Source organism: Lactuca sativa, chromosome 8 (genome assembly GCF_002870075.4).
Source record: "Lactuca sativa cultivar Salinas chromosome 8, Lsat_Salinas_v11, whole genome shotgun sequence".
Lineage (NCBI taxonomy): Eukaryota > Viridiplantae > Streptophyta > Magnoliopsida > Asterales > Asteraceae > Lactuca > Lactuca sativa.
The window spans coordinates 26,373,397-26,445,485 of NC_056630.2; the positions used below are offsets into that span (position 1 = coordinate 26,373,397).

At 35.2% G+C, this 72,089-nt stretch overlaps 3 protein-coding genes, 4 long non-coding RNA genes and 1 pseudogene across 33 annotated transcripts; 5 read left to right on the top strand and 3 right to left on the bottom strand.

Annotated features, from left to right (window-relative positions):
- The first annotated feature begins 3,751 nt into the window (after window positions 1–3,751).
- On the top strand, window positions 3,752–5,276 carry LOC111877244 (acyltransferase Pun1). Its single transcript, XM_023873770.3, has one exon. The coding sequence runs from the start codon at window positions 3,802–3,804 to the stop codon at window positions 5,152–5,154; it is 1,353 nt and encodes a 450-aa protein (XP_023729538.1). The 5' UTR covers window positions 3,752–3,801; the 3' UTR covers window positions 5,155–5,276.
- Window positions 5,277–14,320: 9,044 nt separating this feature from the next.
- Window positions 14,321–20,697, top strand: LOC111877234 (uncharacterized). 2 transcript variants are annotated; one of them, XR_006185529.2, is made up of 4 exons: window positions 14,321–14,408; window positions 14,501–14,648; window positions 15,874–15,968; window positions 20,027–20,697. It is a non-coding gene; the product is annotated as an uncharacterized LOC111877234 (long non-coding RNA). The 2 variants fall into 2 exon arrangements; XR_006185528.2 differs by lacking the exon at window positions 14,321–14,408 and having other exon boundaries at window positions 14,442–14,648.
- LOC111877235 (uncharacterized) lies at window positions 16,876–21,197 on the bottom strand. Of its 2 annotated transcripts, none has more exons than XR_002845359.3 (4): window positions 21,057–21,197; window positions 18,467–18,518; window positions 17,526–17,633; window positions 16,876–17,439 (listed from the first exon to the last, which is right to left on the bottom strand). It is a non-coding gene; the product is annotated as an uncharacterized LOC111877235 (long non-coding RNA). The 2 variants fall into 2 exon arrangements; XR_006185527.2 differs by lacking the exon at window positions 21,057–21,197 and adding an exon at window positions 20,917–21,055.
- A 516-nt stretch (window positions 21,198–21,713) lies between these two features.
- LOC111877232 (auxin transporter-like protein 2) lies at window positions 21,714–26,148 on the top strand. 6 transcript variants are annotated; one of them, XR_002845357.3, is made up of 8 exons: window positions 21,801–22,991; window positions 23,296–23,530; window positions 23,629–23,814; window positions 24,603–24,717; window positions 24,812–24,894; window positions 25,053–25,205; window positions 25,405–25,447; window positions 25,825–26,148. XR_002845357.3 is itself a non-coding variant. In XM_052766095.1 (4 exons), the coding sequence occupies exons 2-4, from the start codon at window positions 23,354–23,356 to the stop codon at window positions 24,714–24,716; spliced, it is 420 nt and encodes a 139-aa protein (XP_052622055.1). In that variant the 5' UTR covers window positions 21,728–22,991; window positions 23,296–23,353; the 3' UTR covers window positions 24,717–24,718. The 6 variants fall into 6 exon arrangements, 1 of the variants encoding a protein (XP_052622055.1); XR_002845355.3 differs by having other exon boundaries at window positions 21,803–22,991; window positions 25,053–25,191; XR_002845356.3 differs by having other exon boundaries at window positions 21,784–22,991; window positions 24,812–24,868; window positions 25,053–25,447.
- Window positions 26,149–28,244: 2,096 nt separating this feature from the next.
- On the top strand, window positions 28,245–29,848 carry LOC111877230 (stemmadenine O-acetyltransferase). Its single transcript, XM_023873754.2, has one exon. The coding sequence runs from the start codon at window positions 28,371–28,373 to the stop codon at window positions 29,724–29,726; it is 1,356 nt and encodes a 451-aa protein (XP_023729522.1). The 5' UTR covers window positions 28,245–28,370; the 3' UTR covers window positions 29,727–29,848.
- Window positions 29,849–31,034: 1,186 nt separating this feature from the next.
- LOC111877229 (uncharacterized) lies at window positions 31,035–38,597 on the top strand. 8 transcript variants are annotated; one of them, XR_002845351.3, is made up of 8 exons: window positions 31,035–31,547; window positions 31,794–32,904; window positions 33,018–33,081; window positions 33,180–33,221; window positions 33,310–33,378; window positions 33,446–33,548; window positions 33,648–33,738; window positions 33,821–34,018. It is a non-coding gene; the product is annotated as an uncharacterized LOC111877229 (long non-coding RNA). The 8 variants fall into 8 exon arrangements; XR_006185415.2 differs by adding an exon at window positions 38,367–38,597 and having other exon boundaries at window positions 31,037–31,547; window positions 33,018–33,221; window positions 33,821–33,882; XR_006185416.2 differs by adding an exon at window positions 38,318–38,335 and having other exon boundaries at window positions 31,037–31,547; window positions 33,018–33,221; window positions 33,821–33,882.
- A 6,806-nt stretch (window positions 38,598–45,403) lies between these two features.
- Window positions 45,404–48,505, bottom strand: LOC111877228 (uncharacterized). Of its 13 annotated transcripts, none has more exons than XR_008225299.1 (6): window positions 48,209–48,505; window positions 47,936–48,034; window positions 47,688–47,853; window positions 46,586–47,296; window positions 45,772–46,503; window positions 45,404–45,677 (listed from the first exon to the last, which is right to left on the bottom strand). It is a non-coding gene; the product is annotated as an uncharacterized LOC111877228 (long non-coding RNA). The 13 variants fall into 13 exon arrangements; XR_008225293.1 differs by having other exon boundaries at window positions 47,936–48,110; XR_008225294.1 differs by having other exon boundaries at window positions 48,175–48,505.
- An 8,027-nt stretch (window positions 48,506–56,532) lies between these two features.
- On the bottom strand, window positions 56,533–60,160 carry LOC111877226 (G-type lectin S-receptor-like serine/threonine-protein kinase At4g27290; annotated as a pseudogene).
- Window positions 60,161–72,089: the final 11,929 nt, after the last annotated feature.

A 72,089-nucleotide genomic window follows, 5' to 3' on the forward strand; every position in this document is an offset into this window, starting at 1 on the left:
ACTTCGTATATCTCCATTGAATATTTGATTAATCTTCTATTTCTCTTACACTTAGACACTTATTGTGTCCCAAATTACTAATCCCTATGTCTATCTCTTTGGCAGTGATCGAATTTGATCAATGTGGAAAATGGTCCCGACAATTTTAAATCGACACTTCTATCCTTGGTTCTCAAATATGACAACATCCCTAAAAATGAACTCAATTACCACACTCTTGCTCAATTGGGTTATAAAACTTGTAAATTAAATAATGGACAAACCATTACTAACACTATCTCAAGTTTCTCTATCGCCTCGTCAACTCCACTACTAATAATCACCACGATAGTTCTTTGATCAAATATTTTACTAGAAAAGAGTCTAAATATTGTTTTAAATATACTCCTCAGTGGCTGTAGGTCAGTATTCATGTTCGTTAGATAAATCTAACTCGAACATACATATCTCTTCTTGTGGTGTCTTTTACTCAAGCAACCATAATTTTCATGTCATCTCCACTTAAGCACTTTTAAAACATGATCTTCAACTCTATTTAGGTATGCTAGATTCACCAATTATCAGAATCTAGAAGAATTATCTCATATACGTCCACTAGGTATCATGATAATATGACACGTAGCAAAATTCATTGACAAGACGTAATCTATACAGCTACACACGTAGGACGTGTCGCTTATAATCCCCATGTGTGTCAAATTGTGGTGTCTTTTACTCAAGCAACCAAAATTTTCATGTCACCTCCGCTTAAGAACTTTTAAAACATGATCATCAACTTTATTTAGGTATGCTAGATTCACCAATTATTCAGAGTCTAGAAGAATTATTTCATATACGTCCACTAGGTATCATGATAATATGACATGTAACAAAATTCATTGACAGTACGTAACCTATACAATTACACACGTAGGACGTGTCGCTTATAATCACCATGTATGCACCATGTTTCAACAAAGTACGTTGCTATTATTTCTTACTATGCATCAGATTCATCCAAATTACGACATAAACTATGGTAGATTTAACATTTCCTATTTTTTTACTGCATTACTCTTTCCAATGCATCTTAATACATTTAGCAATTTAATGTCAATTTCAATCGGTTTATAAAACTATAACAACATTAGCAACTTGGACTTGCATAGATTTTGGTTAAAAACTCACAAGTTTCACAATATAACCAAAATACCCTCTTTAACAAAATATACATTTTCGTAATTGATTTCCAATCAAACGAACTTCATAAACTATAACGATAACATTAACTGAGTTTTGCAAAACAATTTTGGTTATAAATTCAAAATTTTACAAAATAACGAAAAGGCCCATATGGTGAACATAGATTTAGACCTAGCAATGAGCGGGTTTTGACCCTGATCCGATCCAAACACGTAAGAATTATATAGGCTTGGAGAGTATTTTTTGATTCGTTTACACGTTAACGATCCATACCCGCTAACCTTTTTATTAAATGGGTCGGGTATGGATCATCACCGATCCGCTCCATTTATAACCCGTCACATATAAATTTTAGAATTATACATTTATATTTGATACTTCTTAACGTTTAATTTTAATTCCAATCAAAAGTCCAATGGGCAAAGGTCAAAGAAAAAACAATTTTACATAGGAATCGATAAGTCTGTTTTTAAACTTATAGACTTTTATCAAGGATCATAATGTCATTCAATTTATATTCATCAAGAAATCGGCATATCCATTTCTAATTCAATAAATCATTTTTAACATGAAAAAAGTTGGTAATTGCTATTCGCTATCACTACAACCTACAGTCATAAATCAATTCAAAGTTGTTGCAATAGTGATTTTTAATTCCGATTGAAATTCCTCGAGTATGTAATGTCCTTCTCTAAATCAATTTTTTTTATTTAAAAAAATGTTATTTTAAGTATTAAGATATAGTATACATTTTTTTATTTAAGAAATTTTATTTTAGGAATTAATTAAAATGTGTTTGATTATTTAAAAACCTTTGGGTTGCGGGGCGGGTTTGGATATTCGTTGATTCGGTGGATAAGGGTATGTGACTGATTATTTAAAACCATGCAGATTACGGAGCAGGTTTGGATCGAATTTTGAAATTTGTTAAAAGGGTTTGAATTAAAGTCGATTCACTCCAAACCCGCTCTATTGCCAAGCCTATATAGATTTTCATGCACAAAATAACCAAAATATATTGATTAGTCATTAAAAGTGAAAAATAATTATTAATCAAAATATCAATTTATTTTTATTTTCCTATACAACCCATAGGTATCTATAAAATGGGTTTAATATATACATATTTTATCGAATATGGTATACTTAATATTATCATATTATTTATAAGAAATTATTATAAAAAAAATTTAATCCAAATTAATATAAAACATATAGTTATTTATTATTATAATATATATATATATATATATATATATATATATATATATATATATATATATATAATTACATTATGATATTATTTACCAAAAAATACTTAAAACAAAATAATAACTAACTAATTAAATAAATAGTAGAAAATATGAAAAATACTCAGTTGGGATGCCTTGGTAAGAATCATGGATAATTTATTGAGGTTGACGTGCGGTCATTCCTGAAAATAAGGCAAGGCCTCATGTTATGTTTGCAGCGGGGATGTATGCGCAAAAGCTGCGTGGAATCCTTGGTTATTACCAAAAAAAAATTATAAAATATGAGAGTCAAATTGATTGACAGATATAGACGACTGGTCGACAGATGCCGTTCCAATCAATATATATATATATATATATATATATATATATATATATATATATATATATATATATATATATATATATATATATATATATATATATATATATATATATATATATATATATATATCAAGGTTCTAAATGGCGTGAGGCGTGGCGTTGCGGCAAGGTCAAGCCTCAAGCTTAACGAGCCATGGCGTTTTTCAAGGCGTGATGTAAGGCGGCGATTTTGTATTAATTTAAAATTATATTACCATATAAATATAAATTTATATTAAATATAACTACTTTTTAGAAGTGTTAGATCAATAACTAGTAACAAAATTTTAACAAAAACCACAATACTTGTATCTCAAATTAGAAAAGACATAACAAAGAGCAAAAAACTGTGTCTCAAACGAAAAAACACGCGCCATAACACGCCATAACGCGCCATATCACGCCTTGCCACGCGTCACGCCTAACAGCAACGTTATGAGACTTTTCGTAACGGCGGAGCCACGCCTCACGCCATGGCGCGCCTTTTAGAACACTGATATATATATATATATATATATATATATATATATATATATATATATATATATATATATATATTCAAATGTTTTCACTATCTATTGTGTGCCTGTATTATTTATTATGGACTAATCATTTTAGTTATTTTAAAAAAGTAATTAATGCTTATTAAATGCTGAAGATGTAATTAATACCTATTATATCTTCAACATGTAATATGCATTAATTATTTTATTAAAATAACTAAATTGATTGGTCCAGAATCAGTCATACATGCACACAATAGATAGTGAAAACAAAATAACCTAACCCTCTATATATATATATATATATATATATATATATATATATATATATATATATATATATATATATATATATATATATATATATATATATATATCCCAATGGCGGGAGAGGCTGGGTGTAATATTTTATTGACGTAAATAAACCAGTTATGAGCATATAAGAAGCGAAATATTGAGAAGCAAATTCGGATCATCAATGCCCTTTCTCTTGATTGAAGATGACTATGATTGGCAACCTGAGAAGATTTGGTAGAAAGCAGCTTCACACAATCATCTCTAAAGAAATCATCAAACCCTCTTCCCCCACCCCTTCTCATCTCAAAACATTCAATCTTTCCGTACTCGATCAAGCTCTGGTGAACACGTTCATGCCGTTTGTTATATTCTACCCAAACACTGGGATTTATCCAAGTTCCCATGATAAAACACTTCCCTTGAAGAAGTCGCTATCTCAAACATTAACCAAGTACTACCCTTTTGCTGGTAGGTTCGCCAAGTTAGCACCATCCTTTGTAGATTGCAACGACCAAGGAGCTGAGTTTCTTGAAGCTTCCATTGATAGCACGCTCTCTGATTTCCTTAAAAGGTCGCAGCATGGAGATCTGGACCAATTCTTTCCACATGGTCTCGTAAATCAAAGATCCAATCGTCCAGATGATGATGATGATCTTCAAAGCAACGGAGTGATCCCGCTGGCTGTTCAGGTCAACCATTTTGAATGTGGAGGTGTCGCAGTGGCTGTGTCGTTGTCCCACAAGTTAGCAGATGGAAGCAGTTTCATTCATTTTCTAAGAGACTGGGCTAAAACGACACAATTTTGTTCCAGAGAGCAGAAGCATGAACTGCTTCCAAACGACGACGACCCCAAGTTTATTCATTTTGAATACACGAATCTAAATTTTAATGGGCTTTCTCTTGGATCCGATGAATGTGTTACAAAGAGTTTCATGTTCCCCAACGCAAAGATAAACGATTTTAAGCTCAAAGTCAAAGCCATGAGTGAAGAATCTGGACAAACCATCACCAACCCTACTCGCATTGAAGTTTTGACTTGGCTGCTTTATAAGTCTGCAGTGGCAGCAGCTACCAAAAACTATTCAGGCTCTGATTTCCAACTCATCGGTGTTGGTCATCAAACAAACATAAGACACAGACTGATGGAACAGTTGCCTGAAAAGAGCATCGGAAATTTCCACTTAGCCATTGATATTTTAAGTGAAATGAAGCCTGAGTCATTCATCAGTGAGTTCAAGAAGCAAAAGCTGAAACTTCATGGCCTACCAAATATCCAAACCGCTTTTGTTTATCTATTCGGAATTACTTTAGAAGAAGCACAAAGAAGATTTGATGGTGCGTATATCTGTTCAAGCTTGTGTGGGTATTCTACATATGAGATTGATTTTGGGTGGGGAAATCCCGTAAAAGCAACCGTGGCCGGAGATCTAAGGAAGAATAGCTTTATTATGATGGATGCGCCAAACAGGGATGGCATTGAAGTACTTGTGTGTTTAGGAAAGCAAGATTTGGCCGTTGTTCAAAGTGACCATGAACTTCTTGCCTTTTGCAATTAATTTTCTTATGTGTTCTCATAAGTGCATGAATTCCAAATCAAATTAGCTTCTTTGTGCATGCATCTTTCATATCCAAATGACGTTGTTACTTTTTATCAATAAGATCTATTGATTTTCTTCTATTTTTGTATAATATATTTAATATTATAAATTCAAAATTTTACAAAATGATGAAAATGCCCTTATGGCGAACATATATTTCCACGCACAAAATAACCAAAATATATTGATATGTCATTGAAAAATAATTATTAATCAAAATATAAATTTATTTTTTTCATGAAAATCCACAAGTATCTATAAAATGGGTTTAATATATACATATTTTATTGACTATTTATATTATTTGTAAGAAATTTTTATAAAAAAATTTAATCCAAAATTAATATAAAACATATAATTATTTTTTATAACATATATATATATATATATATATATATATATATATATATATATATATATATATATATATATATATATATATATATATATAGTATTTTAATTATATTATGATATTATATAATGGAAGTTGATCCGTACATAACAATTTTTCTTCATACATAACAATTGGTGTTTTAAAATGTTGTATTGCACAACTATATAATGCATGAATTCATGAATTGTTGTGTATGACAAAAAATTGTTATGTACGAATCACTTCCCTTATATAATATATTAATTTTGAACTCTTTAGACAACCGTACTTGGCTGATTTTTTTTCCTTTCTGGTGGGTTTTGTATTTTTAATTTTTTTTTCTTTGCTTGGTGGCACCGCCTCAAATCCATAGCTTTAATCTTCTTGTTGAATCTTCTTCACTCAGAAAAGCATCAATCCAAATTTCTCTTTTCAATATTCTTTCTATGTCTCTCGTCGGGTTTGAACCAGATTCCCACCACCTTTATTTCTTTGCGAAAAGATGCTAATCTCCCTTCTTTTGTTCTGATGGTCCATGGTTGGTTTAATCCGTTCTCATACTTCTACACACTACCGTTCACCAATAAGATTTTCAAAGCAAAAATTCTCATGCCCTTTAGTAATTCTTGCCTGTGATTTTCGAAGACCTAAGTATGTTGAGGGAAGATGTGCTTGTTGGGTTTTGAGCAATCTAACACTTCCTAAGTGTGCATGCAACCCTAATAAACCTTGGATCTATGTTTGTCTAAATACATGCAAAATAATAATTTTCCAAGGTTCATAACCTATCTAACATGGCATGAGGTACTTTTAAACATAAAAGAATTAGATGAGGTTACATACCTTTTGATGATGAGTTCAATTCCTAAGGAGTTTGAGGGCCAAGCACCAATAGTGTGAATGCCTCAAATGGAATCACAAATCACCACAAACTCTTGGAAAACTTTGAGAGAGTATACACACTTGTATTTTCGGCCACACACAAGCACACACACACACACTAGTTCACTAGTGGCTATTTCATACAACATAAGCATGCTTATATAGTGTACATGATTAAGGTGAAACCCTAATAACCCATATCTTTTCCTTTCCAAGGACCCATGGGTTAAAAGCTCCATGGATCATCCATGGACTTCCATATAAGTTTAGCCCATTAACAAATGAGTATTAGCCCACACCATATAAAACAATAGCCCACAATTTAATTAGTCTTCCTTTTAATCTCTAAATTAATTCATAATTAATTTAAGACTAACACTAATTAAATAACTTCATATTAATATATTATAACTTACAATATATTAATAAACATATGTGTATAACTCTCATAAAATTATCCATAAATAGTTTGGATGAAATGCAACCCAAATGGACCATGCCGGGTCGGGTCAAGTATATACCAAATAAGTTATGGACTTAGACACCTTATCCAACAGACTCCCACTTGGATAAGTCTAATAACTATATTTGTGTATGTTACTTCAGGAACCAACCAGCAATCGTAGCTCTCGAAAACTCTGTTGAACTATGAAGCGCCATTTTAGATAAGTGATCATATAATCCTCTGTTCTCATGATATCAGCCGGACAAATACATGGAACAACGTCGTACTTATTGTCCAGCAGTTTGTTTTCTGATTTTCGATTTGTTTGACAAAGAACTTAATCGAACACATCAATTTAGTTCTGACCGGCCGGTACATAGGTCACAAAAAAATCATCGAGGGGCCCAGATATCGCTTCTATTTCTAGAAGGAACAGATAAACTTCGACTCATATGCTTGTTCTACTATTTGTTGAATTGTACACAAAGGCACGTTTTATAACATCAAGTTACTGATGCGTTTACGTGCAATCAATGCACAACCAACTCATAGGTAACAACTCATATCTCTAGGTTTGAAGATTTATATGATATTACCGTCTCACGACCACTCGAGATAAATTCCATGAAGTGATACAAGTGAGCGTGGGTTTAATTCAATACTCATAACTTATGAGCACTCATGAATGTTGTAGTAACCATTGCTATGACTAAACCCATTTAGCCATCTACAAACTCGATTCATGACAGTCTTGATTCATACTTACTTCCAACATATGAACGACTGTGGAGTGTTTAAATAACTTAGTCATTCGGAAAGAATAACCTAGCTATTTTGGAAGTCAAACATGCAAAGTGAAACACAATAATAATCGAATCCAATATGGTCTCAGAACCCTTTCGAATATAAATAGAACCACCTTTTATTTATCACCATATTGATTACACATTATTCATTGTATAATGTTTCAAACAATCAACTTAAGACTTGAATAAAAACAACAGTCGTCCCATGCTCCTAGCATGTACACTTTGTTTTTCTAAACAATAGTTATGCCACACTCCAAGTATGCACACTATGTTTGTCTATGATCCTTACATTGTGATGTAGATCAATTGAACATGATTCCAATGATACTCATTTCACAATCCCAAATCCTTATTGTAAATGTGAGAATCCCCGATTCCTATCATTTACCAAAAAAATCTGTTAGATTTTAAACTTTTATGCAATGTTCCTCTTGTAATGATTATGCACAAAGTCACCAAAACCTTGTCACCAGTCATTATAGAGTATTCCAAAGAAGGTCAACTTCTATGAAAGGGAAGTCTCATATTCAAAGTACATTGCTTTGAACATCCTTCTTGCATTAAGGTTTTCTAATCTTACATAGATTGAATAACTTCCATCTATGGAGACATTTCCATAGTCCCATTTTGACTATCACTTCCGAACAAGATTTACTTCTTTTCAGAATATGTCAATATGGTCCTTTCCGACAACTTACATCATACTTCCAACTGTCCCTGAGCAACCAATCTTTGGTGAACCTCAGATTTGTCCTCGACAATTGCTTAATCACTTTAGTCATATCCAGTTCTAGACTTTTCCCTTCTCAATGCCTTAAGCATTTGGAAAATTTAGAAAAGATGAATATTATAGCACATGCAATCGATCCTATATCCGAAGCATATGGGACACGATTCATGATGTTTGACATAAAGACATGATACAAGACAAGTCTTTTGCTACAATATTTTTTATTTGCCATGTTTTCAAAATTTAACTATGAAGAGGGATGCCGTAATCATAATCGAATTTTGAAAACGCAATATATATAGAATTTCTTCAAGTTGAACCATTCCAACATAAAATTCATATATATATATATATATATATATATATATATATATATATATATATATATATATATATATATATATATTCTTGACTAAAGATGATTAAAATCTCAGCTCTAGAATTGAAATGAAGTATAATTTCCTCTCCCTTAATTATAGCAAAACAACTTTTCAACCCCTGCAACTTCACGAATTGAAACTTTGTTTTCTATAATTAACATTGCTAACTTGCAACACTAAACGTAATAATCATGCTCCCACTAACATGATGATTATCAGCATAACACTTATGCTCCCACTAGCTCTGACATATTTCCAGAAATCTGCTGGACTTCTGAAATTTAGATTCATACACCCTTTCTTAGATAGCTTACATGTGTGTCTAAGCAATTTCAAGAACTATGAAAAGGGATGCCGTAATCATAGTCTCAATTGTTTAGGCATTTGCCATTTCTCACAAGTCCATGTTAGTGTGCCGCTGAACCACACGCACTCCACTAACGACTTTTGAAAATGCAAATAACACAATTGATATCTACGTAAAATCTACTTAGTGAAAGCGTTTCCTCACCATCATTTTCATGAATCGGAGAGAAACCTTATGACACTTAGATTTTAGAGTGTATGAGTTCCTATCCATGTGAATTTGTCAAAACCATAATCACAAGATAAGGTTAGTGACAAATTCAGCCTTACATGGATTAAACTTGTTCAACCTTAGTTTCTTGTCACCTTGGTAGCAAAAGGCCCACCAATGCTTCCAAGTTGAACTCTGATAATTCACATGCAAATTAAACTTATTTGAAGTAGGTACATAAATAAGAATTATGTCAACACGATAGGTTGCAAACCTTAAGTCGTGTGCTAGTGATAAATTACAGGTTTTACTCTTGATTAAATCTTGAAACTCTTTCAGGATCTTTAAGGTTCCCACTGTCCCCTTGACATATAAGTTTCCCCAGTCAAGAACCATTCCTTGACAAAACAAATATTCAAGGGATAGTGCGGATTCTTATCAAGACTAACACTTCACACAATTGGTCTTAGTTGGTCTTTGTCTCATCCAAGACATCACAACTTACCAATCTCAAATGTACAAGGGTAGAAACATTTTACACTTACATTTGACTAGTGTTAATAAATCCTCCTTTATGTCACTCAAAGTTACAATCTTGGAGTATGACTCTAAGAATTGTTTTGGAACGAAGTATGACTCATCTTCTTGATTTTAACCAATCCAACAATTCATGTCCTCTCTTCTTAGCCATAACAATGCACTAAGACGTCCTTAGAGTATGAATTTGTGATATGGTTTCATAATCATTAAGATGATCATGAAATACGATACTAAAGTACTCTCCCATCCTTTCAGATTTGAGAAACTTTTATCTTTCTGCCTAATTTGATTCTTCTCATTTGTTCTGTCATACATTGTAGCCTTTCCAATGTTACAGAATTATACTTAACCTTATAAGTATAATCATATTTACTAATCTTTAGTAAATCATGACAAATCAATCTTTGTGGTGGACCTTGACTAGCGCACACCCAGTGTACCTAATTCCTTAGTCCTTCAATTGACTCACATATACATGTGATCAAAGAATTAGTCTTAATTTTCAAAGATGAAAATTCTCATTCATCATACAATACAACTTGTATGATTCCAAGTTTCTGTCCAATTGAAACTTGGGTGATGAAAAACTTTCTTCATTTGGTAAATTCAGACACTACCACAAATGAAAGAATCAAATCCACTTTCGAATATTGCTATTACTGGAAGCATATAAGCAACAATTTTCCACAGATGCCATTGTAAGGATTTTTTTTTTAAAATAAATAAAATTAAAACCCTTTTTTTTCTTTTATTTTAAAACTTTGCAGAAAAACTTATCCTTACAATCCACATGAAAACCTTGTTGTTATCTATTCATAAGCAATATATTATAACTCTTAAGCAACAGCTCAAAATTCTGATTACCGAACCATGCGATCGAAACCCACCTTCGCAATCAGAATCAACATATACTTACTTTAAGCTTCCTATTTGATTCTTAAAACACCAGCATGTGACCCATTCACATTATGTAATAAGAATCTCCAAATAGGAACTTAATAGAGTTAGACAGTGGACTTTACTCGAAGTAGAGTCAAACCTCTTGACTTGATCAACCTTATGACCTTCCAGGTGAATAGGACAGCTTCGCAACCAATGCCCCTTCCTTTGGCAACAAAACACATGGGCCCTTTGGTAATGGCACATGAGACTATCTCAGAATTTGCTTTTCTCTTTACTATTTGGTCAACCGAGTTGACTATAGCCGATCCCTTTCCATTGGGAAGAGAAATCTTTTTCTAGGTATCCAATGCTACCATTAGCAATGTCCATGTAGACTTGGGAAGTTGTTCATTTAATCAAATTTGCTTTACTGGTGTTCCAAATCATTGCTGATTCCACAACACCAAGCAAATAGATAACATCATTAATGGGTCATGTCATAGTCCGTCTCATAGTAGTCCCAAAGAGACTCACTATGTTACTAAGAAAGTGATTGAACATCCAACTTTCACGGGATTTTGACACACAACTCTCCCGGCTTGTCAATATGTGACTTTATCTCCAAGATGTGAGCACACATAGACTATGCTTGCCAATAGGGATTGAGTGACTTTAAACTTTTCAAGAACTTGTGGGTGAGGGAGAATAATTGGAGAAGGTGGAGGAAGTGAAGCATGATGTTGAGGGACACCATCTTCAAGAGATTTGGGAAGATCATAGTTGTCTGAACCAGACATCTATAATGGGAGAAAATCAAGTGAGTTGATTCAAAGTCCTTAATATAACACCCAATATGAAATATTAAGGCTAGGACCCAACACAATATTTTATAATTTGGAAGAGGGATGTCGTAATCCAAGCTATAAAATATTTGAAGGTAGGCGAATGACGATTCACCAATTTCCACCATGAAAAACGAAATAATTTATTAGGTTTTAATTGGATTTGAAATTCCTAGATCTTTTGAGATTCATTGAACTTTTCAATGGAATGTTTCAATCTCGAGTGTGCCCTCTCAAATTTTGTGACTGGGATGCCGAGGATCACAAAACAAGGTGTGAATAACCATACCAATTCACTTGGTACCCTTAATATTATCACCCAATAAATGTGTCGGTTAACCACACACGCTCCATTGATCTATGACAAACATTAAGTCACCCTTCGTGATCCTTACTAGTCCAAGTTAGTGTGCCGGTTAACCACACACGCTCCAACAACGACTTGGTAAGGTACAAAGTGTGAATTCCATGGGCTAGCACCAAATTCACATTTTTCCTAAAGTAACTAAGATTGGGAATTAAATAAAAAAATATTTAGTTACTTTATAATATTCATTATACTTTTAATGAGAATTTAAAGTCACTGTCCTACCCGTTCGGCTAACGACCCTCCACCGATCAAGCAAGCGGTGGGTGAGAGTGGACACCCATTAAGTCGCCATTTTATAGGCAACAACCTTATACCCACCTTATAGACCGGCTTCGTGAATGAGACCTACTAACGGTAAAACGACTTGTTCTTATACATATACATATATATATATATATATATATATATATATATGTATATATATATGTATATATATATATATATATATATATATATATATATATATATATAATTAACCATTAATGTTATAAATAGTATAAGTGTTGAATTTTAACTTTTAAAATTCTAAGTGTTTGAATTAAAGTTTATTAAAGTGTGTGAAACTTTTCCAAATTCCAAAACTTGAGGGCAAGTTTTGAAACTATTCAAAACTAATTAATTCCATGATTTATGTGTTTAAAGTAGTTTTAATCCAAAAACTCTTCAAGTTTCATAACTTGAGGACAAGTTATGGAAGACTTTAAACTAAATAAAAGAATTACTTTTCTTTATTTTATAACTTATGGAATTAATTAAGGTTACACTTTATTTATATATTTATTAATGAAGTGACTCTTGAACCTCCATAACTTAAGGACAAGACTCTTCATCTTTTGTAACCATCCAAAACTTTTCATTTCATAACTTATGAATTAAAGGTTCATAAAAATGAAGACTCTTCATTTTCATGTAACTTATGTGTTTAAATGTGTGTTAAAGAAAAGTGACCTTTGAATATCCATAACTTGAGGACAAATTATGGACTCCATTAAAACACATAAATGATCAAGAATTAATTCTAAACAATTCAGCAAATAATTCCTATCATCTTCTAAATTCATAAGAACATGAACATGATCATCAAAATTTCAAGAATTATATGAACACATAAAATCATGAAATTTTGATTATAACTTTGAAATTAGTCCACCATCATCATTACCACTTCAAAAACAGGTTTTATGAGTCCAAAACAGTTTAAGGTAATGATTCTAGACCAATTCCAGCACCAAAACTTGAAGATATGCTGTCTGGGGGTCCAACTCGTCGAGTGCATGAACTAACTCGCCGACTTGGATGAGTTTTGCCTTGGACTCGTCGAGTCCCTTCATGGACTCGGTGAGTCAGCTGTGCAGACAGCATAAAATCTTCGATTTTCAGCAATTTGCATCAAGTATTAAACAAGCAAGCCTAGGCTCTGATACCACTGTTGGGTTTTGAGCAATCTAACACTTCCTAAGTGTGCATGCAACCCTAATAAACCTTGGATCTATGTTTGTCTAAATACATGCAAAATAATAATTTTCCAAGGTTCATAACCTATCTAACATGGCATGAGGTACTTTTAAACATAAAAGAATTAGATGAGGTTACATACCTTTTGATGATGAGTTCAATTCCTAAGGAGTTTGAGGGCCAAACACCAATAGTGTGAATGCCTCAAATGGAATCACAAAACACCACAAACTCTTGGAAAACTTTGAGAGAGTATACACACTTGTATTTTCGGCCACACACAAGCACACACACACTAGTTCACTAGTGGCTATTTCATGCAACATAAGCATGTTTATATAGTGTACATGATTAGGGTGAAACCCTAATAACCCATGTCTTTTCCTTTCGAAGGACCCATGGGTTAAAAGCTCCATGGATCATCCATGGACTTTCATATAAGCTTAGCCCATTAACAAATGAGTATTAGCCCACACCATATAAAACAATAGCCCACAATTTAATTAGTCTTCCTTTTAATCTCTAAATTAATTCATAATTAATTTAAGACTAACACTAATTAAATAACTTCATATTAATATATTATAACTTACAATATATTAATAAACATATGTGTATAACTCTCATAAAATTATCCATAAATAGTTTGGATGAAATGCAACCCAAATGGACCATGCCGGGTCGGGTCAAGTATATACCAAATAAGTTATGGACTTAGACACCTTATCCAATAGTAGGTTTTTCATATTATCTTCAAAATCGACCAACTAAACGAAGTTTTCTCTCATCCATTGGACGAAAACAAGGTACGATTCTAGGCCCCTGTTGAACCAATACTTTTTTTCTTAAGAAAATCGATTCTGATTTCTGTATTTTCTGTGTTATTTTTGACATATCATAGTTTACACTTTTGTTTTGGGTGAAAAAGAGTATTATCAAAAGCAATTTGCAACATTGAAGTCTTTTGAGGAAACTCTAAAATTGAAGGTTCATTATTATTTTTTTTTTACTTTTTTCACATTTGTATCTTATGTTTGATTTCTTTAGAGTTCATACTAACTACTCAAATATGGTGGCAGTGAACTCTGTTTGTATCGACGATGTCCAGATGACATCGATTAACGAGTGGTAATCATCGAATTGCAATGTGTTGTTGAAGTTCGACGAGCCTTCCGAGAGCACTTGCGAAATCTCCAAATTGGTCTTCTTTGTCGCCCTTCTTCTCAGGTAAATCAATGTGTGTGTGTTTAACAACCATCAAATCATCTGATTACTTCATTATTAATTGCTTGAAAGTTACCAATTTTACCTTTGATACAAACATTATGTCGTTGGTTCCCCTGCACCAAGAATCATGTTCAATTTTGATTTTCTTCTATTTAGAAACTGAAAATGAACGTGAGGTTTATAAATTGTGGCGAAATCTCAAAACGGTTAAAATCTCAACATAAACAAAAACATTCACGACCACCAAGTGTTTGTTGTAATGCTCAAATGGCATTACACAACTCAAAAACCCCAACTTCTTAAAAAATAAATACACTGCAGAAATCAAACATTCATGTAGAGCCTATTAATTTGGGAAGTATGAAAAGATATTTGACATGAGTTTGTTTCCTCTCAAGACTTCTAAAAGTAGTCAAATGGTATTATGTTAACACATTATTTATACTTTGTTAAGATACAAATGGTATCATCAGTTATGTCTATTTGTTTCTTTTTTGAATTTGTAATGTTTGTTTCTGGTATGAAACATTTAGGGTAAAAAGTTGTTGTGACATTGTTCTAGAGTTACATTACATGAATTTATGAATATATTCAAAAGAATTGAGTCAATTGACAACCGCTGCAGCTAAGGTTGAATTCTATTTTTTTCTTTGGTTCAAGTTAAATTTCCAGTCCTCATTCTTATCAAGCATTTGATGTTCATCATCTGGATGTATAAAATTGAAAACATCTTATTTTTTTTAAGCTTAATATTAGTAACTAAGTGAATGAGTTTACTTTTTTTTGTCAACTTTCTTACTCTTAAGAAAAAAAAATGTTTCATAATTTGCCATACTTAAGTTGAAAAAAAAAATATTGAAATGAAACTTTTAAAACATAAAGTTTGATTTTTTTTTAAAAAAAATTGTTAGTCAAAATTACCATTTTGACCTTTTTATCTGATTTGGTCATTTTATTGGAGTTTTTTTTGTTTTTTGCGGAATTTGACCCATTTAAACATAAAACAAAAAAATTATCTGATATGAAACTTTTAAAACAGTAAATATAATTTTTTTGCTCAAAGTATTCATTTTCACCATTTTGATCAATTTGCCCATTTTGGTCAATTTGATCATTTTGAGGTTTTTTTTTTCTTTTTCTTTTGTTATTTCAACCAAGTAAGCAAAAAAAAATAATGTATTATACAATTCGCTTTCTTGATATATGCATGCATATGTTGTTGCAGGTACATGGAGTTAGTTAAAAACTATGGTTTGGAGATTTCTCAGATTGGAATTGAACCTAATAATGGATTAACATGGAAAATGACAACAAGAAAAGGTGATAAAGAACTTCACAAATATGTTCACCATTTTTTTATTTTAATTTCTTAATTTTTAATATCAATATTAGTTGAAGTGTGGTAATCCGCACTATGTTTCCTCAATGTAAGCCTATTGGACTACGCATAAGAAATGAAGCATATGGTTCCAATTGTTGTATGATATGGTTTATTGTAGGTTGGAGGGATTTTTTTTAATGTAGGATTACTTCTGATTTGCTTGATTTTAACTTAATACTGTAGCATCTGGGGACCCAAAAACTCTAAATCCACTACAAGAAAATTTCGATTTAACTACGGAAAAATTCCATAGCAAAATGATGTAATTCTGTAGCTAAACCTAAATAACTACGGAAGTTGCTACGGAATTTGCCAATGAGATTCCATAGTAAAATTTCATGTAGCAAAATGTTTAACTACAAAATTATAGTTCCGTAGCAATTTTGCTATGGCCGTTGCTACAACGTCTATCCGTAGCATTTCAACTACAACACACTTCCATCACAATTCCGTAACAATGAATTCTGTAGCAAATTCCGTATCTATTTTGTTCTGTAGCAAATTTCGTAGCCATTTAGTCCATAACAAATTTCGTAGCTAATTGTTCCGTAGCAAATTTTGTAGCCATTTGGTCCGTAGCAAATTCCGTAGCCAATTGTTCCGTAGTAAATTCCGTAGTCCTTTGGTCCGTAGCAAATTCCGTAGCCATTTGGTCCATAGCAAATTCCGTAGCTAATTGTTCCGTAGCAAATTCTGTAGCCTTTCGTTCCGTAACAAATTCCGTAGCAAATTTTGTAACAACTTTTTTGTAGTCAATTCCATAACAATCGTTCCATACTATTTTTTCTATAAAATTCAGTTAGTTAATTTGACTTATTATATCAATTTACAAAAATACAATTAATATAAAACCAAAAATAACAAAGTATTTCTATAGAAACTAAAAGAAATATCAGTACATCAAAAGATACATATTTCAATATCAAAAGTCGCTACAATTTTAACGTAAAACATTATTCCATACATAATATTCTATCATTGAATAATAAAAGTTTTGACCTGTTCACTCAATGTGTTAATGACATTCATTGCTTGTGCAAGTTGTTGTTCAAACTTTGCTTGAACATCCATATTTTTCTGCTGAAACTCCACATTCTTTTTCTGAGAATCCTCATATTTTTGCTGAACATCCTCATATTTTTGTTGAATATCCTCATATTGTTCGCATTGTGTCTCAACTAACTTCTTCGAATTCTCAATCTCGACTTTTGTCTCGGCATTATTATCCTCGTATTGTTCGCGATGCATTTCAGAAGATCCTTTACTAGAACGAATGCGCTTTCGATATGAGCCAAATCCATATAATCGCTTTTTTCAATCATGTCCCCCGACAACATCATCAAATAGTTTGTCCTCATCAATTTCCTCTCCTATTGCTTCCAATCGAGCACATCGTTCCATAAAATCATCCTATAATTTTATAATTGTGTTGAGATAAAACTTACACAAAAAAATCAAAATAAAATTTACATGAAATTATTAAAAATAAAACTTACATGAATTTTTTTAGCTTTGTCAACTAAAAAAGTCACTCCATCGTGATTCTTAGTGTGTGTATACAAGAATAGTTCATGGTGTGCCGGATCATGTCCCCAAAGCTTCTTCTACATATATACAAAAAAAATCAATATTAAAGTAGATTGCTATTTTTACATTAAGGCTTAGATATTTAAAGATGAAAAATTAGCAACTTATTTTTAGGCTAAACCCATTTAAAAATCAAAATGGAACTAGATTGCTATGATACAAAAGTAAATGAAAGTAGATTGTTATTTTTTGCATTTAGGCTCCACTCTTTAAAAATGAAAAATAAAATAACATACTTTTTAGGATTAGTCCTCTTAAAAATCAAAATGGAACTAGAAAAACTATAAAATACAACTAAATGAAAGTACATTGCTATTTTATGTATTTATGCTTAGTCCTTTTAAAAATAAAAATGAAACTAGAATGCTATAATATAAAACTAAAAGAAAGTAGATTGCTATTTTATGCGTTTAGGCTTAATCCTTATAAAAATCAAAATAAAACTAAATAATGGTATTTTAAAAACTTAGGAAGTTATAAATCTTTAGGTTCACAAATATTATTGAAATATCTTACTGAAAATTTAAGCATACTACTTTTTACTTTAAAATAACAACGTACTTTTGCTTTCTTATTTATTTTAGCATCCTACTTTTTACTTTGAAATTTTTAACTAATTGTAGCAATATGAACTAAATACAAAAACTAAAAGTATAATGCAAATACTTTAATGAAAGTAGATTGCTATTTTTTGCATTTAGACTTAGCCCTTTAAAAATGAAAAAAATAACAACTTACTTTTAGGATTAGCCCCTTTCAAACTCAAAATGGAACTACTTTCTAAAATACAATGTCATAGTAAGTATAAAAGATAAAACACAAAGCTTAAACATGATAGTTTTGTTATCACCTAGATTGTGTTGGGTTGGATTGGATTGGAGTGAAGTAGAGTGGATTGGAACCTGGAACAAAGAAGATCAAAGAAAAACAAAAAAAAACTTTATCTCAACAAAATAAAAACAAAGAAAAAGTTAACAAAATATTATTTGGGAAGATGTGAACATGACCACTTGTAGTTTAATACATTTAAAGGGTTATCAAAATTATATTTATGTAGAACAAACAAGCCATCTAACAAAGCGTTATGGAACAAGACACATCTACTCTGTTTTCAGAAAAAATTATCAAACCTTATGAGACATTTCCGAATTTTGATAGTTAAATTGTAACTACTCAAAAAAAGAAATTGCATTTTAGAAAGTATAGATGTTAAGGTACATTACATGCTATTTGCCTACAAGAAAAGACTGCATATTAACCAAACAAACCAAAAGGCTTAAGTACTCTTCTCTTTCTTTCTTTATCTAAAAAAAACTTACATTTTATTCTTCATGACAAGAATCTCATCTCTTACCATTAAGTCCTAACTATTTACAAATTTATTCTCTTTTATTTCTTTCCTTCATTTTCACCAAAGTGTGTTGTTATTTCCACAAACCAGAACCCAACAATGTCAAAAGGTAAGGAGAGACTAACTGTAGACTATCTAACCCATGTTCACCTTAAAAAGAAATCACAATAATACAATTGCAAATTACAAAATTACATATTGAATTTTAAATTACTGATAACAATTTCTCAATCATATATATAATAATATAAAGATATAGTACATCACAAAAAGCTTAAAAGAAAACGAAGAGAACAATGCACAATATGGACTGTCAATTGCTTCTGTTTTGGATTTACAGTAAAAATAGAGGCATTTCTTTTTTTACTTTGTTGTTGACTTATTTACTACATAGTTAAGTATTAAACTCCTCTCCAATACTATAGCCTCAGTAAATATATGATGAAAGTAACTGCCTGATGTCCTCTTAATATCCACATATTTCACTCTAGGCACCTTTCAACAAAGATGATTTAAATACCAGTAGTCCAAACAACACTCGATGGTAAAAAAAGAAACACAACATAAGTATGTTTAAGAACTGAATGGCTAAAGAAGAGACTTGAGAAAATGAAAGTGAAGGTAAGAGTGTCTGAAATAGAAGAAAAATGCATTCAAATACCATTAGAGACGGTATGATTCTTGTAAATAAGTTTGAGTAAAATTATAACTTTGGCCCTGCATTATGTCGAAAGTATGGTTTTAGTCCGGCTGTTTCATTGATTTACATGCGTGGTCCCTAATGAAAACCATATAGTCTCTTTTTTTAACTTTGACATGTAACCAAATTCAACCAAAAATAAAAAATCAAAATTAAACAAAATCATGATCTAAAAGTCCAATAAAATCTAACCTAAAATCAAATGTTTTCTCAGTTTAATGATTAGAAACATTAGGGACCACATCTGGACCTAAACCACAACTTTTGACATACCACAGGGGCAAAAGCTGTAATTTACTCTTACTTCTTTAAAGAAAAGTAGCAAACTTGACGTTGATAGTTCTTGTGATATTTGGTAGTGGCTAGCTGGAGGGTAAAAGAGACCGAAAGGATGATTTCCATTTGCACAGAACTAAGAAAGGTACAAGTTAATAAAATAAAAAGGATTTATGTACCATTTATTTGTTTAATGCTGAAAAGATTGTTTTGTCCATGGAACTTTTTAGTTGGGAGCAACAGAGGAAGAAGGACCTGATTATTGTATAATCACTCCACCAGAGATATTAAATGTGACAGCGATTGATACATATGATGATCATAGAATGGCCATGGCTTTGTCACTTGTATCATGTGCTCCTCAGTCATGATCATTGAAGGAAATCCAGTATCAATAGATGCTGAGAGAAGTCAACCTAGTTTTGGTACTAGTTGTACAAGCAACAACACAACTTGCTCATCAGTCATGGAGCGTGACAATGGCCCAAAGAAGGTTTAGTTTGCTTTTCTTACAAGATTCTGATGCTTAAGGTAAAAAAGAAAATATGAGTGAGGTGTTTGTAATGTGATGTACCACACAAAAGCATAGTTACTGCATAATCTAGTTTTCATCACCAAATTATCTTAATTCTATCATCAATAGACCACAACAAAATGTAGTTTTCGTCTCTAGTTTTGATCAATAAACTATCATACAATGTATGCTTATTTTCTACATAAAGTCATATGACATTTAACCATTTGGTTGACAAAATCCTTTTAAAAGAGCAATAGAGGTTTATTTGTGTTAAATGTGTATGAGAGTGTGATACAGGGATGTTCTGTAATGCGTAATGAACAATAATTTTAGTTCTAAAACAAAATTCACTGGAAGATTTAGAAGTTCTGAAACAAAATCATGACCGGCTAAGTTCACAGAAGAATGGAGAAGGAGGAACTGAGGAAGGGATTTAGGGAGGATCAAGGATAGTACCTGCACAAGGTCAATGAGAAAGATGACCGGAAGAAGCAGCAGTCGACGGCGACGACCAGATAGCGACGATGTGTGAAGAAGAAAGATTCAATGGAGAGATCGAGAAAAATAGAGCAAAAAAGAAGAGAGAAGAATGTTACCTCTGATTTAGGGAGGATCGAGGTAGGGATGAAGCCGATCGAGAAAAATCTACCGGTTGATGGAGCAGGCGGCGAACAACAAAGCTCCGATCGATAATGGCGTAATAAGACTGGTTGATTTGAGGAATGAGGAATACGATCGATATGATCCGATTACCTCTGATTTGGGGAAGAAGACTTATTTGACCCATTTGCCCTTAATAAGACCGGTTGACGGGTCCTCTCCTAAGAAATCAAATTTACCAAATAAAATCTTTAAATTAACAGAAAAAAATAGCTAACAAGTCTATTCTTTCACCTTATTTCCAGCTATATATTGAAGCATAGAGATCATATCAATACTATTTTCGTTTAATGTTAATTAAATAAAGGAACACATCCAACTCAATGCAAGAGAAGAAGAAAAAAAATCTATTAATTATCACAATAATAGATATCTTTGTCGGTTTTCATAATAAATACAAAATTTTTATTTATTTTAAGACAGGAAATTTGTTTAATTATACAGTATATTAAAGTTTTCAGACCTTAGCTACAGTAAACATCCACCAGTTTTAGCAAAATTGGTCCTTCTTTTAATACATGTCCGTTCAATTTTGTCTCTTATGTGCATCGTGTAGAATCTATCCAACTTTCGTCCCTCTATTTTTTTTTGTTATTATCTGGCAGATGTGTTTGATTTGCAGGGGTTATTTTGTAAATTTTCCCCATCCTTGTCAACGTGGCTGAAGGTTGTTAGTTTCTTTTGTTTTTTTTATGGAACGGACGTGTCAATCTAAGGATATTTCTCTTTCTTTCCTCATCTTCTTTCTCCACCGTGTGGCTTTTATCTTTGTTCCAAATTCCATCAACACTTCGATCATCTTGGTCTTGTCGATGGTTCGCGCTGCTCAGCTCTCATTTTAAATTGGTCCTTCTTTTAATACATGTCCGTTCAATTTTGTCTCTTATGTGCATCGTGTAGAATCTATCCAACTTTCGTCCCTCTATTTTTTTTTGTTATTATCTGGCAGATGTGTTTGATTTGCAGGGGTTATTTTGTAAATTTTCCCCATCCTTGTCAACGTGGCTGAAGGTTGTTAGTTTCTTTTGTTTTTTTTATGGAACGGACGTGTCAATCTAAGGATATTTCTCTTTCTTTCCTCATCTTCTTTCTCCACCGTGTGGCTTTTATCTTTGTTCCAAATTCCATCAACACTTCGATCATCTTGGTCTTGTCGATGGTTCGCGCTGCTCAGCTCTCATTTTAAATTGGTCCTTCTTTTAATACATGTCCGTTCAATTTTGTCTCTTATGTGCATCGTGTAGAATCTATCCAACTTTCGTCCCTCTATTTTTTTTTGTTATTATCTGGCAGATGTGTTTGATTTGCAGGGGTTATTTTGTAAATTTTCCCCATCCTTGTCAACGTGGCTGAAGGTTGTTAGTTTCTTTTGTTTTTTTTATGGAACGGACGTGTCAATCTAAGGATATTTCTCTTTCTTTCCTCATCTTCTTTCTCCACCGTGTGGCTTTTATCTTTGTTCCAAATTCCATCAACACTTCGATCATCTTGGTCTTGTCGATGGTTCGCGCTGCTCAGCTCTCATTTGGAACATCGATTGCACCACCAAACCTCCGACTCCCACTGTTCATGGCGTATGTTTAATACGACAATCGTTCATCGTGTTGACCGATTCACGGCCTGAAGACCCTCTTCGTATGCCTCTCACTCCATTTGCTTTAGATTCCATTCGATGTTGGCATTGGCGGGAGTCGGTCTCGACTGATAGGGAAACACGAAGAAGCAATGTCACCGAATCTTCTTTTCTTTTGACTTTGGAGTGGAAAAGAATGAGCGAGGTCCAGAGGTTGGTCGCGACTGATAGGGAAGCACGAAGAAGCAATGTCACCGAATCCCACCACAATCCGGGTCACCAGCGTGATTTTGCCCAGGTTCGTTTTCGATTGTCTTTCTGTATATAGTTAGGGTTCCGCCTAGGGTTAACAGTTCACTTTTGGAGCATAAGTTGTTTAAATTGGTTGTTTCAAGTTGAAAGTGGTAACACATAATCGATCATTTTTTTTTTAAAATTTATGGATATGTTTCATGTGAAAGTATATATACCTATGTGTAGCTTCCGTTACTTTATTATTTTAATTACTTGCATTGATTCATGATAGTTCCTGTCATCAAACCGAAATAAAGGCAATGATAGAGAAGTTTTTAAGCGCTTCTTATGGAGTGTTGTGTTTTCAGTTTCAGATCTCTTTAACAACTGGAAAGACTTCTGTAAACGTAAGAAAACAGAGCAAAAATGGTTCCTAATAAGCAAGCTGAAGGAGCGATAGTTCCCGGGGAAATGAAGGGTTCAAATGAGCAAGAACAAGGAGAGGGGCAGGTAGGGGTAGATCAGTCAGTGTCTGTCGTCAAGAACTTTCTTTGGCATGGTGGTTCTGCTTATAATGGTCGGTTCAGTTGTGTTTCAAACCAGGTAATTTACCATATCACCCTCTACACCCTGTAGTTATATATCCTCTCTTTTTTCATAAAAAAATCAAGTCATTTTTGTTTATCGTTTTGTGCTTTCAGGTAGCACAAGTGTTGTTGAACTCCCATACTCATTCTCTCAATTGGGTATGCTTTTAGGAGTCATCTTTCAAGTCTTTTATGGACTCCTTGGTCTTGGAAGCTGGACTGCTCTTCAGTGTTCTCTATGTCCAGTATAGAGCCAGAAAGGAGACAGAGAATGTCAGCTTCAGGAACCATGTTATTCAGGTTAATCTTCATCCGTTTTTGATTCTTTAGCATTTAGCACTGTAAAAGATGCACAAATATCTATGAACCATGTTATTCAGGTTTATCATTTTGCGGGACACATGACCATATATCATACATGGTATTGTCTATGCTCTGTATTCAAAAGATGCACAAATATCTATGAATTTAGCACAAGTATCTGTGACTTTGTTGCTTAATCTGACTTTCTTCAATTGCTCTTACAAGCCATCTTACAAAGTGAGGAACTTATAAAAATAAAGAAGATATAACACACAACTTTAGACCAAAAAGAAAATCAGATCGTTTGTCGCTTATAACTTTTGGTAAACTTAGCTATGTTGAATATTGAATCAAAATGAGTATAATATTTGATATGAATTGGGTTTGGTAAGTGAACGAAGATATGTTGTATGCCACCTTTTTTTAATAAATATTTATTATGTTAAGTATAAGTTATTAACAAGAATCATAGTAATTATTCATTTTTAACAAAACACTTAAAGTTAGTGCATGTACTGAAATTAGATTTTGGGAAACTCACCTGTTTCATTGCTTTCTATATATGTTTACATCCATAATCACGTCCACATAATCAAATTGCATTCAAAGTAGTTTTAGTAGCAAACTAATCTGATCTGAAAGTAATGCAAATCGATGCATGATGTGTTATTGGTACATCGGCATGTTCCTCTTATGCAACAACATGTTTTAATTATCATCTCAACCTGCTCCATGTTTTTTTTATAATATTTCAGTCATATTAACAATTAACTAATGAGTAATAGATGATCCCACATGGGAGGATGTACCCTTACCCAATGGTTGCAACGTTCCTGGTGGATTCATGTGGCGAATCACCTTACACCATGGTGACTGTGCATCGATTATTATATCAATAAGGTATAAAATATTTTGGTTTCAATAAGGTATAAAATATTGGAATTTTCTAACTTTTGTCTATATGTAAATTTCTTACTTATGCCTCTTATTCTAGGAGAAAGAGGGGTGATAAAAACATGGATGATCAGATCTATTGTGTTTCTGAGCTTCAGTAAGGCACAAAGTTTGCTACTTCAAGTATATTGCTACTTTCATTTCTTCTCATTACAACATTCTAATTTTCTAGATTGCTTTATTATTTATATCATGTTTCCTTACTACACCATTATAGTTTAAACTTAAATTTTATTTGAGAATGTATTATTGTTCTAATGGACAATTCATTATGTATCCAGGTTACTGTTGCTTTGGCTGTGGCAGAAGTTGCATTTGAGTTTGAACACGGGCTCTTTACACCACCTTTTGTGGACCCAACACTCTGATTGAATAACTGAATATGATGGAATAACCCCTTTCCTTAAATTCCGAAATAATGTATAAAAATTTTGGTAGATATTCATATATTTAATGTAATTTGAAACTTATTTTATCTTTTTATACTTTTATCGGTTAAATTGTTAATAAATTTTCTATTTTAGTTACACCATTTTCATCCAACTCTTGCCATTTTATTTTTACTTATGCGTTTCAAGGGAATACGTTGTAATGTGTCTATTGCAAACTGATTAGGTTTTATTTTTTATACAGAGGAAGATAAAGATCTGGAATGATTTTTTTTCTCTCCACAACAGTAAGGATTTCTTATTGCTGCCTTTTATTATGCAAATCACTCAAATTATATTATCTACAAGCTTTGTAATGAAGATATACCAAAATCTAACATATAGTCGAAATAACATTGCGTCCAAACTTACAAAAAAAAGTTTATTTGCAAAATTTTAGAAGTAAACACACATAGGGTCAAAAATGGAGAAATAATGATGTTTCTTATTTTATTTGACCTTTTTAATTGACTTCTACATCATTTTAGTCTTGAAAACTAAAGCAATTGATATTGAAAGAAACTTGATGACAACCAACAAGAAGCAAAAATGACTGCCTTTCCAGATTAATTTATTTGACCGCCAAGAGAACCCTTATTTTTTAACGAACTATTGTTCTATGCAGGTCTCCGGCCAACATTCCAGAAGTTGTGATTCTACAAACAACCTTGCATGCCAAATCCCATTCAATTTGCAATCAATTGCTATGAACATCCAACAGTACGTCTGTCCATACTACTAGACAAGAAACTCAAGAAAGCGTATCAGGAGATGTACCAAATTATCAAACATGATGCATAGGGAGAAATACTCTATTTCAATGTTCTTTTTTAAATATTATCCGTCTTTTTCATCTTTTGCTTGTGTACGTACGTAGTCAGTTAGGATGCAAATTTTTATGTTTTCTCACTGTTTCTATTGAATAACATGTTTTAAACCAGTTCCATTATATAGTCATCCGCTCCATTAACGAAGCACGACATACGCTATAGACAAATTACAACCGATCCCCCTGCCCCCCGCGAAGCGGGGGTAACGAATCTAGTTTATTTTAGAATTGCCAACGCTAAAGCAAAAATTAAATCCCAAAGTCAAAAAAAATTGTTTAAGTTAATCTATATGGGTTAATCTTATTATTGTTATAGTGATAAAAAGGTATGTATTAAAAATTAAATTTATGCTATGCTTATATAAAGGAAATCAAGGAGGATGCAGAGTCAAAGAGGCTTATCTTTTTTTTTTTGTGGTATCTATTGGCACTCAATGAAAAATTATATTAAAGTTCTAAGATTTTAAGTACAATTTTGAGTTCGCATTGAATGCTTATACTTGGGTCAAAATTGAGATCACATCCACTATCAGCTATTAGGGTTGTTGATGCTTTGCTTTGCTACTGCTGTGTGGTTTGTTCATTGGCATCCAGCAACAAATTTGGGGAAGAAAGAAAAATGTTCGCATATGGTCCTTACAGTTTCAGTGTTTTGGCAGTTAGTACCCACTTTCACAATAGGAGTAAAGTTTTGTGAAGTATGCAAAATTTTCTATTCGAATCCCTAAGTTTATGCGAAGTGGTAAATTACAGAATATTTATAATGTAGAATTTATATTATAATTAAATTTTCAAAACAATTAAAAATAATATTTTATTTTTGTTGTTGAGTTTTCAAAGATAATTGTGGATTTTTAATATATTTTTTTTAATAATCTTATATATTTTGCTACGGAAACATATTTCGTAACTACTTGACTACGGAATTTTCCGTAGCCAAATACCTATGGATTTTGATTTCGTGGCTATTCTTGTAACAAGTTCCATAATAGATTAGCTACCAACTTTTATTTTGTAGCAAATTTTCCTAGCAAAATAGCTACGGATCTCAATTTCATAGCTAATTAGCTACGTATTTTTATTTTGTAGCCAATTATGTAGCCAACTAGCTATATACATGAATTTTGTAACAAGTTTCATAGAGAACTAGCTACAACCAAAAAAATTGTAGCATTATTTGTAGTAAACTAGCTACGGATTTTAATATCATAGCAATTATTCAAGATTTAGCTACAGAATACAATTCCGTAGCCATTTCCGTAGCAAATTAGTTACAACCAACCATTTTGTAACATGTTCTGTAGTAAAATAACTATAAATTTAGATTATGTAACAATTTTACATAGCTACTTAAGATTTAACTACATAATGCAATTCTGTAACCATTTATGTAGCAAAATAGCTACGACAAGTCATTTCGTAGCATATTCTGTAGTAAAATAGCAACGGATTTTGATTCCATAGTAACTTTCCGTAGCTATTTCTGATTTTTCTTGTAGTGATCAACTGTTTCAGGTTTTGTCCGTCTTCCAAGAAACTGACTATATTTTTTGGACCAAAAATGTTGCAAGAATCTCAATTAAGGACTTCAATGCATCATTCAAATGACTAGACTCTATGGTTAAATTGTTTACCAAGTTGGTTGTGTTTTAATTCCAATGTATCTACTTTGTTTTTAAGAGCTAAAAATACAATTTACAAATATTCACAATCTTTGCATATAGTCGTTCACAAGCACAAGCCAACGAAAATAGAAATATCATAAAAAATTTCATGAGAGAGATATGATAATAGTATGGTCATTCCTGTGGCGTATCCAATCCCGCAAAGCAAGACTCTTCCCTATACTAGTTATTCGCCAAAAAATATTTTAAAAAAATACATATAACAAAACAATAATTGAATAATTAAATAAATAGAAAATATGAAGCCATTTGGGTTGGGATGACTTGGTAAACATGTGGAAGATATGGTAGATAACCTATTGACACATGCTCATATCCTAACACTATTCAACCATTGTGGGCATGAAGATTTGTCTGCAGACATTCCATGGCATGAAGCAAAGCCTCATATTTACAGTGAGAATTAGTCGGTGCGCGATGGCTACCCGGAAACTATTGGTATTTCAAAAAAAAAAATAGTAAATATGAGAGTCAAATTGATAGACAGATATAGACGATAGCTAATTATTTGTATAATAAATGTGATCATTAAATCCCGATGGCGGGAGCGGCTGGGTGTAATATTTTATTGATGTAGATAAACCAGTTATGGGCATATAAGAAGCGAAAAATTAAGATGCATATTCGGATTATCAAAGACCTTTCTCTTGATTGAAGATGACTATGATTGGCAACCTGATAAGATTTGGGAGAAGGCAGCTTCACACAATCATCTCTAAAGAAATCATTAAACCCTCTTCCCCGACCCCTTCTCATCTCAAAACACACAATCTTTCCTTACTCGATCAAGCCCTGGTCAACACGTTCCAACCATTTGTTATATTCTACCCAAACACTGGGATTTATCCAAGTTCCCATGACAAAATAACTCCCTTGAAGAAGTCCTTATCTGAAACTTTAACCAAGTACTACCCTTTTGCTGGTAGGTTAGCTAAGGTGGCACCATCCTTTGTAGATTGCAACGACCAAGGAGCTGAGTTTCTTGAAGCTTCCATTGATAGCACGCTCTCTGATTTCCTTAAAAGGTCGCAGCATGGAGATCTGGACCAATTCTTTCCACATGGTCTCGTAAATCAAAGATCCAATCGTCCAGATGATGATGATGATCTTCAAAGCAACGGAGTGATCCCGCTGGCTGTTCAGGTCAACCATTTTGAATGTGGAGGGGTCGCAGTGGCTGTGTCGTTGTCCCACAAGATAGCCGATGGAAGCAGTTTAATTCATTTTCTAAAAGACTGGGCTAAAACGACACAATTTTGTTCCAGAGAGCAGAAGCATGAACTGCTTCCAAACGACGACGACCCCAAGTTTATTCATTTTGAATACACGAATCTAAATTTTAATGGGCTTTCTCTTGGATCCGATGAATGTGTTACAAAGAGTTTCATGTTCCCCAACGCAAAGATAAACGATTTTAAACTCAAAGTCAAAGCCATGAGCGAAGATAAATCTGGACAACCCATCACGAACCCTACTCGTGTTGAAGTTTTGACTTGGCTGCTTTATAAGTCTGCAGTGGCAGCAGCTACCAAAAACTATTCAGGCTCTGATTTCAAACCCATGGGTGTTAGTCATCAAACAAACATAAGAGGCAGACTGATGGAACAGTTGCCTGAAAATAGCATCGGAAATTTCCACTTAGCCATTGATATTTTAAGTGAAATGAAGCCAGAGTCATTCATCAGTGAGTTCAAGAAGCAAAAGCTGAAATTTGATGGCCTATCAGATATCCATACCACTTTTGGTTATCTTTTCGGAATTCCTTTAGAAGAAACACAAAGAAAATTTGATGGTGCGTATATCTTTACAAGCATGTGTGGTTATTCTACATATGAGATTGATTTTGGGTGGGGAAAGCCTATAAAAGCAACCGTGGCCGGAGATCTAAGGAAGAATAGCTTTATTATGATGGATGCGCCAAACAGGGATGGCATTGAAGTACTTGTGTGTTTGGGAAAGCAAGATTTGGACGTTGTTCAAAGTGACCATGAACTTCTTGCCTTTTGCAATTAGTTTTCTTATGTGTTTTCATAAATGCGTGAATTCCAAATCAAATTTGCTTCTTTGTGCATGCATCTTCCATATCCAAATGACGTTGTTACTTTTTATCAATAAGATCTATTGAATTTTTTCTACTTTTGTATAATATATTTAACAGTAAGGTATTTATATTATATATACTTATTAATCAAGTTGTTTTGGGACCATCAAATCTGGCTATGTTTACAGATTGACTATGTCTCGGTGTTTTCATCATATCTGACTACTCGGGACTTTGATTTAGGCGATTCAAGATATTTTTGAAATTAACCAGAGTTGTCTACTAGTTTCGTGTTGAGTTTTTGCAAATTCGATCGTTTTCTAGTTTATAAGCGACGTGGAAGTTCGGATCAGTTTGTTAAAAGAAATAAAATCCTAAAAACAATGCAATGTTGAGGACTAAAGTTGTACCATGCTAAAGATTCGAGTGAAATTGTGTAATTACGTTGTTTTAATAATTTGTTGTTTTACGTGCCCATCAAGGGAGCCTACCGAAGAAACCCTACAAAAGATATTAACCCTACAATTGCAGCCACCATTCTTGACCAATATCAATCAACTCTACACTGTACACAAGCCCCCAACCATTCATATTCCAAGCCACCGTGGCCCCACACACCCATATGTCTAAAGTCTAAACCATACATGTAGGGTTGTCAAATCGGGCAGTCGTGTCATGTTTTTGTTTGACACGACACGACACGACAAGATTTTGTGTAACACGAACACGACACGACACGACATCGTGTTTTTTATCACTAACACGAAAACAAACCAATTAAAACACGACAACACGACACAACATGACAAAGATAACATTACATACCTATTAGTTTATTTATTTAATACTTAATCATATATAACACGACAAAAACAAAAAACACGACAAACACATGTTTAATCGTGCCAATTTCGTGTCGATTTATGAAAACGAACACGACACGACACGAAATCGTGTTTTTTAAACTTGACACGAAAACGACACGAACACGAATTCAAATTTTGATTTCGTCCAGATTTCGTTTCGTGTCGTGTCATAAATTGACACCCTTACATACATGCATGGCGTTGATTGAATATGAGAAACGAGAGATGTTAAAAATCAAAGTAGAAACATAACGCGACATCAACATCAGGGCAATATATATATATATATATATATATATATATATATATATATATATATATATATATACTATATTATTAAGGATATTGCCCATTTCTTGAAAATTAAGAGGCATAATACTTATTACATCATGTACAATAATATTAAGCTTATAATCACATTGTATATAGCTTATACACGGTATTAGGTATTAGATGGTATCCTAATCTTCTCTCTACACACAATAATAGCCGCCATCACAAAATCGAAACCCTATTCTTTTCGTCTCCTTCCTACACACAACACTACTCACCAAATCAAAGCCACCTGAGACGGACCCTAAAACTTCAATCAAGATTCTAGGTTCTTGCAATGGATTAGTATGTTTAATCGATGGCACACGTGACATAATCATCTATAACCCATGAACCAGAAGACATTTCAAGCCATTTCAATCACCTCAACAAGTTCTTCATTGCTCAAACCGGATCGAATTCGTGTATGGATTTGGGTGTGCATCAAAAAACCCTAATCGACCAAGCATATAGTGATGAGCGTCCATCACTACCTCCTTTGCGCAAATACCTGATCCACGTCACCTGCCAAGCTTCCACCTATGTCGTCGGAGTAGCCGGATGGGCCACCAGACTAAAACTCAGCAGCGAATCTGTCGGAATCGAACCATTCAGGTATGCAAAAATCGATCACATTTCTCATAATTTCTTGTTGATCTTTTGTAAAATTGAAATTGATGTTAACAATTTTAAAGCAAGACATTTGCGTTTACCAGATTGATTACACATCTTAAGCCGATAGCCTTCTAGGCTAAAGATCCACAAGAAGGGCTGGCATAAATATTCGTTACATTGTTTGTTATTTCTGTACTCATCAAATTAATAAATTTTTTTCTTTCTTTTTTTTTGTTGAAACCATAGGAGTACATTCGTGGAACAAGGTGCCCCTTTCTCTTGGCACCCATTTCGTCATTGTCTTCTTCTGCACGAACCTCTCTCTCCTCTGAAACTTCTCCATCACTCTTGCTTCTCAAACACACTTATTTAGGGTTTATCTTTCATTAAAATCATCACTGCAGAAAGTAGCAGGAGCTTAAGAACACGAGAATGAGTGTTTCAAAGTTCATAAAATCGTCTCTGTTGGTGATGGAGCTGTTGGCAAGACTTGTATGCTCATTTGTTACACAAGCAGCAAGTTCCACATTGTAAATCTTTCTTTCTCTGTATATACATACATATACATTTTCATGTAATTTCTTGGAAAAACCCACTTTATTTCAAATTCTTTAGCTGTTAGCCTTCTTATTTGTAGGATTATCTTCTGAATTTGTTCTTCTGAGTAAGCTTAACCTAATTTCAGATTCTTTAGATGTTCATTTATCCCCCTTCTTTTAAATTAGACCTTCTTTTACAACTTCCACTTCACAAATTACAAGTCACCAAAACATTTTTACCTAAGTTTTTGCTAAGTATAATCTGTGGGTTTGATCTTTTGGTTAATTTCAGAGCTAATGTGGATGTGGATGGAAATATGGTAAACTTAGGATTATGGGATACTGCTGGTATTTTCTTTAAAATCCAATATTCAATGAGTGCATTGTACAGAATTTGTTACAGGATATTTTGGGTAATTAATAATTATTTTCATGTGATTTATTAGTAATGTTAGTGGTGTTGTGAAGGTTCCGGAAGGACATTGTTGGGTAGAAGGTGACAACTCAGCTTCTAGCTTTGATTCAAGATCATTTGGCCCCATATGTTACCTTTATATTTGATTAATTATGATACCATTTTGAAATTTAACATTTGTGGTTATATAGGATTCTTTCCATCAAGCTTGTTGTCTGCCACAATAAGTCCGATCACTAGAATTGTTTTAAAGCTAACTCTTTTGACAACCATTAGTATGGAGTTTTTATATACATCATATTGATATTGAGATTCTTTTTATGTAGATCTGGTCTTAACTCCAGACTTTGTATGGAAAGATCGCTGGCATGGTGCTGTACAATGTTGGTGGATTCTTGTTGAGGTTCTTTTTTTAATGTTTATGTTGATTATAATATGCCATTATACAATTCAATAGTAGTAAAAAGTCCACCGTATTAGTGCGAAATATCTTATGAAAAAAATAAAATCATGCAGGATTCAGAGAATGATCATATCTACCACTCGGAACTTTTTACTTTGACAAAACGAGCAGCAAAAGGTGAACCACATAAGCTTTCCTTCACTGTGCCAATTTTTGAACCACATCCTCCTCAAAACTACATTCCTGTTGTTTCTGATTCTTGGTTGCATTCTAAGGCTTTCTATACTATCTCTTTTAAGAATTGAGCCCTACCGAAGGTGATTTTAGTAAATTAACATTCATAAATGTTTGTGATTGTCGATTCTTGTTTTAAAGTTAAATTTGGTATTTTTTTCTTTTATTCAGAGCCATACGGCATACACTGAACTTCTAGATCTGAAGCCACTTCCTGTGACAGTTAGTTCTCAGCTTCTGGTATGGTATCATCAATCATGTTCATTGATAAAAGTTGTTGTTGAATGAATTTGTAATTATGTATTAGGAAAATGGGTTTTTGTTGGAGGAGGATTTGGATGCTCCTCCTGGGCAGCGTTATAAAATGAAAGTCGTCCCTACCAGTAAGAACATAACTTTTGGTGTTGCAGGTAATACATGACACACTTAGTTTCATCTCTTCAACTAATCATATTATATTTTTATCCCCTCATATGATTTATGATATATATATGATGATTATTTTCCAGTGTAGATCCGGTTTTGAATTACTAATGTTGGAACTTCAATTGTTGGTGTTTGTTTTTCGTTCTGCGACAGCCTATAAGGCTCGATATCAAGGTACTTTTAGTTACTTCAATTTCGTGTTGATATTATTGCAAAACATTTGTTCGATAATGATAAGTACTTATTTTTTGTGAAGAGGAAGCTTGCTCAAAGATCAGAAAGAGTAAAATCGGTGGACCTGTATCCTACGGAACCATGGTAATGATTCACATGTCATATAGTAGTATACTAATATGTATGTTAGTAATTGTTTTTCTTCTTGTTATGAAATTGGCTGACATTGCTCCTTTTGGTTATGGCTTCTATATTTTTAATAGCTTAACTTTGAGCCTCATTTGAATTTGTGATGAAGTGGTATATGCTTATTTAGGCGGATAAGTTTAAAAATAGTAAATTACTAAAATCGTCCCTATGATTTGGTCAAAATTGCATGTTTGGTCCCCAACTTTTCTTATGCACTCGGATCGTCCCTATGGTTTGATTTTGTTGTGTTTTTCATCCCTTGCATACATAAAGTTAGGGAACGAATGTGCAATTTTGACCAAACCATAGGGAAGAAAAACGCAACAAAATCAAACCATAGGAACGATCCGAGTGCAAAATAAAAGTTAGGGACCAAACGTGCAATTTTAATCAAACCATAGGGATGATTTTAGTAATTTACTCGTTTAAAAATAAAGTCAATTTATTATTTTTATTTTATTTTATTTATTTTTTTGATTTTTATTATATAAATTGAAAAAGTATATAAATTGAAAAAATAAAATTAACAAACTTAACTGTAACACCCAAAATTTTCAAATAACTTTTCACATTTTAAAAACACACTTTCGTTTATAATTGTTATAAAAATATCATTGTATCACATAACAATCCATAACATCACATCCCAAGATCATAATCTGTAAAAACTTTTCGTGTGTGTACTGATCAAGCTGACGCCTTCCTGCGATCCTCACTGGTACCTGAAACACATAACACAACACTGTAAGCATAAATGCTTAGTGAGTTCCCCAAAATACCACATACAACATATATCAGCCACTCGAGGCTATAACTCTGTTTGACCCTCTGGTCAATGTGTTTCAGTGGGACCCTCCAGTCCCACAACTCTATGGACCCTCTGGCCCTAACCTTGTGGACCTTCCGGTCTTAACTCTGTAAACTCTGTAACATACATAGCATAAATCACATAGAATCTCATCATGCAAAAACATACAATTACTCTGTCACATAACTCTAATTACCACTCTAGGTAGAATTTGTTTTATTGCTGTTAATTACCTCAATCTTGAGCTAAAACTCTTAAACTTCTGTTTGGCGATACAATATTGAAACTATGGTTTGATTTATGGTAGGATTAATTCAATATTGGTGATTTTGTTGATTTTAGCTTGTTAAAGAACCTTGTGTGTGAATGATAACTATTTTTCTGTTGATAGGAAGATAATTAAATAGTATGAACATCTTTTAATTGTCAACCTCATATGTTTATGTGACCACTTTATCATATGTTTTAGGATTAACGTATGTGATACTTGAATTAATAGAAAATTAGGTAAATTCATGTGTGAGCTTGTGTGATGACCATCAACAAGAGGTTAACTAAAGGACCAAATAAGTTAGCTATTACAAGTCTAAATTAACCCGAATAAATAATCTAGTGAATTAAATTAAATTAGACAACTGATCACTATTTGAGTTAGTTTGTTCTCTAAGGATTAGTGCAGCGAATGCAAAGCTAATCACTTGAATCGGTAGCCAATAGAAGAATTAATTCATTGCACTAGTACCATAATATCAACCATAGGATCAATTGAGTTGAACTAAACAGAAGTTCCTTTCGTCATTGAATTTAGTTGAATCTTTGCTTTTCTAGTTTTTAGTTTAAGTGATAGTTAGTAAGTTTCTAGTCTTGTAAAACTAGAGAAAACCCCTTATTATTATTTAATTTATATAAAATTAGTCTTTAGTTTTAATTTACCGTTCCCTGTGTTCGATAACCTACTTATTTAGCTTTACCACAATTGATAGGTCCACTGCCTTTGTGTGTTCATTTTATAATTAAAAATAGGTTTAAAACTAATTAAGTTTACACACATCAGTTGGCTTTGTGAAGGGCTTGAAAGGGAAGTTTGTCAACTTGCTATATTTGGGTAGTTGCATGCTTTACTTCCTATCAATTTGTTTTGAAATATTTAATCACCCTTTTTGCTAATACTTTTCTTATCAATTTGTTTTGAAATATGTAAACGTTACACTCATTTTATGTGGAAGCACAAAAAGGTTTCTATGTTAACTTATGAATTCACACAAAACACTTTCTAAATTATCAAATAGATATTATATTTATAGGTGATAAATTTATTACCTTCCACTCATAATAAATGAATATAAATATAACATAATTTTCATAACCGAAAATCATGTATAGCTAAACATAAATAAAACACTTAATGAGATCTCATAACTAGATACTTGTGAATCATGACCTAAAGTCCTATCTACACAAAGCCTTATATATATATATATATATATATATATATATATATATATATATATATATATATATATATATATATATATATATATATATATATATATATATATATATATATATATATATATATATATATATATTCTTATTGATCATCGATAGTGGCGAGTATATTTTCGTACATAAAATTTTTCTATACTAATTCAAAGATTTTATTAGAATCATGAACGATCACATTTACGTTGATCTATTTTCATTGCTATTAAACTTTCATTTGTGGTATTTTTGACACCTACTCGTGTGGATTTCATTTGGAGAGACGCAAGAGCAAACAAACTATTCGTTGTTCTTATTTATTAAAATGTATGTTTAAAAAACTAATCATCACATTACTATATTCCGAAAGAAATTATTTGCCACCCGACGCTTAGCGCGGGTAAACGGCTAGTATATATATATATATATATATATATATATATATATATATATATATATATATATATATATATATATATATATATATATATATATTCAATTTATTTTTCTGTTTAGTTCACTCGAATTATTTATTTGCTAAAAGCGTTGCTACATCGATGCTATGGAATTCGTGTTTATGAATTATGATTAACAATTTAGTTTTGTTTGGTTATGTTTGGGATAAATATTCGGTGGGTTTATTTGGTCTATGATGAATTTAACATAGTTAAATTAGTTGACATTAGTTTTGCAGTAGTACACACTACAAGAAAAAGAGACATTAACACGAAAAAAATGGTCACTAAAGATTGGATTCGTCGCCGGTAAAAGTAATAGTGACGACACATCGCCGTTAAAAAGTCATCCGTACTGCCTTGTCATTATGATTTAAAATGTCGCCGCTAAAGATATTTGTCACCGTTAATAACTTTGTCGCCGGTAATTGTCTATTGCACGTAATAATGTCGCCGATAATATTATTTTTCATTTTTTATATTTTTAAAAATCAACATTTTTCGGGTGCAAAAAACCAATAGGTAACGACATTAAACACATAAAAAATTACATAACGACATCCAATTAGGTACCAAAGTGTTATAATTTCATACAAATATCAAAATAAACAACAAAAATGTTATAAATTTATGTCACAACAAGTCTAACATACAAAACACAACTAATTATTCAACGAACCATTATCTCCACTCTCCTCGTTTCCTCCTTGGTCATCACTTTGTGGTTTCCCCAATTGAAAAAACACATAAAGTTCTTTACTACATACACACCAGGTTGTTGAGCATTGCATAAGGATTTTCCAACCATATAAAAAAACAACATATGTAAACTTATAAGTTAAACTATCAAACATAAACAAAAACAACCAAAGTACATTGATATTTATTGCATTTAAATACAAGAAATACAAGAAATACATTGATATTTCATGTACTTGGGACGTAAACACAATTACCAAATAAACATGCATTTATTGATCATTATATAGATATATGAGACTTTGAAATTAAATAGTATTATTTTATAAGAAATGGTAGCTTATTTTCTACTTATTTTGTGCGAAAGAACCTTAAATACAAGATATACCAAAGTACATTATTATTTCTTGCACTTGGGACAACAATGCAATTACAAACACAATTACTAAATCAATACACATTTATTGATACCAAAGTACATTATTATTTCTTGCACTTGGGGCAAAAAAATCAAAGTACATTGTTATTTGTTGCACGCAGAACAAAAAACCAGTTACCAGATCTTTTAGCAAAAACTCACCACAAACCAATATTACCAAAACAACATGCATTTATTGATCATTATATGAGACTTCAAACTTAAGTAGTCTTGTTTTACCTGTGATGGATGTGAATGTGGTGCTGGTTGCGATGGTTGTGCAATCAGCGGGATAACCAATCAGTAGGATATTAGAAGGTTTTCGGTCGTTGCCTCTGTTATGGTCAATCTTTCAATAACTTGCAAGATGATCCTTGGTGGGTATAAATTGTTTATGTTATTTTAGAAAATCAAGTCTTCCTTTTGCCATATTTTCTAGTTTATGAAACTAATTTTGAAATAAAACCCAACAAATATAAGTTTATACGTTATGTTATGTTGTTGTACTATTCTATGTATGTAAATTAGTGTGATCCATGATGATGTCGCACACCCTGACGTTTCTGCCGCCGACCAGGGGTGTGACAGTTTTATTCTTCCTGATGAGCGACGAATGACACACAAGAATTGGGAGGATCAGGACACATGAAGGAAAAGAAACGAACATGAAGCATACAAAAAAAATTGTTAATGACCCCCTCTCCCTAGTCATGCAATCATCCCCCACAAACTAAGCTTATTTCCTTTTATTATTCTTTGATCGATGACACAACAATAACAATGTATCGATTTAGTTATCAATGGTTATTATTTTGGAGTTGAAAAAGTTGTTTGATGTAATATTTCTAAAGGCTGTTGATTCATCGAAGGAAGGATGGATCGAAAATGGGGCATGGCTTTTTGTTTTTGAGTTTGATTATGGTTTATTTCACAAAGGTTTGAAGAAGGGTGAATGATTATTTAGATGCAATGATTTTCGAAGCACGTGAATTGATTTTCGGTTTTTCGATGGATGATTACACTACTTCTCCTTAAAGATAGTGTAGGATCTGGATTTTCGATTTTAAATGCTGGAATTGGTTTTCGGTTGAAGAATGCAAGCATGGACTTTCCGTTTCAATGATGTTTCGAAAAGGATTTTAAGGTGAAACGAAATGATATTAGTTTTCAAAGATGGGGGAGATTTTCAAATTTGTTTGGAGGTAAACGGTGTTTGTGAGGGACCAACCATGAAAGACAATTGAAACCATAAAGATTATTTGTGTAATTTATAATAATTGGTTAACTGAAAATATAGATTAATCATTAACAAAAGGGGCTTAATATACAGATAACTTGTAAGTTTAATAATTATGAAAAGAAATATTTTAATGATAGATGACAATAGTTTTTTTTTTTTTTTTTTTTTTTTTTTTTTTTTTTTTTGTTTTTTAGCCCTATAAACCATTATAGCTGTGAAACATGGTTTTGAAACATGTTTTTCTAGGATGACGCACAATATAGATTAGATTGTGTATACATTTAATCTCTGATGTTTATTTTTGTATATATTTAGTTATTTATGTTTTTTTTATACATATCTAATTGTTTATATTTTTTATTTTGTACACATATAACCATTAGGTTTGATGGTCATGTTTGTACAAAATAAAAACATAAATAACTATATAAAAAAGAACATAAATGATTAAATATATATATACAAACAGAGCCGGCCCAAGCCCATGGCGAGCTGGGCCACGGCCCAGGGCAACAATTTCTAATGGGGCATCAAAATTTCAAAACCTCTTATACTTGGGCCATATTAAAAAAACTAGTCCAGTAAAATTCATCCCGTCTAAACCTCAAGGGCAGCCGATTTCTTGGAGACCTAACTAGCGGCAACGACAATTACAATCAATTTTGTATGGTGACTTCAAAATAACCACACACCTAATAATTGAAGATGAAGAACACGAGGCGACGAGGCGTAACGGAAATGAAAGATTACAATTTTAAATCGGCTTTAGCTATCCATACCCCTTAACAGTCTAGAAATACCCCCTAGTGATTATAGGAACTTTTTTTTTTTTGAAATGATTAAAATGATTAGACTATTATTTGACCTTTTTATTTATAATAATTACCTTTTACTTTACAATTATTAGCATTTTATAAAATAATGATATTACACAAATTCAAAAACTATACCAAAAAAATATATTTTTAAAATTAAAAATAAATAAATTTGATGTAATATATTAAAAAAATAGATTATGTGCAATTTATAAAATTGATGTAATTTAGAAAAACTGTTATAAATTTTTTAAAGTAATTTATAAAGGTATTTATTAAAAAAAATAGTATATGCTACATAGATATAAAGTTTAATGGTATAAAATGCAATATTTTCAAAAATTAGGGGCTCAAGTGAACGGGGCATAAGAAACTTGGTTTTCTGTCGGCTCAAACCCTAGCCGTCACATAGTGAGAAGTAGGAATGAGATTTAGAACCGGAAAACCGGACCGGAACCGGAACCGGACCCGTTAGAACCGGAATATATAGAACCGGGTCTGGTTCCGGGTTTAAAAATTGGCTTTATCCGGGTTCCGGGTAATCCGGGTTTGGATCCATTGGGTCCGGGTAAACCGGGTCTAAAATCCGAAACCGGTTTTTGGAACCGGAACCACTTTTAGGGCCGGAACCACTTTTTGTGAAACGTTTACAAGATGCATATCTTATTCGTTTCAACTCCAATTGACATACGGTTTTTTCCAACATGTAGTTTAGAGTTTGTACATGATTCTAGACTATAAATTTGTCATTTTTAGTTTTATATTCATTGACTTACAGTCCTCAAAAGTTGAGATACCAAAGCTGAAAGTTTTTAGTTTTTAGTTTTTTTGTATTCGGTGAAAGTTTTAAAACATGCATATCTAATTCGTTTGAAGTTGGATTGACATGTGGTTTTTTCCAACTTCTAGTTTATAGTTTGTACATGAGTTTAAAGTATAATTTTGTCATTTTTGGTTTAACATTCAATGATTTACAGTCCTCCGAAGTCGGGATATCAAAACTGAAAATTTTCAACTTTTCAGCTATTTGTTTTTGTACTTTGTATTATGTGAAAATATTAACACAAGTATATCTCATTCGTTAAAATTCGGATTGACATGAGGGGTTTTCCAGAGTGTATTTTAGAGTTTGTACATGATTTTAGACTCTAATTTTGTTAATTGTGGTTTCGTATTCAATAAGTTACAGCCCCCCAAAGTCGGGATATCAATATGAAAATTTTCAAAGTTCAACCCACTAAGTAGTAAGTAATTACCAAAAAATTCCGGTTTTTTCGGGTTTTCCGGGTCTAAACCCACTTTATCCGGTTCCAACCTACCCACTTTGATGTTTCCGGGTTTTCCGGTTCTAGACCCACTTTACCCGGAACCATACCCGGAACCGAACCGGAACCGGTTCCTATATACCGGTCCGGTTTCCGGTTCTATAAAATCTCGTTAACCGGTTTCGGGTTTTCCGGGTCCGGGTCCATCCGGTCCGGGTTTGGACCCACTTTCATCCCTAGTGAGAAGTTGGTATCATGTGTTGCAGGAGGTTTGTTGCCCGGTGGTGTAGCTCTTTCTGGTGATTCTTTATTCTTTTTCCGACGGTATTTATCTTTCTCCCGGTGGTGTAGCTTTTTTCGGTGATTCCTCATCCTTTTTTCGTTGGTATTTATCTTTCTCCTTCTGCCTCTCTTCTCCGACGTATATGACAGTTCGATGGTGACAGACGAGACCAACTCGTCCCTTCTCTTGCGACAGACGAAGACGACCGGTGGTGATGTGTCATGTGCGTAGTCGTCACCTACAAAGAAAGAAAGAAGTTGGTATCCTGTGGCGTATATGACGATTCGGCGGTGATATATGAGACTTCTTCTCTTCTCCGGTGATAGGTGAGGACGACTTCCTCTCTCCGGGAATAGGTGATGACGATGGTTCACTGTATTTTCTGTCAAATCTTGCTCACGGCGGTTCATGGTCGTTCACGGTGGTTTGTGGTGTGTTAGTTCCCCTCTCTCTCTTTGGTTCCGCCTTCGACGGAGATTGATGGTCACCGTCGATAGTTGTTGCCGACGGCGATGATGACAATGGTTAATGTTCTTTGATTTTCAATGTAATTATATGTTGGTTGTTTAATAATCTAACATTGCAGTATTTTTAGAAATAGAATGCAATTTTCAAAAATAAAGCTGAAATTTCATAGTACACGTCTCTATGTCAAAGATTAAATGTATTGGTTGGAAATCATGAAAACATGAAAAAGCTATAACGAAAAGAATTAAATAAAAGTGAGCCACCAGAAATATAATTATGAAGGGGGTATAATAAGAAAATCGGGGGTAGGGTTAGCAGTACCCTTTTAAATCTAGTCCACCATGGCTGCATCGATCGCCTGCTGTCTCATCTAGTCATCTGCTGATCTGCTTCATCTCTTCAGCGCTTCTCTTGCCGACTTGCCCTCTCTCTCTCGATCGCTTCTCTTATATTATTCTTTCTTTCTAAATCCTAAATTACTGCAGTAATAGACTAATAGTTTATCTATTGTTCTACTTGTGTTGTGTTAAAGACTTACAGTGAAGAACTGAAGATTCAAAGGTGCAATACTGTGTCCGTGAGTCCGTGATTGAATGAATCCTTCCTCCTAAGTTCCTAATCCAGTAAGTTTTTTTTTGCTAGTATTTCAAATTTCTTGCAAGTTTCGAAAATTTGATAGTGAATACCGGTTAAAATTTCTGAAATTTCAGTTTTTTTTATATAGCTTATTGGAGAAGTGAAATTAGATTGCAGTGTTGTTGATCCTGGACTACACCAAGATTCATTAATTTTCTAGGTATTTTTTTTTCTTGTATTGCTCTGATTTATGATCAAATTAAGTTGCAGATTTTGATTGTTTTTATATCATCTGAAATCTGATAAGTTATGTCTATTGTTGAATGTGAGAAGTTATGTTAATTTTTGTATTAAGTTATGACAATTTCTGAAAATCTGATATAGTGATATGTACATTCTGATATATATGAATTCTGATTTTGATTTTTTTGAGATGTGGCTTTTTGATTAACTGGATGTATATAGTCTGATAAGTGTTTTTAATTCTGATTTTTGAAAGTCTAATGTATTAGTTTTCTATAAATATGATGTCTAAAAAACTTATATGTAAAATCTTAAAATCTAAAAGATACTAATTTTTTTTGTTTAGGTTGTGGATAAGGATTGAAAGTCAATTCCTACAAAGTCTTGATTATGATAAAATAATGGATGTTTTTTTGCTTCAAAAAATGTAAGGAGGCTTCATTTTAGATCAATTTTATGTATGTGTTTGTTTGTATAACCTTGTTTTGGTTTGACTATAAAATTTATTTCATTTTTGGTATTTTTTTAAATAAATTTTAGGCTTTAATTTAAAATCTCGTCCCGGGCATTGAAAATCAATGGACCGGCCCTGTATACAAATAAATTAAATGTGTGCAATCTAAACTATCTTATTTTTTATGCATTATTTATTTTTCTATTTTTCATATTTTTTATTTACGAAGGGCTCTGTAGGATTCATTCATTCATTGTGTATACACTTTTAGCCCTCATTCCCTACATCGTTTTATCTTTTCTTCTTATTTGCTTCACACCGCCTCATAAACACCGCGCCACAGCAGCCTCCATCTTCACCATCATCCTTCCCTGCAGCCACCGGCGCCGACCTCCTTCATACCCGAAGCAACCGACACCACCGACTTCTGCGTAGTGGTTTGATTGGGTTCTGAAGATCGTCGCCTCTCTTACTGGTAAGGTACGTATTATAGCAATCTTCGTTATTGTATGCTTGTCGGATTACAGATTGATTTCATGTGTGTTTAGATCTGATTCGTTAGTTGTTTGGTCAAAATTGGTAATACGTAAGAAATCGCAGTTTCAGATATCCCTTACCCTGTCCCCAATATTTTCCTTCCAATTGTTTCTTGACATAACATATTTCTTTACAGTTTACTTTCTTGTTTATAATGACTTATAATTTCTGTTTCCATGGCTGATTTTTTACAAGTAGTTATTTAATTGTTGATTAATTAATTGTTAGGGTTTGCTAGTTTAAGTTCGGTTGGTTGAAAATTGAAATTCAATCGTTAAGAAGAATTTTATTTTAAATCAGACATTGTTTTGAAAACAGAGGAAATTGCATTCGTGTTTGGAGCTATGATTGTGTTACTAACCCATCAGTGAATTGGATCTAAACTAAAGCATGATCAAGAACAAGATCAAAGATTTTATGCATAAAAATTTATCTTTCCACATATTATTCACATTACTATCTTGTGCTGATACGATTTTTGATGTAACACATGTTAATTTATGTTAATTTGATCAACAATGCTTGAAGGTCATCCCTAATTTTGAGAACTTTTTTTTTTTTTTTTTTTTTTTCAGAATCTGCACTTGATGGATCCTAAATACACTGGAGAGATGTTAAAGTAAGTTTTCTTGAAATGTTTTTAACGCTAATATGACTAAGAGTACATAATATTGTTCTTTAATATGTAGACACTTGGAGAAACAGGATGAACTCCTCATGGATGCTTATAGATCAATGTCACATGAATTACATAAACTTCAGGTAATTCATCCCTTTTTAATTTATATATATATATATATATATATATATATATATATATATATATATATATATATATATATATATATATATATATATATATATAACGTTAAAGTATTCTTTTGTTTTTATAATTGACTTCCATTCCATTTTGTATAACATGCAACTAAAGGGTAAAATTGGCATTTTAAAGAAAAGAAACAAGCAAAATATCATAGGAATATTAATTATTTAGTCTTTTTGTAGGTTGAGGAAGAAATGTTAATGCGTGCATTTTATGATCTCATGGCGTCTAAAGGTCTGGCTACAAAGGTGATATTAATTTTGTAATTAAAAACAGTTAATTTTATTAGATATATGAATCATTCTTGAAATTACTTATTAGTCAACGTTTATGGTCAAAGTTAATATTTTTCTTCATTCGAATTTTGCAGAGACAAGATGGTACTAGTGTTTTGGAGGATATTGAGCCACCACAGTCAAATGCATTGGTCAATGTGGATAGTAACGAAAAACACTAAATAAGTCGAACATTGTTTGAGGTTTAAATTTTGGGTAAATATTTGTGTTTGATTAGCATTTGTGTAACGAGTTTTGTTACAAACTAGGGAAGAATCCCCGCTTTGCGGGGTTGGATACACCAAAAGAAATGAACGAAAGACAAATTTTATTGAGTCACATTACATTAGCCTAATTTCTACTTGCATAATATCTACCAATTGAGAATCATACTGGAAAAAGAAACAAAAACACCCAAAAAATGGGTAAAAGAAACAGGTTGTGTGCTTTGTAAATGTGTAAAAGCAACAAATAAATCAAAACACACAAATAAATCACACAAAATATGGAAAAAAAAAAAAAAACCTTAAAATCATGACATCTACACAAGTTTTTACTTTGATTTACCTGTTAAATTTTTGATTTCGAAATCTAAAAGGCATTATAACCAATTAAAATGAATTACAACCGATTTTACCAAACGATGGCACACTACTTTCCAATTTCTATATAGCAAGAATAAAATATTTTCCCAAAATCAAAACACGCCACGACACATTTGACTATACACATTATACCCTTATAATATATGGGCCAACAGATAGGTTTTTGGAAAAAAAATTAAAGGAAATTTAAAAAAACAGGAAAAAAATGTGTAAAAGCAAATTACATTGCTGTTTACTTCATTTACCAGCTTTTATATATAAAAGTTGCATACTAATTCAAGTTGATGACTTTGGCTTCTCCTTTCTGCATTTATAAAGATTATGTTATACACAATAACTAAACAGATTCTACTATCTAACAAAATTAAATATAAAAAAGTTGATTAAATTTAAATCACCTGGAAGCACCATGGAAAGAGCTTGATTCAAAATTTCAATTCCAGATTCTCATCCAGAAGTCAACTCTTCAAATAAAGAAGCACAACAAATAGAAGCAACAGAATTTTCATCAATACTCCCATGAATCCAAATTCCCTGAATTACCCTTATTTGTTCTTTAAATCCCTGACGTTCCCTTAACAGTTGTAAACTTGATGTTTGAATTTTGAATTGACTAAATTTTACCCGACATCCCAAGCAACAAAGAATGTGTAATGTGCATGATAATGACTCTGAGCTTCTAGAAGAATTGTTGTTTGAAAGTTCAAGTTCAAGTTCAGCATACCAAAGGAATAAAAGTGAGGCGTTTGATTTGGGATCCAGTTTTATAAAAAAAAAGTTGTATAAAATTAAATGATATTTAATTATTTATCATTTTATCTCAAGTGTTGTAAAGTGAATTTGGCAAGGGGCATATTCGTCCAGCATATAAATCAATTCTTTTTGTGTTCTCCATCTTCTCATTTACACATGATCAAAATCTTGTTTTCATTTACATGCAATCAAAATAAAAAACTATATATATGCAACATACCTTTTATTCATATGTGATGTTTCTGAAACATTATTGGTATTTCCTCTGCTTCTTTTTTTATTGGTATTCATGTCTGTTGTTCTCTTTACTTGATGAGTCATATTTTGCTTTCTTCTTAGATAAGATGGAGAACCAATTCTTCACATTATTTTATATCCTGTTTAGAGTGACAAATAACAAATAAAATGCCTTACCTAAAAGACCCTAAGTTTTTGATCTAAATCGAAAAAGTAGAGTACCTCTACAAACTGCTCCTGCTCTCCAATTCTTGTTCCATATGTATTTTGATTCTCAGCTTTTTAATATCGAAAAGGGCTTTATAATTCTGCAAGATAGTAGAAAGGTAAGAATCACAAACCTGAATTAAACAATTCCTGAGTATATTAACATAAATACTTGTTTTTCTAAGCTCTTGGGTACCCAACCTGTGTCATTTGCTGCTAGGTAAATAGCACCATGGAAGAATCATAGGAACAAAGAACAAATAAATAGAACCTGAGAAGAGGCACCTGAAGGTATAATAGTCTTCAATTAAGGAATGGTCATTTCGTGAAAATCATCGATGAATTCCAAATTTCTCCACAAGCTGCATCAAAGTAAACCATATAAAAAAATTAGAGTGATAGGTAATAAATACTCAATAAAGTCTTGACTCTTATAAAATGTAAATATGATTCAATGTCACAGTATCATTGCCAATCCATATGTAGAAAGCAATTAAATTTATGTACAAAAAAAATATAACTATAATAACACCAACTTCTACTTTCCTATTGATTAATACGGGGCTCCACAATAAACCATTATAATTTCTTCGGCCTCTTACGTCCATCACACATGTTGATCACAATTATCTCATTCAGGTATATAACATCAAACACCTTGAAGAAGCAGTTTTGTTTCGTAAAGTTCACAATAGCTGTCACTTTTTCCAATTTGATACATCTGGTCTGAAACGACAATAAAATCCTTTAGAAATTAACATGAAACATGTGAAAAGAACACCAAGGTTTGTAGACTCTCCTAAAGATAGAACCTCACGTTAGGGTTACAACTTGAATTGCACAATAAAAAAGAAATTAAAGAAAAAGTGTAAAGGAAAGCTATTTATGTGTAATTTTGATATATAACGGCACCTAAGTTATACTTTTCTTAGTAGTAACTAAAGACACTTTGATCGAAGAAGACAAATGGAAAGCAACTGATGATGAAAGTAAGATAAAAGCATCGAATCATCAAATCAACGCATACCATCTATTATTCTGTTTTGGAAATTTACCAAAGTTTAAAAATAAAGATATTATGGAAATCTTAGTGGCAGAATAAAAGCGACTCTCATACCAACAATCAGACGATACAACTCGTCGTTTCTCTCTGTTTCGAACCCGGTTCACCTGGGAAGAAATCCATCTAAACTGACCTTTTAACTTGTACTCCTCGATTAAATCGATCTTCCAGTCGAGCCATTGTGAACAAAATCAGCTTGTTCTTGTCTTTGAAGATACATCTGTAATGAATGATGCTCATGGTCAATTCAAATATTGAAATAAGAAAAATGGAGAATGTATAATATGTAATGAAATACGTACAAGTGTTCTTCTTTTTCGACTGAACAGTAGAGGAGTTCATCGATTTCAGGGTGGAGCGTTGTGACCCTCTTTTCTTTCTCGCTATAAGAGAAGCATATCCTATATCAACACCAGGGGAAAACGATGTTGAAGTTTGTGCTTACCATGGTTCCTCTTAAAAAGCCCTAATCAATTTCTTTCAAAAGAAAAAGAGGAGAAAGTTTAGAGGAGGGATTAAAGGAAGAAACTGGATTGGCGACCTGAAAGTTTTGTGGATTGAGAGGGTAAGCATACAGTGATTATCGGCGGTGACCACAGGTGGTTGTTCCCATGGCTGCATCGTCATCGTCTATGGTGAATAACAAAACCGACCGTCGTAACGAAGTAGACAAAAGAAATCGAGGCGGTGATAAAAACCTGACGGTAAGCTATTGGACTTAGAGGAGGCGTCGGGATTTGGGAAGCATCTAGAGTGGGTAAGAAGAGGCGGTGGGCGGTTGGTTCTCTGAGTCTATAACACGTGTAAACCACTGACGGAAAAGGGTAGAAGAAACCAAAGGAAAGCCACAAAAACCAAAAAGAAAAGAAAAAAATAAATACATTTTGTTGGTCCAATCACATAGAAGAACTGTTTATGTGGTACTTCTAAATCAGTTTATATATATAATGAGGTTGTTGTCTATAGGATGCGAGCCTACTATTAGTACACCAACACACAGTAAATGGAATTTAAAAAATTATAATCATGTTCTTACACTAAATTTAGTATAATTAATATGTATGTTGTCAAATTACACTAAATTTGTTGAATGTTGATGCATTGCTTTTTATACCAAAATTCGAAGGGTTTCATTTATTAATCATCTTGATCAATGAACTTTTTTTTCCCCACTTTTATCACATTTTGGTTAATTCATGTGGAAGATTAATGTTCAATATAAAAAGTATTTTTTTTAATGCTAATGTATATAACCATATATCTTGAACCTTTAAAATAAGGCTAATATCAATTTAATTTCTTTTTAGTATTCATTCAAATCGCTTTATTTTAAAAAAAATAACTTCACAGTTAATTATTTGTCAAAAATTAAAGAGTAAATATACCAATCTTCGGTTAAATAGTTTTGGATGTGGAAACCATGGCTTCATTTTGCATGAATAAGTTATTTTAAGACATGCATCGAGTGCAATGTCCTTTCTCTGTTTTCACAAGATTCGTATGTTTTCCAACAGAATGATAAGTACAATGTTCCAAAAAGTCGTTCCTCTTGTGTGTCCTTAAATTGTGAAGACACTCTTCTCTTTCCAAACAATATTTACATTACTGTCTTTGTTATGCTCGTTAGAGTACCTATTTAATCAACAATGCTTGAAGATCAGCCCTAATTGTTGTTGATGTTTAAGTAAAGATTGGAGGCTAGGATTTCAGGGTATCAATAAAGCTCGCATAATCTAATGGGCCTTAAATATGAAGAGATTTTGAAGTAAGTTTTGCTGAAATAATTATTTTTCTTACACGATTGGTAGCACATAATGTTCTTGTTCTAAATGTAGACACTTGGAGAAACATGATGAACTCCTCATGAATGCTAGTCGATCATTGTCACATGAATGGCAAAAACTTAAGGTGTGATTTTTTTTTCTTTGCATGTATTGTTACGTATAATATCCAACACTTTGCTTGATTAATTAATTATTTTAATCTTTTTTGTAGGCTGAGGAAGACTTGTTAATGCATGCTTTTTCTGATTTCATGAAAGCTCAAGGCCGGACGACAAAGGTAATGTTACTTTCTTTACCTTTACAACTATTTTACTATTAGTTCTATATCTAGTATTTCTATTTTAAATCTCTCCTCTTTTAAACTCGGCCTTTGTTGTGGTCTTTTTACAGAAAAAAGATGGTAGAGATATTGTTCTTGAAAAAAGCAATCGACCACACTCAAAAGAAGTTGTTAATGTAGATTTTGTTAGGTGTCCCAACATTAATCATGAGTGGGTTATTGATTTCGTTTGTACATACCATATATGCCCACATAAAGAATGGTTTACTACCTTCAAACCACTTCATAATGCTGGTTCTGTTCTTGATTTGATAACTCACCATGCAAGATTGGTGGTATTGGCACCATACGGATCAAGATGTTTGATGGCATAATAAGAAGCTTAAGTGATGTTCGTTACATTCCAAAGATGAAGAGAAACGTTATATCTTTAAGTGTCTTTGATGACAAGGGATACAAATTTTCAAGTGGAGACGGAGTCCTGAAAATAACAAAAGACTCTCTTGTTTTGATAAAGGCGGACATGAGAAAAGAAAATGGTCTATACTATGTTGGAGGTACTACAATCACAAGTTGTGCTAACAAAAGGCTATCTTGTTGTAAAAAGGTTGACTTGAGAAAAACAAATGGTCTATACTATGTTTGAGGTAATATGATTAGTAGGTTGTGCTATCCCTGTAATTTCGAAAACCATTGCTATTGTGACCCTTGAAATTTCGACAATCACAAGTTGTAGCATCCTAAAATAAGGATAAACAAGTTCATTTAAGTAGTAGTTTAGGGCACAATCTGAATTTTTAAAATCTAAAAAATTAAATTGTGAATTTGTAGATGAAAAAGCTCTACAACACTGATTGTGTATAATTAGTTTATATCAAAGAGAAAAAGTATTTGGGCTTGGAAAACATAATAGCCCATATATTTAATTGGGTTTAGTACAAAACTACAAATAGAAAATTTTATAAAAAAATATAAATTATAATAAATCCATTTTTTTTGTATTTTTGTTATTAATTTTGTATTTAAATAGTTAAGGAAAAACAACGGGAAAACTTAATACTTTAAGAAGTACAAAAATGAAAAGGAAATTTTGGGCATAATTTCTAAAAGGCTAGTGAAAGGGAAGTCAACATATGATTTGTGGTGGGTTCTTGACTTCTTGGTGCTCAACAGGAAAGGAAAGGAAAAGATAAGAAGCAATACAATACAATGTGTTCGCGTATGGTACACATATATTTGTGGTTGGAAGTTAAAATTCTTAAGTGCATTTTTATATAACATAAATTAAAATAATTGAATAAAATAAATCTGGTGGATTTAAAATTTCAAAGTTATCACTTAAAAGTAATTAAATAAAAAAATAATTAATTAGTTAGATGATAGATTGGGTAAAAATCTTTGATTTTGAAAATTAAGGAATGATATTTGGATAAATTCATTTAATATGAATTTAGAGATCAGTAAAAATTCAATAATTTAAGGTTGCATTAGAATATGAGAAACTAAAAAAACATATTTCAATGTCATATTGGAGTTAATTCGAAATTTAAATGGTGAAAGGCTAATTTCGCTAAATTTGGAAACTAAGAATATTATTTAGGATGCTATTGTTGTCTTTTGTGATAATGTTAACACAAACACACTAGACATGTTAAAATAGATAGACATTTTGTAAAGGTGTGTGTTGCTTTTGGTTTAATTTGAGCATATATGATAATATAGCTTGGATGTGGGGAGGGGGTGAGTGTTTAAGTAATATATAGTTTAGCCTATTTTCATACATTACATTAATGAGAGAGAGAGAGAGAGAGAGAGAGAGAGAGAGAGAGAGATGTTAGAATTCTCTAAAAGTCGTGATGTTAGAAATGGGGGTAAAATGATTGCTAAGATTATCTAAAAGTCGTGAAAACACTATCGAATTGAAGTATTTCGATGATACAGATCGAACATACAATTAGATAAAAGTTAGAGATTTCAGAACAGAAAGTATGTGAAGATATGTTCTTGAGAATATACTAAAAATATGACCAAAAATTGGTTTGAAATAAGGGTCAAGACAAAAGTAAAAAACGGGTCAATGTTATAAAATCATGATTTCTGATATATTTTTAATAAAGCAACATAACCCAAATAAAAAATTCAGCTCGCCCCCAGCTAGGGGCTGCCAATCCTTGGACCTCGCTACCAGGGCCCTGCCTCAAGACCCCTGTTTGTTTAGGGGTTTCGCCTATAAATGACAGTGTACTTTAAATCTTGAAAAAACTCAAACAAGTGTGCACTCTACACTACCCCTTACTTGTTTAATGTTTATTAAGATTGCTTTTGGCTACCAAATCAATCCCATTACACTTAAATAATATCAGTGAAACAAATCACCAACAAGAGAGAGAGAGAGAGAGAGAGAGAGAGAGAGAGAGAGAGAGAGAGAGAGATGTTAGAACTGCCCAAACTGTTACAAGGCAGTTTGGAAAATGACACAAAAATTGGTTTTAAATAAGGGTCAAGACAAAAGTAAAATACAAATCAATTTTATAAAATCTTGATTTTTGATGCATTTTTAATAAAGCAACATAACCCAAATAAAAAATTTCAGCTAGTCCCCAGCCAGGGGCTGCCAATCCTTGGACCTCGCTACCAGGCCCTGCCTCAAGACCCCTGTTTGTTTACGGGTTTCGTCCATAAATGACAGTGTACTTTAAATCTTGAAAAAACTTAAACAAGTGGGCACTCTACACTACCCCTTACTTGTTTAATGTTTATCAAGATTGCTTTTGGCCAACAAATCAATCCCATTACACTTAAATAATATCAGTGAAACAAATCACCAACAGGAGAGAGAGAGAGAGAGAGAGAGAGAGAGAGAGAGAGAGAGAGAGAGAGAGAGAGAGAGAGAGAGAGAGAGAGAGAAAGAGCTTAGGGGTCATTGCATATATTTATGACTTATTTATACTAGTTCAATACACCACAAACCCTTAAGGGTTTTTCAATGTTAGTATGTATTTGTTATGTGTACATAGGTCTGTGTTGTATTGTCGATCGTGTATAGCCTATTATGCAACCCCTGACATTTTGTATTGTATGTATACTTTGTACCTTTATCATTTTGAATCAAAGAAATCAATTCCTCAATATGGTATTAGAGCATGCCATAAAATCCACCTAAAATTTCTCCCCTTCCATTTATCTCTTATATCTTTCTCCACCGGCTCCTACCTTCTCGACGGTTGAGCCCTCAACCTCATTGTTAGCCTCCAATCTTGTTCTTGCAAGCCTCATCCATTGCAGCCAATGCTCCCACTTCCCACAAAATAGGGTTGTAAATTAACCGAATGAGGGCTTGTTCATGTTCGTTCATTTAAGTTATCCGAACAAGCAAACGAACACGAACAGATAAACGAATGGGTTTTCTTGTTTATGTTGTTCATTTAACAAATTACATTGTTCATGTTTGTTTATGTTCGTGACCATGCTAAATAAACATCAAAAATGAACATAAACAAACAAAGATAAACAAACATAATTGAACATATATGAACATAAATGAACATATAATATAGTAATGTTGTAATCAAACATAATTGAGCATATACAACATAAAATGAACTTATATGAAGGAACAACATAAACGAACATTCAAGAACATAATTAAATGAACGAGACCATTTTTCATGTTCATTCGTTTAATTAAACGAGTGAGAATTTGTGTTCATGTTCCTTTGTTTATTAAATAAACGAACATAAATGAACTTCCAGCCAAACGGTTCACGAACAATTCATTAACATTCATTTCGTTTACTGCCGTACCCACAAGGCTTCTGACATCATGAACATAAAAACATAAATACCTCTTGGTGTTGACCTTGATTGACTTAATTATGATATGTAACATCCCGACTTCCAGGTATATGATTGATTTCTTAAAAGGCAAAATCTCCTTGGAACTCGTCGAGTTGATGGCCTCAACTCGACGTGTTGAAAGCTTTTAGGCCGCATACCTTTTTGGACCAACTCGATGAGTTGGTAAGGAAGAACTCGATGAGTTGGCGGATGAATGAGAAACCCTAAATTTTATGGTTTGCACCCTATATAACCTCCTTAAGTCTTTGAGGCCGATCTCTTATCAGCCTCCAAACCTTAATATCGACCTTGTGAGTCCTAATCTTCAATTCCTCTCATATTATGAGTTAGTGTGGTATTTTTGTAGCAAAGAAGGAGAAGATTGTGTGAAGGAAGCAAGGATCTAGCAAGCAAAGCATTTAGCCTCCAACTTGGCACTCTTGGGGACTGTTGTGAGTATTCAAGATCCGATTTTTATCTATATATGTAGCTAGATCTTGATTATTTGCCCTTTTCCCTCCTTATTCTTGGTTGTTGCATGCATGGACTTCATAAAGTTTGCAACTTTATGAATCTCCAGGGCAAGATGGCCTTATAGTGGGTTAGATCTGGCTTTTTGTCAAGCTTTGATGCCATGCATGGATTTTAGGGCATATTTTCCCCCCCTTTTGGCCCATTTTGGCTTCAAGACATGCATTGGACATGCATGTCTATAAAACATCAATCGTTGGGACGTTTTTGAGGTTAGAAACTCTTCTGGAAAAGGATGGGTTCTAGATCTCTAGGGTTTTGGGCTTAATGGTTAAGCCTTTGAGTTTTTAAGCCTTGGATAAGAGATTTTGAGCATTTGGAGTAGTCCCAAAGGATAAAGTTGGAAAATTTATCCTTTAAGACACATTTGGAGTTCAGATCTAAGCCTTAGCGTCCCTGGAATCGAAGAATCATCCAAATGTGTTAAACAGGGGGAAAACTCGTCGAGTTTTCCAGCCACCTCGGCGAGTTGGCTACGGTTTTCCCGACTTTCCAAGTATTGAAGGAACTCGACAAGTGGCTAGATGCACTCGACGAGTTGGGTCCACATGGACTGTTGACCTCGACCATTGACTTTGACTTTGACCATGGTTGACCAAGTTTGGTTTTGAAGGCATTTTGGGTATTTAGGGGTGTTTGATACGATGGTCACATGTTGGTTGTAGGCATTCAAGTCAAGAGCTGAGATTTGAAAGTTGGATCTTATCAGTCAATACTGCTTGTGAGGTGAGTTCCTCACTGTACTTACGGGTCGAAGGCACCAATGCCGACCCTTTTGGATTGTTATCCTAGTTATCTTAGGATCATGTTATGCTGTTACGATTTGTTAGATTGGTATCCTGGTAGATAGGATGATGCTATGCTTATTGATCTGTATGATCTGTGCTTGCCTGTTGATTGATTATGAGTTTATGAGTTATGTATATGTCGACATGTGTGTATGTGGTTGGATTAAGGCGGTCCTGCTTTGTGCTGAAGGCCAACAGACCTAGGGCGGCCTGGATAGACTGCAGGCCTGCGAGGCAGTCCAGTCAGGCCGAATGCCCGGTGAGCGGTCCATATAGGCTGTAGGCCCTGCGAGGCGGTTCAGTCATGCCGAAGGCTCAGAAGCAGTCTAGATAGGCTGAAGGCCCGCAAGGCGGTCTGGTCAGACTGAAGGCTCATATGTGCATGTTGTTGTTGGTTATGTTTATGTGGTGGTATTTTGGGGAAGACTCACTAAGCTCTAGGCTTACAGTTTTTTGTTGTGTTTCAGGTACTTTAGATGATCGCGGAAAGGAGAAGGCTTGATCATGCACCTCCTCGTATTTCATTTTATGATTTCTGGGAAAAACTCTGATGCAAAACCTATTTTGAAAACAATATGTAATAAATGATGGTTTTTGGATTTATGTAAAATGTTTAAAAATTTCAAAATTTTATGGATGTTACATGATATGTAGAGAGAACTTTTCTCCACCCATTTTATTGGGTTCGATGTGATCGAAGCATAAAGAAGATTCTACCCTAAAATCAAAAGATGTTGAACGGAAGAAAGTGGACTTTATTGTGAAATTGTGGATATACAGATCCTTCTCAGATTATCTTTTCCAAATGGTACTAATGAAGGACTCCACTTTTCAAGTTTGGAACAATCTCGAGACCCTCATTCCTGATAACAAAGACACAAAAAGCTTCTTCAATGCCCGACGAACAAGACCACTTTTGTATATTATGACAATGCCATTGTTGTTTATATGTCTACAAACCTAGTTCAACATCAGCATACCAAATACATAAAGATTGATATCCACTTTGTTCATGACAAAGTTCCTATAGGCTTTGTTTGTGTTCTCTTTGTCTCTTCATGCTCATAAAATGTTGACATTTTCAAGAAGGGACTCTTTACGTCACCTTTTTCACGACTTCAAAGCCAATTTTAACGTCCTCCAGCCTTCTTATCATCAAACTTTGGAGGAAGGTTAGTGTGTATTTGTTATGTTATATCCCATATGTATAGCCTCGTGTACAACCCATGGCCTTTTTGTATTGTATTTATAGTTTGTAACTTTATCATTTTGAATCAAGGAAATCATTTCCTCAATATTCATTATTTTCATCGGTCAACACGATTGAACAAGTTTACCCTTAACTTAATCTTGACTTAAAAAAATCTAATGCATAGTTAATGTGAAATTTATGTCATCTAGAGTTCAGAGTTAATAGGAGATTAAGAAAGAAAAGAATAGAGAATATAATATAAATAAAGAGTAATAATCTAAGCCAAATGACATAAGCTCTAACAAAGTTTTTATCCCGTGAGGTAAAGACAATGTTGTAATAAATGCTCGATGTTACCTAGTCTGTGGACCGGGGTTAAAAGATTAATTGGCTAGGCAGAGATTAATCGGGGACCCTAAATTGTTAATTCATTGAATATAAAAAAATGAAATTTGACTAATATCATAACAAAGTTCGTAAAAACCACTAAGATAATAACAAAGTAGGTTAATATGATTAATACAAAATTAATATTCCCACAGTTTCTATTGAGATACAACTTCTTCAAAGTATTAAAATTTCATCGTTTGCTACTTTTATTGTGTAGGCAATGATCAATCGCTAGATGCATTCTAGTCGGTCAGGTAGCGCTTAGAGACTAATCGAAACCTAGTCGGGATTTTTACAACACTGTGTAAAGATGTGGTTGCTAACGAGCATACAATAGTGTTATCATGTATTCATCATCACCGAGTGATGAAATAGACTTAGATTCATGACTATCTTGAGAGAAATAGCCAGGCTGTTTGGGTTGAGGTAATGCACCCTCACCAACCAACATCAAAACCACTGATAACATAGTTGGCCTATCTTCTACATGATGTTGCACACACAATAATCCAACATGTATCACACGTTCTACCTCAGATATTACACATGTCTCACGTAAAGATGCACTCATCACTTCAATCGACTTGTCTTCTTTGAACAATCTCCATGCCTAGATCAAATGGATAAAAAGTGAGCATTGCGAACCTCTAATAATCGGTAAGTTATATGTTACCATTTACTTTTACCATGGTTTTAAGTTGATATTGAGGTTATTCGGCTATTTTGTAACTTTGGGCTTAACATTTTACATTAAAGAAATCACTAGTTTCAGGTCTAAAGATCTAACTTACATGTCCAAGAAGGTTGTCTCTATGGTCTCCATATGAAAATTCCCTGTTTCTTTTGCCACCGACTATCTCCAACACTAGAACACCAAAGCTAAATACATCTGACTTTACAGAGAACCGTCCCCGTAATGCATACTCTGGAGAAATGTAACCACTGCAGCAAAGTTAAATTAAGTAAATTGACATATTACTTGACTCTATCTTTTTCTTAATAAACAATGGTTTTGGATTCTTACTATGTCCCAACCACTTTTTTTGTCTTGGTGGCATTATCAAATCCTACAAACTTTCTAGCAAGGCCAAAGTCGGATATTTTTGGATTCATGTCACTATCCAACAAAATATTAGCTGCTTTCAGATCTCTATGAATGATTTGAAGGCGGGAATCTTGATGTAGATAAAGAATGCCTCGGGCCATTCCATGGATAATGCCAAACCGTTGAGGCCAATTAAGCATAGAACCTTGCGTATTATCTGCCAAAAAGATATTCACTTAAGTAATTCATCCTTTGATTTGAAAAGCAATTCAAAAGCATCATATTTAGTTAAACTGTAGAGATTCGGACCATATATAAATGAGTCCAAACTTTTGTTAACCATGTATTCATAAATCAAAATCATTTCATTTCCATGAATGGAATATCCAAGAAGCTTCACAAGATTCCGATGTTGAAGTTTTGCAATACAAATCACTTCATTCTCGAACTCTTCAAGCCCTTGTTCTGATGTGTCTGAGAGACGCTTCACAGCTACTTCTTGTCCATCTTGTAACACACCCTAAAACATTAAGATTAAAGTTTACTATTCTGATACACATCACATTCTATTCCAGAAGCATCAAGAAGTTACCTTATAAACTGGACCGAATCCACCTTCTCCAATCTTATTATCAATGCTGAAATTATTGGTTGCCTTGGCTATTTCATTCAGACTAAAAAAGGGTACCTCATCAAGATCTTCCATCCCTACACTACTATGTCTTTTATCAAGTGCATGTACCCTGTTTCCTACAAAATGATAAGTTGAATTGTTCTTGATTACATGATTTTCAAAAACTCAAAAAAAGGGAAAACTTCACGCTTGACACCTCATCAACAGCCAACACGGAGAGGCAAATCCCAATTTCCCTAAAGCTAGAGAAACATTGCGGGGACTTAAAAGACCCTACATTTATAGTACATGAAAAGTTCTCAAGCTAATTGAAAGTTGAAATCGTTTGGTTTATAAAAAAAAGATGATTGTGTTACTAGTAACTTTTTGTAAAAGAAAAAAAAACAAAAAGATGTTTGGCAAACTAGTAACTTTTGGAGTTTTAATACAAAGAAAAACATCTTTTTGGAAAAGTCAGGATTTCCTGACTTTTTGTAACTTTTTGGAAAAGAACTTTTGAGCTTTTAAAAGCTAAGCCAAACACACCCGTAGTCTTTTCTTTCTGTTTCTATATACAAAAGCTACTACAGACAGAAGCAATGCTGCTGCTGAGACTATCAGAACAATGGTGACTACTTTTGTTCTTCTCAAGTTCGAGTCCCGATCTTTTATCTCAGAGGCAGCCATTCTTACATAAAGATTTTGATCTTCATCATACTCTCTGATATCAATCAGATCACCAAACCACAACAAACAACCACTTCCACCATTTCTGATGTCTAAATTTGCATAAGCTGTACAATTACAATTCGTTTTACAAGCTATCTCACATTCTCCAAGTGTCATACTTTCATTATACCATGAACGTTGTGTGTCGGGAAATTTCAATCCCGCAAGTCTCTTAAACCCATCGCCATTCCCACAACTCAAAGGTTTTTTAAGCTTACACCCACTCGACCAATCAGCTGCATTCCATTCTTCTTGGAGTGTCGGCTCAAACCCATCCATACACCTACAAGGTGGATATCTATTAATGATACAACTTCCATAAGGCCCACAAAGCCCATAAACACCACAGTTATCTATTTTCGCATTTCCATATTGAATCCAGTCGTGCATTCGCTCAATCCAGTGCAACTGCACTATATTTCCATCCGACATCAAAAGTATTCTCTGAGCAACTGAAGTTTTAAGTTCATATTTATAATATATTTCTTTCTTGTTAACAACAAACTCAGCTAAGTAAAGTGGATTTGGTTCGTCCATAGGCAAACCATGGAACTTCACACCATTCCATGGTCCAATCCTGAAGTGTAATTCTGAACCTTTCCTTTCAAATATCTGCGGATATCCATTTGTGAAAACAGAGTATACATACGAACCTGGAAAAGGGTCATGGAGAGTTTTCCATGATGTCAGATACCTGTCCATTCCGGTCAGCAAGTCCTTCCCGAATTTCATCCCGGGCAGCAATGTGTCACCAGGATAATCAAAACTTTGCCAAATCATATTTCGGTTTTTATCCCAGACAACAAGGTTTCCGGTATCCAGAAGCTGTGCCACTGGATCAAGATTTGTTATAGATACCGTGTAATTGGATGACCAGATCACGGTGGTGCCGCCACTGTGAATCACCGGACCTCCGGAGCTTCTGAGTTTGAATTCGCCGGAGTCATCTGTAATTGGCGTTTCCCTGTTGGCTACCCATACAACGGTACCTGTTGAAATCTTCTTGTACCATATTCCCAGGTACCGATTCTTTGAGTTTCTGGGGCTAAAAAGCCGAGTTGGAACATCTCGCCATCTGAAACGATTGTGTTACCATCTTTTATAGGTTGGTTTGCGTGTATTTTGTCTACTGCTAAAGATTCTGGAAGCAGAAAGAATGAGGCAAAGGCAAAAAGTATAAGTATGGAATGATCCTTCATTGATGATTAGATGTTGTTGGGTGAAAGTTGAAGACGGTAGATATTTGATCAATTGAGGTGAAAGACTAATTGGTCAACGTATTGAAAAAAGAAATATTCTAAACGATAATCCGCTAGCCAATTTTGAACTACCTCTTCAATGAACTTTGCTTAGATTGTTCCCATTATTGTTCATCCATCGTGGCTCATATAAAATATAAAATTGGTTATACACTATTCGCTGTTTGAAAAAGAAAAACAAATAATTGGTTGTACAGTACAATAGTCATGCTATTGTTCTTTGGGTAATCTTGATGGGTTATGGGTCACAGATGAGTTGCGGGTCAACGTGTAAGCCACGGGTCAGTAGTCATGGAGTGGAGAATAAGGATGAAATAGTTGCATGTTTATTTTCTCTCTTTTGTTCACTGTAGGTGGTATAGTGGTAGTGGTGTAGCAGCTTAATTATTTAGTCTATAAATAGTGTAGGATGTTTTCTTTAATAGATGTAATCCGTTTCCATTTGCAAATATATATAAACGTAGAGAAAACCAAATCACGTTGAGCAATAGATGAGAATCGATAGTTGCGGGTTTGCTAGTGAGTTTAAAGGAAGGGCTGATTACCAACAATTGGTATCATAACACAAGGCTCGGTTGAAGGGGCTGTGAGTTTGTGCAAGAAATAGCATGCAAGAAATTCATAGCAAGCAACAAGCAAGAAGGTTGTCGCATAGTGTGTAGCAAGTAGCATGCAAGACAATCATAACAAGTAGAAAGTTTCGGGTTTGTAGCAAGTAGCAAACAAGAAACAAAATGAAAGAAGCAAGAACAAGATAGAAAGAAAGAAGGTACCAAGACGCAAGAAGATCGAAAGATGTTGGGGGAATATTAGGGTGATGGTGGAAAACCGGATTCCTAATGTATCGTGTAAGTTCACTTTCCGAACTGATATTTCCACCTTATGTCTAGGTCATAGAAAATCCAATCTAGGATAATCCAAAATGACACTTGTATATTTAGGCACAGAAACACAAGCCAAATCACTGAATATTTGCTTTAGAAGAAGAAGAGTTGAGAAGCGTTCTATACGGCTCAAAAGAGTAGCTGTATATATACATGACATATTAGAATTTTTTATTTTTTAAATTAGTTAGGAGAATCTCGAATTTAATGGCTTAATTAATGATTTCCAAAACTAACGAGATTAGTCAATCTTACCATAATCATCCACTAGATCTCAGTTTTTCCATAACGAGACTAACTCAAATTTTCAAAGACCTTTTGGGGTGTTGCCCCAAACCCCGCAGGAGGTGCTGACCCTCGACCCCGTGTGTAACAACCTAAAAACAGAGGTAAATTTTTTATTTTTAAGAGCAATAGTTTTGTTCACCACATATCTCCAAATCAATCACCAAAAACCGAAGTAAGAACAATTCTGAAGCCAAAGATCAATTCGAGATGCATCTTAGTGTTAAAGTGTTTTTGAGTCTGTAATATGAATTTATTGTTACAAGTACTATTTTGTTCTGTTCCTATTGTCTTATAGTATAGTACATGAGACAAGATCAACAACAGCAGCTGTGTCAGCTTGTTGATCTTCAGAAGTCTAGCAGTCCAAGCTTACTTTATCTTATTTGTCTTGTACTTACTCCTTGACTATTTAAGGAGTAGTCACCTTTTGTAAAATGTGTGGAACATGCACCTTTTTTCACATCTATCAAGAATTATTCAGCTAATCATTATCTCTTACATTCTTCTTGTTCTTGAATCACTTGACAATGTTCATACTTATTAATCATTTATACTTTTGAGCAATTTGTTGATTATCTCAATTCCGAGACAAGAATAGGTCACCAGATTTAACTGGATTCGTATTATTAGCAAACATTGATCTTAAGTTAATTCAAGATTTAAGTTTTCAAACCTTGTCCGTGCACCTTCTTTGCATTCACAATTGGTATCAGAGCCTAAGTGGTTGTCCTTTGAATCCATAAGAACATATTATAGTTGGTTATAGATCACTCTGGTATCTAATTGTTTCTGTGTTCAGGATAAAGGTTCTTCTATATACCACTTCAGCTCTAATATCTTAACTTCAATGGCTACTTCTAATTAATATCAACAAATTATTCAATGCAAATAAAAAATAGCATGGGTTGCTGTAACGACCCAAATTTCACGTCCAAAAATTTCGTTATAACACATTACATAAAAAGCATTAATAGTTAAAACATTGTTTGATTAAACCATTTCACATCGAAAATCAAATTGAAAACCAAACAACCAAAATGTCAAAGTGTCAATCCCAGAATAAGCTAATAACTGCGGAAACAAGAGTGTGTGTAACATGCTGCTACCGTGTCGGCTCCTTCCCCTTGGCTAAAGAGGTACCTGAAACAACAACTGAAAAACGTAAGCACAAAGCTTAGTGAGTTCCCCCACCGTACCACATACCACAATAATCACATAACACACATATATTGTCAGGCATATCTGGGTGCCTGACCTACCCCTTCGGTCCTCTCGATCGGGTATTGCCAAGCATATCTGGGTGCTGGCCTCCCCTTCGGTCCTCTCGACCGGATATTGCCTAGCATATCTGGGTGCTGGCGTCCCCTTCGGTCCTCTCGACCGGATACTGGAGACTATCTCTCCCCCTCTACTACTACCACATAGCACATATCACAATATCAACATCCAACTAGCATGACTGGGTATAACTACCCCTTCGGCCCTATCGACCGGATATCTTGGGGACTATCTCCCCTACCACTACTAACACATAACATCATATCATATTAGCACATAAACATAGCACATGTAGTAGTAACCCCTAGATGAATATCACAGAGACAAACATCTACATAAAACTCCTACTGGTGGGCCGACATTGTGACCGTAGACCCACCGCTACTGGGAGGCAACTCACCTCGAAAAGGCTGCTGGTCTGTGTGGGAATTGACTGTCTACTGCTGCTGCTACTGCTCCGGACGTCCCCCGGCTATAATTCCCACAAAAAGATCAGTCAAACACCGCTAGATGTTCTTAGGGTTAAATGACCCTTTTTACCCCTTACCAAGTCAAGTCCAGGTCAAAGTCAACTTCCAGTTGACAGGACTCGCCGAGTCCGCGAGCAACTCGCCGAGTCCATCCCTCACTGATCCGGTCCCACTCACCAGGTCCCTCTCCCCACTCACTGAGTCACCCTTGACTCGCTACCCGGGACTATGGGGCCGACTCGAGTCCCAACTCGCCGAGTTCCTCGAGCAGATCCCCTGCTCGCTTTCAATCCACACCAGAACACCCCATACGAGAGTTTGGGATTTCGGGACTACGTTACACAGTTAATTCCGCGTACAGGTATGAAGGGTTGAGCCTTCGATGCTTAAACCCCTCGTGTTCTGTGGATGTTCATATGACTCGCCGAGTTTGAAGAACTACTCGGCGAGCTCCTGGCAATCTTCATAGGACTCGCCGAGTTGTTCATCCAACTCGCCGAGTCGACGACCATCTTCATAGAACTCGCCGAGTCCTTCGACCCATTTCCTGAGTAGGCCAGATCTGGGACATGCAACACTTCAAAACCATAGATCCAAGGTCCTAGGGCTCATTTACCACGTAAAGTTGTAAAATTTACGTGCATGCATGGCCCTATGAGCTCAAACATGCAATTCCAAGCTCTTTAAGAGGTCCTATACTCAATGGGGACCTCAATCACCTCAACCACAGAGACTTTATGCTACTAGGATGTCCAAAAGGTCCAAATTCGAAGTCCTTATAGAACATTAACCTTAGACACATAGAGATTTAGGTTCTTAGGGCTTAAAACCTCTTTTTAGGGACAAAAAGGGGACTCAATGAACTAAAGATCAAGGTAGGAACTTTTCTACCTGAATAGAAGCCCTTCACAGAATAGATTCCGGATCTTCTTCCCTTCTTGCACTCTTCAACCTTCTCCTTCTTCTCCTAAGCTCCAAACCACCTTCAAAATGCTAAAAATCACCCACAAGGACTCAAAGGGGGCTAGGGTTTCGTTCTACAAATCTCTGGGAGTGCTAGGGGAAATGGAGGCTGGGTTAGATTGTTTAAATAGGGTGCAAACACCCGGGTTAGGGTTTAAGTCCAAACAGGGTCTACTCGCCGAGTCCCTCGGACCTACTCGCCGAGTAGACCGAGTAGATCCCGCGTCTAGTCCCGCTTCTACTCGGCGAGTTAGTCCTTCAACTCGCCGAGTCCAAGGTTAATCTTGCAATATAAGGAGATTTAATAACCAAGAATACATACCAGGAACCAGGTGCTACAAATCTCCCCCACTTATTTTAGACTTCGTCCTCGAAGTCTGCTGCTCGATCCTGAAACAGCTCGGGATAATGCTCCATCATCTCGTCCACCGGCTCCCAAGTCCGTTCTGAACCCTTGCGGTGCTGCCATTGCACCTTCACTAGCTCCACCCTCTTGTTCCTCAAATCCTTTGACTTCCTGTCGAGGATTGCGACTGGGCGCTCAATGTAGTTCAGGCTGTCATCAACCTGAATATCCTCTAAAGGCACTATTGCTGAATCGTCCACTAGGCACTTCCGCAGCTGAGAAACATGGAAAGTGTTGTGGATCTGGCTAAGCTTGACTGGCAGATCTAGTCTATACGCCACCTTGCCCACCCGGGCCACAACTCGGAACGATCCGATGAATCTCGGGCCTAACTTGCCTCGCTTCCTGAATCGAATGACGCCCTTCCAAGGCGACACCTTCAGGAGAACCATATCCCCGACTTGAAATTCCAAGTCGGATCGACGCTTGTCGGCATAACTTTTCTGCCGACTCTGAGCAGTCTGAAGCCTGCTCTGAATCTGCTGGATCCCCTCGGTCGTCTTGAGCACCACTTCGGTGCTCCCCATGACTCTCTGACCTATCTCACCCCAGCATATCGGGGTCCTGCACCTCCGACCGTACAACATCTCAAATAGGGGACGGTCAATACTCGCGTGGTAGTTGTTGTTGTATGAAAACTCGGCCAAGGGAAGGTAGGTATCCCAGCTACCACCGAAATCCAACACGCATGCCCGCAACATATCCTCCAAAGTCTGGATGGTCCGCTCGCTCTGATCATCCATCTGCGGGTGAAAAGCGGTGCTAAAATGAAAACGAGTGCCCAAATCGTCATGGAATCTCTTCCAAAACCTGGAAGTAAAATGCACATCCCTGTTCGAGATAACCGACACTGGCACCCCATGCCGCGCCACGATCTCCCTGATATAGATGTCGGTCAATTTCTTGGCTGATTCGGGATAAAGTGAGCACTCTTTGTCAATCGATCCACGATGACCCAAATCGAATCCACTCCACGCGCGGTCCTGGGAAGCTTCGTGATAAAATCCATCGTGATATCTTCCCATTTCCACAACGGGATGTCCAACGGCTGCATCTTGCCATGCAGTCTCTGATGTTCGGCCTTGACCTTCCTGCAGGTCAAGCACCGCTCGACGTACCATGCCACATCCCACTTCATGCAGGGCCACCAATAATCTGGATGAAGATCCCTATACATCTTCGTCGCCCCGTGATGAATAGAGAACCGGGACTTGTGCGCCTCCTCCATCAAGATCTGGCGCACGCCTCCATGATACGGTACCCACACCCTACGGTGTAGTGTCAATAGTCCTCGGTTATCATAATCGAAGGAAGAAACCTGTCCCACCACACGCTCGCTCTTCCGATGTTCCTCCTTGATAGCCTCCTGTTGGGCCTCCCGAATCTGCTCCAACAGGGGAGTCACTACTGTCATCCTCATACAAATATCCCTGATCGGTGCCGCCTTGCGGCTAAGTGCATCGGCCACCACGTTGGCCTTCACTGGGTGGTAAAGGATCTCGCAATCATAATCCTTCACCACGTCCAACCACCGACGTTGCCTCATGTTCAGATTCGGATGATCCATGAGGTACCTCAAAATCTTGTGGTCCGTGTAGATGGTACATCGAACCCCGTAGAGGTAATGCCGCCAAATCTTGAGGGCAAAAACCACCACCCCTAACTCCAAATCATGCGTCGGGTAGTTTGCCTCGTGAGGCTTGAGCTGCCTCGAAGCGTAGGCAATGACATGCCCCCTCTGCATCAGTACCGCGCCCAACCCTGAAATGGACGCGTCGCAGTATACCACAAAATCCTCTACGCCCTCTGACAGGGCTAACATCGGGGCCTCGCACAGTCTCCGTCTTAGTGTCTCAAATGCAGCCTGCTGCTCGGGTCCCCACCGAAAGACCACGACTTTCTTCGTCAGCCGCGTCAGGGGTACGGCTATCTTGGAGAAATCCTGAATAAACCTCCGATAGTAGCCTGCTAATCCCAGGAAACTCCGAATCTCAGATGGAGACTTCGGAACCTCCCATCTCATTACGGCCTCGACCTTGGCCGGATCGACCAAAATCCCGTTCTGGTTGACGAGGTGTCCGAGAAATTGCACCTCGCGCAACCAAAACTCACACTTGGAGAACTTGGCATACAATCTCTCCCTCCTCAGGGTCTCCAACACCTCTCTCAGATGCTCCTCATGCTCCTCCTGGGTCTTGGAATAAACCAAGATGTCATCGATAAAGACTATCACAGACCGATCCAGCATTGGTCTACATACGCGGTTCATGAGGTCCATGAACGCGGCAGGAGCATTGGTGAGCCCAAACGGCATCACCACGAACTCATAATGGCCATAGCGCGTCCGAAACGTGGTCTTCTGCGTATCCTCCTCCCTGACCCTCATCTGATGATAACTCGAACGCAAATCAATCTTGGAGAACCAAGATGCTCCCTGAAGCTGGTCAAAGAGGTCATCAATCCTCGGGAGTGGGTAACGGTTCTTCACTGTTACCTTGTTCAGCTCCCGGTAATCTATACACATCCAATGCGACCCGTCCTTCTTTTTCACAAACAGAATCAGGGCCCCCAGGGTGAACTACTCGGACGAATAAATCCCTTGTCTAGTAGCTCCTGCAGCTGCGTAGACAACTCCTGCATCTCGGGCGGAGCCAACCGATACGGCGCCTTGGCTATCGGAGCCGCACCAGGAACAAGGTCAATCCTGAACTCCACCTGTCGCTCCGGAGGTATCCCAGGAAGCTCCTCCGGGAAAACATCTGCAAAATCTCGAACCACCGGAACCTCGCTCACTGTCGTCTTACCCGCCTCCCAGGTATCCATCACATACGCGACATATCCTGCGCATCCCTGCTGAAGATAGCGCCTATCCCTCACTACTGAACATACAGTGGGTCCGCCATGTGGCCTCTCGCCATGAATCACTAACTCTCCCCCACCTGGGGTCCTGACTCGCACTAGCTGCTGCGCGCAATCTATCACTGCCCCATTAGGGCTCAACCAATCCATGCCTATAATCACCTTGTTCCCACGCAGCGGAATGGGAACCAAGTCTACCAAGTAACGCTCCTCAAACAAACGCAATACGCAATCTCGAAATACCATCGATGCCCGCACCGATCGATCATCAGCAATCTCTACCTCTAAAGGGCAATCTAACTCGCCCGAAGACTCCTGAAACTTCTTGCTAAGCGCAAGGGAAACAAATGATCGGGACGCACCCAAGTCGAACAACACCTGAACTGGGATGCCGTTCACATGGAATGATCCTAATGCATACATATACATACGGAGCACATATCAATATCATAACATTATAAAAATAAAAGAGAGGGAAAGAATCATACCCGTCACCACATCGGGTGCTGCGCGTGCCTCCTCGGTAGTCAGCTGAAACGCTCGACTCCTCACCACTGGAGCCTCTGCCTTGCCCTACCGGCCATCCGTGATCCACAGGGTCGCTGGAGCTGGCGCCTCCACCGGCGCTGAAACTGTCAACTGGGGGCAATTGACCTGCTTGTGTCCCCTCTGGTTGCAGTGGAAACACAACAACTCAAATGTCTGAATAACTGCTGCCGAAGCAGTGCAATCCCTGCTAAAGTGCCTAGACTTGCCGCACTTGTAGCAGCCTGATGATCCCAACCTGCACGCCCCCTCGTGCGTCTTGCCGCATTTCCTGCAGCGTCCCCGTCCCTGTTGGCCTTTCGGCCCCGCATCTGATCCCTTGGGCTTCTTCCCCGACGCCCCTCCTGACTAACCCTCTTCTGCCTTCCGTTTTCGGATGTGTTCCAAATCTATCTCCCTCTCCCTCGCCCTGTCAATCATGGAGTCCAGGGTAGGGCAAGCTGAAAAGCTAACATGCTCCTGGATGTCAGCTCGTAGCATATCATGATAACGGGTCCTCCTCATATCCTCGTCACCAGCATACTGGGGCACCAACAAAGCCCTCTCCCGGAACTTGGCGGTGATCTCCGCCATAGTCTCCGTCGTCTGTCTCATGTCTAGAAGCTCCCTGGCCAGCTGCTGAAGCTCGACAGCCGGCGCAAACTCTGCCCTGAACCTGGTCACAAAGTCCGACCAGGTCATAGCCTCGATAGCTGAGGCTCCCAATGAGTCACCCACTGACTCCCACCAATCACGAGCTCGGTCTCGCAAGCACCCTGCTGCATACCTCACCTTCGACCCCTCGGGGCATATGCTAGTCAACTGTGCAGACTCGATGTCTGTAATCCATCGCCTGGCAGCAATGGGGTCTTTCACCCCATGGAAATCTGGCGCACCACTGCCCCTGAAGTCCTAAAAGGACAGTGTGCGAGGACTCGACTTGCAAGATTCCATGTCGCTCCTCAACGCCCTGAGGCGATCCTCCATCAACTCGATGATCCCCTCCTTGATCGACCCGAAGATAATGGGAGTCGACTCAAGGATACCCTTGGTGATCTCTGACGCGATGAACTCGCGTAGTCCCTCATCTACCTACTCGGAACCTGATCCCAACCTGACCCCTCTCCTGAACCGCCATATACCGGCCTCGATCGAAGTACCACCATTCTGCAATACATCACAACAATCATTAGTGATACTGATACTTCCTGAGGGATCACAACTACTTACAAGTTCCCTGATCTTATCTTGGCCTTCCTTGGTTCGGGTACGGATCCTCTGCTTTCCGTAGTACGAGCCCATACTACCTTCCATATCTATCCATACCTTCTTCAAGGACTGCCTCAACTCCACCAGATCCCTTTCACTATGGCTGATCACTACTATACTCATCCTAGGCTTGCCCAAGGGAAATCTCCGACTCTACTCGATCCAGTCCTCAGCTGCTGCAGACCTCCTTGTAATGCCAATTAGCCACTACCCGAGTACCATCACACGTGACGAGGCTCAGATAATCCTTCGAGTACTCGACTCGTCCCTACAACGGTTGGACTCAAACAAGAGCTGCGCAGTAGGATCAAATCCGGTACTCTAAGATTATTCAACCCTGATCACCTGTGACGTGATGTATTCGCCTAATGGCTAATTCCCATTATTCAGAATCCCACATAGCACGAAGCAAGCAGCATTCAGACGAGGGAAACAACCTCAAGCAACTCCGCTCTCATAGAGAGAAACTGAACTAGCACACAGTGCTAAACTCATACTATCAGGCATAACCTAAACAGGCTACCCTACTGCTGTCTACTCGATACTAGCATGCAATTCTCATACAACTGAAACACATAAAGCAGGCACATAAGGCATCACTCCTAGATCCTTAGTCCTATTCTAGCATGCTGTTCTACAAAAGCTGATAAACATAACATAAACTTGTATGGGTACTTTGGGGAATACTTACTTGAGCTCGGCCGAACGCGCACATCACACACTTCGTTCTTTCTCGAAACTCTTTTCTCAATTTTTAGAAAACATTTTCTTTTAGAAAATCCTTTAATCCCTCGATTTGAGTTCAGACACCCCCGAAGGTGTGTCCGAATCACTCAAACCAGGGCTCTGATACCAACTTGTAACGACCCAAATTTCACGTCCAAAAATTTCGTTATAACACATTACATAAAAAGCATTAATAGTTAAAACATTGTTTGATTAAACCATTTCACACCGAAAATCAAATTGAAAACCAAACAACCTGTTAGGTTGTGTTTTGTGTTAAGTATTGTGTCTATTGGGCTCGTTAGCTAGTCCATTTTGTATCTCCGGTATGGGCCTGTCCATCCGTGAGTTTAGTAGGGTTTAGTATATATAGGAGCTTGCATGCATCCTAGAAGAACGACGATAGAATAGAACGATCAGAAAGTGATTATTCAACAAGTTTATTATTATCGTTCTTGTAACCCTAAAATCCTCTATAGCGGAAGTTCTTAGTCGAGCTCTGTTGAGGATTGTTTGATCTAATCATTCGACACATATTGATCCATACTTGTGTTATTTACTGCTTTTGCATCCATCGCATTACCTGTTAAGAAGATCTAATCGATCATTAAGTTTGTTAATAACTTATCAATTGGTATCAGAGTAGGAGGCTGTGTAATTCATACACATCTTTTCTGTGAAAAAGGTTGCGATTAGGGTTATTCCGCATTAACTAATATTTATTGAGCCGTCATCCCATAATTGACGTAACTCAGCATTTATTTGTTTTGCCCTAATCTTATATATATATTACAAGTCTGATCTTTCAAACAGGTTATACGATCAAGCATGGACGAGTCACAATCAAATCCCATAAACATCTCAAATAGCATTGGATCAACGACGAAGATTCCCATCCTTTACACCCAGGATTACGAAGTCTGGGCACATCACTTTGAAGATTATGTCATTGGATCTGAAGACAATGGATATCTTATTTGGGAAGCAATCGTGTCTGGACCATTCGCTCATTCAGCAACGTCTAAAATCATTAAAACTCAGAAAGAGTATAATGATCTGTTGAAGGACGTAAAAGATATTGCTCAAGACGAAAAGGATAAGTTTCAGTGCAATATGAAAGCATTGAGACTAATCAAGTTCGCTCTTCAATTGGATACTTTCAGGCTAGTAAGTTCATGCAGCACTGCCAAAGAAATATGGGATAGGCTGTGAGAGTTATATTCCACAGACGAAGATCTGGAGCATTCCATTCAAACCTTACTCTTATCTGAGTTTGGCGAATTTAAGCAGAATCCCGAGGAAACTGTTACTCAGACATTCGATCGCTTCAATCATCTTCTCAGTAAGATGATTAAACACGATATTGAAAGGAAGTTGATTGAACAAAAAGTTACATTTTTGAATGGTCTTAGATCTGAGTGGAGAGCAGTTGTGTCCACTGTTAAAGCTCATGAGCAATTCAAATCATATTCATTGGCTAAACTGGTAGAAATTTTGAAATCCCAAGAAAAGATTGTCTTGCAGGAGAAAAATGTGGTTTCAAGCTTGGGTTCCTTGGCTCTTCTATCTAAAAGCAAAAGTGTGGTAGAAGATGAAGATCTTAACTTAGAAGACTATGACCTTACCTCTGAAGATTATGCAATGATGGTGTCAAATCCAAAGAGGTTTATCAAAAAAAGGTTTCCTACCAATAAGAACAGAAATTGGCAGGGAAGCTATAGTTCTGAAAAAGTGAGGGAGGAACTGAAGGCAAAAGAACCAAAGAAAGAGCCGAAAGTTGAAGGAGATTCAGGTGTGAACTGCTACTACTGTGGAGGAAAGAACCACTATGCCAAAGACTGTGTCCTAAAGAAAATGGCAGAAAAGGATGAAGAAAAAGATGAAGAAGCTGTGTTGATGAAAAAGCTGGAAGAGATCAAGAGAAAGAAAACTACTGCTAACCCTTATATGAATGCTTTAATTGTGCAGGGTTCGGTAGCGGATGATGAGTTCGGTGGCGTGGAAGTCTGGTCAACAGATTATGAGGATGATGAAGTTAGAAAACCATCTCATGGAAAGGCTTATGTTGCGAAAGGTGAAGGAAGCGGTGGAAAGTGTCTGATGGTGTCGGATGTATCTCAAATAAGGGGATACAACACAGACGGTGGGAATGAAGACAAGAAGGAGCGAGAGGACTTGTGTTTCACAGCAAAACCTCTCAGCGTGCAGTTTAATGAGCTTGATGAATTAATCAAGAAGGTACAATCCATTTTTGTTTCATTCAAAGTCCCACAAAATTCATATGAAAAAGAATTAAAAAATGTAAATTCAAGAATCTCATATCTAGACAGCAGTTTAACT

Excerpts from the sequence above, each read along its gene's own strand:
- LOC111877244 (XM_023873770.3), top strand. The coding sequence starts at position 3,802 with ATGACTATGATTGGCAACCTGAGAAGATTTGGTAGAAAGCAGCTTCAC.
- LOC111877232 (XM_052766095.1), top strand. The coding sequence starts at position 23,354 with ATGGTTCCTAATAAGCAAGCTGAAGGAGCGATAGTTCCCGGGGAAATG. Across the intron at positions 23,531-23,685 it reads TCAGTTGTGTTTCAAACCAG|GAGTCATCTTTCAAGTCTTT; the intron begins GTAATTTACCAT and ends GTATGCTTTTAG. Across the intron at positions 23,815-24,602 it reads TCAGGAACCATGTTATTCAG|ATGATCCCACATGGGAGGAT; the intron begins GTTAATCTTCAT and ends AATGAGTAATAG.
- LOC111877230 (XM_023873754.2), top strand. The coding sequence starts at position 28,371 with ATGACTATGATTGGCAACCTGATAAGATTTGGGAGAAGGCAGCTTCAC.